General features: G+C 36.9%; 3 protein-coding genes across 3 annotated transcripts; all 3 read right to left on the bottom strand.

Annotated features, from left to right (window-relative positions):
* Positions 1 to 22,818: 22,818 nt before the first annotated feature.
* On the bottom strand, positions 22,819 to 23,856 carry LOC122316167 (protein FAR1-RELATED SEQUENCE 5-like). The gene has a single exon (XM_043132702.1). The coding sequence runs from the start codon at positions 23,854 to 23,856 to the stop codon at positions 22,819 to 22,821; it is 1,038 nt and encodes a 345-aa protein (XP_042988636.1).
* A 2,886-nt stretch (positions 23,857 to 26,742) lies between these two features.
* On the bottom strand, positions 26,743 to 40,852 carry LOC122316721. Its single transcript, XM_043133462.1, has 4 exons — positions 40,387 to 40,852; positions 38,839 to 39,033; positions 28,320 to 28,501; positions 26,743 to 27,411 (listed from the first exon to the last, which is right to left on the bottom strand). Exons 1-4 carry the CDS (start codon positions 40,673 to 40,675, stop codon positions 27,094 to 27,096), a joined length of 984 nt encoding a protein of 327 aa, XP_042989396.1. The 5' UTR covers positions 40,676 to 40,852; the 3' UTR covers positions 26,743 to 27,093.
* A 23,601-nt stretch (positions 40,853 to 64,453) lies between these two features.
* LOC122316166 lies at positions 64,454 to 65,005 on the bottom strand. Its single transcript, XM_043132701.1, has one exon. The coding sequence runs from the start codon at positions 65,003 to 65,005 to the stop codon at positions 64,454 to 64,456; it is 552 nt and encodes a 183-aa protein (XP_042988635.1).
* Positions 65,006 to 72,089: the final 7,084 nt, after the last annotated feature.

Below are 72,089 nucleotides of genomic sequence, written 5' to 3'. Positions count from 1 at the left end.
TATTACATGTTTATATGTTATATGAATGCCATATCATCTGTTTCATGTTTATCTGTTATGTGAATGCCATGTCAGTGTCACATGCCACGAACACCATGTTGATTATCTGTGTTACATGCTATGAATGCAATGTCATAAGTATTTAGTATGTCATGAAATATTTTTAAGTCATGCATGAGTCTTTTATATTATCACGACTCTTAAGTGCATAAGAGTCAAGCATGAGATATTTATTGTGATAAATTATATTATGGTCAAGGAAATATGATCTGTCGAGTACAACGATTACAGCACATGAGTTGCGAGGTACTACGGTAAGGGCATATATCTGCCATATTACAAAGGATGCTCGGTGTGAAGGAGTGCAAGTTGAGTACTCCCATTCTTAGTTAGAATGCATGAATTTAGTCTACAAAGGCAAGCATGCCATGATCTGTCAAGTCAAGTTATTTTCACTCATGTCACGTTCATGTCAAGTCATACTACGTTCAAGTCAAGTCATGTCATGTTCATGTATAGCCATGCTAATTTCAATTCATGTCACGTATGTTCAAGTTCATGTCATGATGCATACAAATCATTTTACTGTCATGCATGCCTATTCATACTATTAGTAGCTTATAAGCCTTACTTGTTGAGATTTCATAATCTTACTATAGTAGTCCAAACTACCATCTCCCCCCCTCCCCTAAAAGAAATGGTAGACGATTTTCAGGATCTAAAGAAGCCAAGCATGGTAGACTAGATGAGGTTGAATAAACCACAAGGCGATGACGAAGAGCTAATAGCATTAGTTCTCCACTTTTTGGATGTGATTTTAGATATCATAGACAAGTTGCTGAAGTGGCTCAATGAGTTAGTGTAGTAGCTTTTATTTCAAGCTTGTATTCATGGAGTACTATTTTCAGTACTTATTTTGTTACAGATATGCTGGACAAGCATTGTAACATTTTGGATCTATGTTTATTATGGAAATATGAATCATGTTTACGTTTTTGGGATCTATTACTTTTCGCACATTGTGTATTGCTAAAAAAAATTATCTGATGTGAATATTACATAATATTAGATGCATGCTATGTGCATTGTATCTTTAACTTCATGAACAAGGGTATATGACATTATGCTGTATGTCTCGATGCTTTTAAGCTCTGTCAAATCCCAAGCGGAACTTGCAAGCGTCACACTCATTTTGAGCTCTATATGGCCTAGTTGAAGGTTCTTATAGAGATCGACCTTGCTTCGTGATTCCAAGCGAGAACATCATTTCTCCCTATGTGCTATAATATTGAGCCAAGAATGCTTTGCCCTATCTATAGAAGCAGTCAACTGAGTTATGAATGAATTAGCTCCAGGCATTACTTGATGCTCTCGAGCAAGATGTTATGTTATCCTAAGCAACATACATTTGTTCTACTTGTTATCTTGAACTGAGACTTGTGAAGACAGCCTTGCTCGATAATTTTGAGCAAGTACATAATTTTTTCCTACTAGGTGATTCGGTAATCTCAAGTAAGAGCATATTTCCTTCCTGCTCGGTTATCCCGAGCAAGTTCTTATAGAGATTGGCCTTGCTGCATGATCCCATGCAAGGGCATCATTTCTCCCTACTTGGTAATGGAGAGCTAGATATGGGAGTTGCTCAATACTCTCGAGCAAGGGTTATGTTATCTTGAGCAGCATACATTCATCCTACTTGGTTATCTCAAGTAGGGTCTTGTGAAGACAGCCTTGCTCGATAATTTCTAACAAGTGCATACTTTCTTCTTGCTTGGTGATCGTGAGCAAGGTCTTGTGAAGATGAACTTGCTCAATAATCTTGTGAAAGCATATTTCCATCCTGCTTGGTGATCCCAAGCAAGTTCTTGTAGAGATTGACCTTGCTTAGTGATATGGAGCAAGGGCATCATTTCTCTCTGCTTGGTAACGACGAGCTAGACCTTAGCATTGCGCTCTCATGTAAGGGTTTTATGTTATCCTGAGCAAGGGCATCATTTCTTCCTACTTAGTGATTGTGAGCAGGGTCTTGTGAAGACAACATTGCTTAATAATCCTGAGTAAGAACATACTTTCTTCCTACTTTGTGATCCCAAGTAGGTCTTGGAGGGATTAGCCTAGCTTGGGGCTATCGACAATGGCTAGTCTGATAAACACAATACTCATGTTTATAGAGTAGAAGAAAGCCTGCCCTCGCTTGGAATTACAGAGCAAGCCACATTGCGATTACTAAGGAGGGATCAAACTAAGCCCTTGCCCCCTTGCTCAAGATTATCAAACTTGGCCGGTCTCTGGTAGAACACATTGCAATCATAAGGGAGAAATATAAGCTTTAGTTCTGGATAACTCAGCTAAGTAATCTCTACAAAACCTCCTCTCGATTACCTAGGAAGGACTTCTTTTCCTCTATCCAGTGATGACAATGTCTTTTCTTCTACCTCACTAATTTCAAGTAATGCCTTTTTTCAATATTGTTCTTGCATAGACTTAAAGCTCATTTCTTCATTTATCATTTTTGTCGATATGACTAACTTCTAATTTGATCCCTCATGCTATTTTTATTTTTTCGCCCTTATTGTATTTCTCATGCCAGGACCTTTTTTGTCCTATTAACCTATTGTGAGTACGTGGGCTTCGAGGTGAGCTTTTAAGGGAGAGAGCTCGAGGAGGTTTAGTCCAGTGTTGTCCCTGCTAGCAAGTAGGTTGCTTGTTGTAATTATCCGGGTAAGCACGATGCTCGCCCCTTGTTCTTTTATTTTTGTTTTGTTCTAACTATTGGAGGGCGGCAATGGGCTAGCTTTAGAGCACGACCGACCTAAGCGTTCACATGTTAATTGCTCGGTTGTTAGTCTTGATGATCGTTGTGCTAATCTCACTAAGCTCATTGTTTGGGAAGAGCTTCATTTCTCGCCTGTGAGGCTCTACCTTGTTGCTTGGGAAGGGTTTTGTTGATTTTTGTGATGAGCGGGCACAATGGCCACCATGCTGGTTGCTCGCCACTTTAATCCTAAATTATCAATTGTGCTTGCCCAAGTGACATAGCGTCTCCTTAGTACTTGCACTTTTGCTATCTTTGGTATTTGTACTTTATATATTAGGAAAAATAAATAATATTATACACTTTTGCTCGCTCAAGGGGTGAGCACTTTCCTTTCCACAATGCTAGCTGAGATTGTGACGTCTCCAAATCCCACGTACGGACATGGAGAAATCGAGACGTCTAGATGACGACAACACGGGTCACCACCCTACCGCCAAGTGCCAAGTGTGTATATAAGCAACAAATGTGTAAAAAGAAACATGCAGCGGATAACGAAAGTCATAACTAAGTACCAGAATTTTTCTTAGTTTAATACAAAGCTGTTCCAAAACATACATAATAAAATATTACAAACTACAAATATAGTTTCAAATCCAGTTTCAAATCCAACAACATGGCATAAACTCCCAAATCAAAACTCCGGCAGAGCCGCATCCTCGGGCTCAGCCTCTTCCTCCTCCTCGATCTTTGCATCAAAATCTACAGTACCAAAAATGGTACTGCAGGTAAGTAAGATCCAAACGCCACTAGATAAAAGCATATTAAAACTCAAACAATATGCATAAAAGAATGCAAATGCACATGACCCGTAAACCACATTTTTCCACGCACGCCATTTGGCCCCAAAAACGTATTACTTTCCAACTCACGCCAAAAGTCTCATTTGACCCAAAACCAACTCATATCAATAACCAATTAACCCGAATGCACCACGACCTTCCCTAGGGGTCATCCGCATACCCTGGCTCCTGTGCCACACCACAGGTAACGACCACGCGTGTGACACCTAAACGAGCAATGCCCAGTTCCGCGCCCCGCGTGCTCGTAGCCAAGCATCCTCTAGCCCTCGCCAGTGAAGGGCCATGGAGTCGGTACGAGAGCGTTACCATCCTGCCCGCTCCCGTTGTTGCCCAGCGACAACTCAGGAGACATCACTTAGTATATTACGCTCCCGAGTGAACAGAGGAGCTCCACTAAGATAATACCCCATCTCGGCTTGGGGTCGTGATACACACGCACCAGAAAATCCATTTACACATATAACACCGGTTTTTCTCAATTTAAAACATGCACATGAATGCACCATGTAAATGCAACCTTAAGGCACAAATAACCAACCAATCACAAATCAACAAATCAAGCAACTCCGTCCTCAATCCATCCGACCCCCGAACTCCTCGAACTCAATCCGGAATCGACCAACCAATCAGATAAATTATTGTAAGAGCAAAAATATATTTAAATCTAAAGTAGAGTTTGGAAAATACTTACAGTGCTATAAGGTATTTTTTGAAAGCTTACGAAGTTGCAAAAGACGGAGAAAAAGTAACGTAACAGTGTATTTTACACTGTGGCCGTGGGTAGTAAATTACCTACTTTCAAACGGGGACAAACCAAGACACGAAATTGATAGAGAATGACCTAGGGATATTTATGAAGCTAATAGAAGTGAGCTTTGGCCGTGGGTGGCTGTGGAAGTGCAAAAAGGGGCTGAATGGAGTTGAGCTCGTGGGAGCTGCTCCGACAACGGATCGGCGCCGGAATTGGGTGGGTTAGGATGGCAAGTGGTAGGGAAAGAAGTTGTGAAGAGGTGGTGGCCGGAAGTGGAGTGACGGCGCCGGAAACGGCTCAAAATCGTGCTAAAAGAAGGGGCTGTAGGGGGTGATCGGCGGCACGGATGGGGCTGAAAATCGGTGGGGTGGTGTGCCGGCCGGAGGGGGGCCGAATGGTGGCGACTATGTCCGCCATGTCTGTGATGACCCGCTTTTACGTGTATTTTCACTAAATGAGTGTTTTTAATTTAATTAATATATTATTTCTTTTATTTTAAATTATTGTATTTTAAATTGGTTTTTATTTTATTTGATGTGGTGTTTAATTTATTTTAGTCGTTTTATGTTTTTGAAATCGTTTTCGGCAGATCAGTTTTTGGTTTCCGGAATGAGGACTGGACCTCATTTCTTTTCCCTCATTTTTTCTTTTTTCCTTTTCTTTTTCTCTTTTCTTTTTCTTTCCTTTTCTTTCTATTTTCTTTTTCTTTTTCTTTATTCTTCCTCTTTCTCTCCCCGCGAGCACTGCACCCCTTTTCCCCTCTCCCCGTCGCCGACCAGCCCCTTCACCCAGACCGCCGGCGTGGCCGACATAGCCACCGGTGTTCGAACCCCCTCCGGCCGACGCACCACCCCACCAAATATCTCCTCCATCCGGCCAGCCGTTAGCCACCTAGAGCCATTTCTTTCCACACGGATTTTCACCGATTCCGGTGTCGTCGCTCCACCTCCGGCCACCACCTCTTCACAGCTTCTTCCTCTACTCTTGCCGACCTAACCCACCAATTTTTGGCCTCGATCCGTTGCCGGAGCAGCTCCCACTAGCTCATCCCCGTTCAGACCATTTTTGACCTTCCACCGCCATTTCCACCGCCACTCACGGCCAAAACTCACTTCCTTTAGCTTCAGAAATATCTCAAGGCCATTCCCTATCAATTTCGTGTCTTGGTTTGTCCCCGTTCGAAAGTGGGTAATTTATTACCCACAGTCACAGTGTAAATTACACTGTTACGTTGCTTTTCCTCCGCCGTTTGCAACGCCGCGAGCTTTCAAAAAATACCGTATAACGCTATAAGGATTTTTCAAACTCTACTTTTAGATTTAAATATATTTTGCTCTTACAATAAATTATCTGGTTGGTTGGTTGATTCCGAGAAGTTCAGGAATCGGATGGATTAAAGACGAAGTTGCTTGGATTGTTGATTTGTGATTGGTTGGTTGTTTTGTGCATTGAGGTTGCATTTATTACATGTTGCATTCACGTGCATTTTAGTAATTGAGAAAAATCCTGTTTTATTGGTGTAAATGGATTTTCGGGTGCGTGTGTATCATGACCCCAAGCGGAGATGAGGTATTATCTTGGTGGAGCTCTTCTGTTCACTTGGGAGCGTAATATACTGAGTGATGTTCCCTGAGTTGTCGTTCGGCAACAACGAGAGCGGGCGGGATGGTAACACTCTGTGGCCCTTCGTTGGCGAGGGCTAGAGGATGCTTGGCTACGAACGCGCAGGGCACGGAACTGGACATTGCTCGTTTAGGTGTCACACGCGTGGTCGTTACCTGCGGTGTGGCACAGGAGCCAGGGTGTGCGGATGACCCCTAGGGGAGGTCATGGTGCATACGGATTAATTGGTTATGGGATATGAGTTGGATATGGGCCAAATGAGACTTTTGGCGTGAGTTGGAAAGTAATATGTTTTTGGGCCAAATGGGTTTTTGGCGTGTGTGGAAAAATATAGTTTTATGGAACATGTGCATGGCATTCTTTCATGCATGTTGTTTGAGTTAATATGTTTTTATCTAGTGGTGTTTGGATTTTATTTACCTGCGGCACCATTTTTGGTACCGTAGATTTTGGTGCAGAGTTCGAGGAGGAGGAGGAGGCTGAGCCCAAGGATGCGGCTCCGCCAGAGTTTTGAGTTGAAGTTTAAGCTTTATTATTGGTTTGAACAATATTTGTAGTTTGTAATATTTTAATATGTATGTTTTGAACAGTTTTGTATTAAACTAAGAAAAATTCTGGTACTTAGTTGTGACTTTCGTTATCCGCTACGTATTTCTAGTTGCACACTTGTTGCTTTTACACACACTTGGCACTCGTTGATAGGGTGGTGACCCGTGTTGTCATCATTCGGACGTCTCGGTTCCCCGTGTTTGTATGTGGAGATTTGGGGGCGTCACAATGTCTGCCGGATGGCGATGGGTCGGGGTGGAGAGCTGGACGGCGACGGGAGGAAGAAGGGAGAAGCAGGGCGCAGGAAGAAGGAGGAAAAAGAAGAAGAAAAGAAAAAGAAAGAAAGAAGAAAAGAAGAAAAGGAAAAACAAAAAAAGGAAAAAGGGAAAAAGAAAAAGAGAAAAGAAGAGAAATGAGGTCCAATCCTCACTTCCGGAATCTAAAAACTAACCCGACAAAAACGATTTTAAAAACATAAAACGACTAAAATAAATTAAACACCACATCAAATAAAATAAAATCAATTAAAATACATTAATTTAAAATAAAAGAACTAACATATTAATTAAATTAAAAACAATTCTTTCAGTGAAAATACACGTAAAAACGAGGTATCACAAAGATGGTGAGCACTATTGCTCCCCATGTTGCGTGCCTGAAGCTCCCAATTTTGATGAGTTCCGTGGAAAAGCAAAGTGTTAAGGAACCTGACACTCCCTACCTTGGTGAGCAACATAGAAAAACGAAGTGTTCATCCTCAGACAAGCCCTCAAGAGATCCAAAGTGCTGGGTTGGGGCAAGTACCATTAGATCAAAAGTGCTTGCTTTCGAACACCAGGAAGGGATAAAGTGCTCGCCTCTGGATAAGCATGATGAGTGCAACAAAGCTCACCCCCCAGGTGAGCATCGTGGAGAGCAAAAGTGCTCGCCCAAGTTAGCACCAGTAGAGTAAAAGTACTCACCCCTATGTAAGTATTAGTTAGAGCAAAATTGCTCATCCCTAGACTAGCAATGTGAAGGAGCATGAAATTTGCAACTTCGGCAAGCATCATGAAAAAGCAAAGTGGTTGTCAAACAAGCATCCTGTGAGCAAGAAGGGACTGACATTGTATTTTGAATGCTCATAAAAGAATGAACACAAACTTATTTCACTTAACATCATTGTTCGTCAATTTGACATATTTAAATTAAACTCTACATTTTTCAATTTAATATTATTACTTTTTCAGCTTGGATTGAAATTTTTATTTTTTATTTTAAATTATTAATATGTAAGAAAAAGGAGAATCGTGTCTTGCCTGTGGATGCTTAACTAACCTCATAAAAACATAGAAGATATAAGAATTGGATAAAGCCAAGTAGCCCGATACCCATGCCCCCTCAGTGTGGCTGATAAGTGGTTATTTTTTAGTTTTTGCTAAGTTGTGACTTAAAAGGAAAAGGACAAATACACTTACCGATCGCGTTGGACATGGACATTGGTCACCCTAACGGCACAGTTAGTTTGGTGGGATTTTTATCCGAAAAACTCTAGATGCAGTCGTGTTGAGCAGTCGGCGTTGCAAACGGCTTCGCTGACGTGGATAAAACGAAAACGCTCCGTTTTGGTTTTTAAAGTCAGAAGCCCCTCGATGCAATCGTCTTCATTTAATTTCCAATTTCCCTCTCGTCTTCATTTAATTTCCCTCTCGTCTTCCCCGTGATAATAGCTCATCGTCTTCCCCAAATGCTCGAAATGTCCCTCAATTCATTTCCCTCCTCAGAAGCCTAGAAGCCTCAACATTCCTTTCCCTCCTCTCTCGTCTTCCCCAAATGCACGACACGCACGATTCTGAATCAGTCCCTCAGATGCCCAGAAGCCCTCGATTGAAATGCCCTCCGGTCTCGTCTTCCCCAAACTGTCGAAACCCTCGATAAAATTTTAGTCCCTCAGAAGCCTAGAAGCCCTCGAGTCATCTAACTCCTCTCATCGTCTTCCCCAAATTCCAAACCCTAGATTCGTTTCCCTCCTCTCATCGTCTTCCCCAAATGCAAAACCCTAAATGCCTCTCATCGGATTGATGAAACCCTCGATTGAGTCCCTTTAATCGTCTTCCTTCCATCTCCCCTGATTCAATCCATCTCAATCGTCTTCTCAAAGCCTCAAGTCAGTCAGTCCCTCTAATCATCTTCCCTCTCCCTCGATTCAGTCCCTCTCATCGTATTTCTCTCTCTGTCTCTCTGTCTCTCTTCTTCTCTCATTCCATTGCTCGAGTCCATCATGATCTCATTCCCTTCGTAGTCTCAAAGGTGACCGAACCTAAAAATTTGCAAAACCCTAACCCTAAGCAGCCTGGATCTAACCCTAACCATTTTCGAAACCCTAAGTCATCATCCCAAACTTAAACCCTAGCCCTGTTTATACCTAGATCTAACCTTAACTTTTCATCCCAAAACTGACAATCAGTCGGCCTTGTCCAGGTTATTTCATATCATATTTTTAAATTACTGTATTTGTATGATTGGATTTCTGTATTTCAGGATATTTTTAGTTTTGTATTTCTGTAATTTCTGTGAAGCATAATATTCTGTAATGAATATTGGGAGTTGATAAAAGAAATCTGTTATGAAATATGTTATGTTTATAAAAGAAATACTTGTCAAAAAATGTTTTTAAAATAAATATGTTTGGTTCCGGGTGGTATGTTTTTGTTGATTAGTAATGTAAATGGTGGATGGAAAGGTACACACACACATGCTTACAACCTAGCCACCTAAGATTATTTTTATTTGGCTCAGCATCTTGATTTATGTGTCTGAGTACTGAGAAAAAGCTTCATATTGATAGGTTAGCAATAAATATCTGATGGACAAAAGCTTCTTGCTCATATTTGATTGTATCAGTTGGGATTGGGCACCATATATGCTACCCAAATCCTGTGCCTCATATCCCTGTTTCACTTAACTGTTTTTAATTGGGATTGACATACTGCTTTTAATGCCTTGTTTCACCTAACTGTTTGCAATTGAGATTGACTTATATCACTGTTAACCCTGTTTCACTTAACTGTTTTCAATTGTGATTGACATACTGCTTGTGTATTATTCTGTTTCACTTAACTGTTTTCAATTGGGATTGACTTATATCTGAAATAACCCTGTTTCACTTAACTATTTTCAATTGTGATTGACACACTGCTTGTGTATTATTTTGTTTCACTTAACCGTTTTCAATTGTGATTGACTTACATCTGAAATAACCCTGTTTCACTTAACTGTTTTCAACTGTGATTGACATACTGCTTGTGTATTATGCTGTTTCACTTAACTGTTTTCAGTTGGGATTGAAAAACTGCTTGTAATGCCCTGTTTCACCTAACTGTTTTCAATTGGGATTGACATGTATCTCCTAGAACCTGTTTCACTTAACTATTTGTTTTTGTTTCACTTAACTGTTTTCAATTGGGATTGACATATATCAAATAGAACCTATTTCACTTTACTGCTTTCAATTGGGATTGACATATATCAAATAGAACCTGTTTCACTTTACTGTTTTCAATTGGGACCCCAATTGACATACTGCTTATAAGGCCCTATTTCTCTTAACTGTTTTCAATTGGGATTGACATATATCTGTTTTTATACCCATTGTTTTACTTAACTGTTTTCAATTGGGATTGACATATATCTGTTTCTCATATGTGTTTTTCTTCTCTGTTTTCAATTGGGATTGACATATATCTGTTTTAATACCCATTGTTTTACTTAACTGTTTTCAATTGGGATTGACATATATAGTGATAACCTGTTTATTAAATGCCATATACTGATTTGAATGCTTGTTTTACTACAATATCCATGATAGCAAATGAGTTCTGCGTCTCATTCCAGATCAAGTTTGGAGAGACCACTTTGCTATTGTGGCTCCCAAGCGAAGCTACGGATTTCTGGAAAAGCAAACTCTTTTGGTAGAAGATTTTTCAATTGTCCAAACTATAAGATGAAAAAACAATGTGACTTTTTCGAGTGGATTGATATTCAAAGTGAGCAAAACAGTTGCTGTAAGATGACGTTGGAGCTAGCTGAACGGAGGCACGACAGGGTACTTCATGAGCGGCTATGCAACGAGGAAGCCAAATATAAAGCATTGGAGAAGAAGTACAAGGGAGTCTTCAATTTGCTGGGATTGACATGGTTTTTCATAGTAATTTTTGTGGTGTACTTTTAGTGTATCCAGTGTCTTGTAACCTATCTCAACCAATGCTACGACTGATGTAGCCCGTTTTTGGCCTGTTTGAATGTGACTTTATTATTTGGAATGTACTGGTCGACTTGTGTCATATGTAAAACCGAATTGGACTTTTGGGTTTGTTTTTGAAAAGGGTACTTCATGAGCCTTTCTCAAGTTGGTCATTTTGGCCTCATTTGTATGACTGTAATGAGGAATTCCTGTATATATGTTGTTCACTGTCTTAGTAATTTGTGATTTGTATTGCAAAGAACAATTTGGAGGAACTTGAAATAATGAAACCGTTTTTATTTGTATGTTCTAACTTCTGCCTAGCAACTTGTATGAATTAATGCTCTTAATAAATTGTTTCCAGATTAACGTTAAGTAATTTGGTCATTTCTAGATTTTTGTTTTACTTTCAGCTGGTATGCCATTAATCTGGCCACTAACATTAAGTAGTGTGGTCATTTTTACACAAATGTCCACACTGGTGTCTTTTTGAGCCTTTTTGAGCCATACACGCATGAACTTAAATACACCCTCAGACTGCGTCAAATTCCAGCCCACGTGAACTACCATTACACCATCCCGATTGACACAAATATAGGTATCATATACTTTTCCTGCTTATAATCCGGCCACGTCAAACACAAATGGAATGGTGAATACTTTTCACCATCAACACCTGAATAAACCATTAATACTTTTCAACGTCAACACCTCAATAATACATAGCTTTCAAACGAATCATGTGTGTCTAGCCTCATTCGAAGCCACATTCTCAACCATTGCAATAATTACAAGAAATGAATTCCACAAGAAATTTTCAAAATTTACAAAAATACAAAAATATGCCCTGGCCTGTTTTTCTTGCTTTTCCTCCAACTTATCCTGTTTCTCCGCATACATAATTATAGTGCTTTTCTTTACAAAAAAACTTCCATCATTTTTAATGGCTACGCATCAAAGATAGGAAAAATGGGAGAAAATATTCAGTCATCTCCAATAAATATTAGAATCTAATATATGCAAGCTCCTTCCATCTTACACTTTCTTGACTATCAATAATGGGATGAGATTGGGTGGGTCCACTACTGTTAAAAGGTGAGTTGTCTCGAACTCCCTGTTTATATTCAAACAAATCCTATCAGATTACAAATATTGAAACTCGTATCAAACCATAGCTTTTATAAGAACAATCGGTCTAATACCTGCACTTGTCCAAGATTGACACAAATATCTACTTCCGATGGCCCAAATAAATTCCAGCGAGTGTCCAGGGCTGCAATATCTCCGTCATGAAATACATTCATACACGTTCCCATAGATGATGTCTCTCTCTCATCTCGCTACCAATTAAGGAAATAAAAAACTGCTCTATTACATTACGGCAAAAATATCCTAATCTTTTTTAAAAAAAACACATGAGCGTATAAACCCGAACCTGTTTGCGTTTTCCTCCAACTTGTTGTTTGGCTTGTTTGGCTTTAACCTTCCGCATATCTATCTCCATCCTAGATGCTCTTCTAAGAGATGGGGGTCTTCCCTTCCCTTTGACAATACGTGGACTTTTCAGTTGTTGTGAACTACCAACTGCAGTATCCTGTGTCGTAAATACAGGTTCCGAACCTTTTTTGGGCAAAGAGATGTTAGATAGGACATAAATACACAAGAAATAGGTAATGGATTTTATAACTTCCATTATTGTAGTAAATACACAAGAAATAGTTTTGTCGCTTTCGAACCTGTCTCGGCCATAGCCAAGGGGCGTTGGTATTGACGATATAATCCAGTCATCTCATTTATCCTCTTCTTTGCATCTTCAAAGCGCTCATTAGAATCCACAACATAATCTATCATCTCGTAGCACATATTCAAAAGAATTGTGTGTCTATTACCATTTGGCCTCTGATCCCCTGCATCGTAGCTACTTTGGATTGACGTGTATCTCCTCTTGATGTCCTTCCTCCATCGGTCCAAAATGTACTGGTCTGGCAATGATTTTATACCCATTGTTTTGAATACAGCCAAAATATGTCTGTTGCCTAGATGACTAACACAAGAGAGGGGGTGAATTGAGTTGTATTAAAAAAATAACAATTATAAATCAAATATATAATATAAAATATAAACAAAATATGAAATAACAATAAATATAAAGAGTAAGGGTAAGAGAGAAGCAAACTCAGTATGTTAACGAGGTTCGGCCCCACTGCCTACGTCCTCGCCTCAAGCTACCCCTTGAGGATTCCCAAATTCACTATTCAACCTCCTTCAAGTGGAGATAGAAACCTATTACACTTTTGAACAACACCGCTACAAAGGATCCGTGTAGAACATCCTCTACACTTGCAATCACCTTACACGTGGTGATTCAACTATTTCCCGTGTAGAATACTTTCTACACGCACAAGGGTTATACACACCATTTTTCTGATACAAGAGCTGATAGTGGGTAGGTTATCAGAAAATACTCCTCAATGAGTGAAATAAGAACAATCCAGCGCAAACTATATCTCTCAAAATGAATAAGCATTAAGGCTCAATGCTTAGAGAAGAGAGAATGAAAACTTTGAATGAATGTTGTATGCTCTTGGTGTTGTGAATGTGAAGCTCTCAAATGATCTATTTATAGGCATATGAGACTTTATATTCAAATTAAAAAAGATTCACATGTCAAAAACAACATTCATTCACTTTTTCAAAAAATTCAAATAAAAGGTTCTTCTTTTTCAATTGTCAAAGACAACATCATTTACTTTTTCAAAAAAATCAAACCTAATATTTTACTTTTGGCATATGACAAAAAGAGCACACTTTCCTTTTCAAAAAATTCAAACCTAATCTTTTACTTTTTGCATATGACAAAAGGAGCACACTTTCCTTTTCAAAAATTTTTTCAAACAAAATCATCTACCTTTTGTATAAGTCTAAAAAAGCATCAATCACTTTTGAAAATATTCAAATAAAACATGCACATGTGAAATATGACAATCAATCATCTTTAATATTTTCAAAGTTCAACCCTTTAATCAAGGCATGCACATGTAAAAGATGACAATCAATCATCTTTAATATTTTCAAAGTTCAACCCTTTAATCAAGGCATGCACATGTAAAAGATGACAATCAATCATCTTTCAAAATTTTCAAATTTAATTTTCAAAAATATTCATGCACATGTGAAAAATGTATTTTAATGCTTTATGATAAAATATTAATTTTGAACATTAATCCTAATTTCAAATTTTAAGAGATTTACAACATTACTCTATGACTTTAATGTGAACTTGTTTCCTTCTTGCTCATGCTTGGTTCTTTGATGTGCTTGACTCCATTGTGTGGACAACTTGAGCTTGAAACTCCTTTATTTTTTGAATTCATTTGTTATCATCAAAATCCATGTGTAGATTTATAATCACATGAAACTTGAAACCTTGGGTTCAACAATCTCCCCCTTTTTGATGATGAAAAATACTTGATAGAACTTGAAACCTGTATTAATACTTAAACTCCCCTTGAAAATATGCGTTAGTTTTTTAAGCAAAAGTATAAATATAATTCCAAGCATATATAACAAGTTTAGCAATTTAAACAATGTTAATATTCTAGTCTAAAACTTCTCCCCCTTTTGGCATCATTAAAAAGGATCGGCAGCAAGTAAATGGACTGAAGAAAATGATGCATTTAATAGTCATTGTAGATAGTTGAAAAAGGAGCCGTCCATGACCCGACAAATGCTGCAAAATTTCAAGGCCTAACTCTATGAATTTAGTGCGGCTGGAGATTTAAACAATCGCCAGATGTTGTTGACAAACATGATTGAAGGCTCTGAGTTTCTATAAAAAAATGAGCATTTTCATCTATCAGATGCCAAAAAAAACATCGCTTCTTGACCTGAGTTCTGTTTTTCCACAACGATAGAATGGTTGAGTAATTCTCTTCCACTAATGTTCCAGACTTGAATCAGGAACCCTTGACGTATCAATCATCAATCTTCTCTCCTGAGGCCGTCAATACCATGATAGGAGCAGAGAACCGTTTTTCTAGTAAGGCTGATTCTGAGATTATTGCAGAATCAAGAATGCTCAATAGTCAATATGCTGCCTCTGTTACGATCATGTCTCGGAGGTTAATGGCGAGGGTGAGTGAGATTGATCATATTAACATGCAAATATCTGAGTTACGACAGAAGCTTGCTAATAAGGATAGTGAGAATAAAAGGCTAAAGCAAGAAAACCAAGAGTTGAAAAAATTTGCAGATTGGTATGCTCATGATCTGCAACCACGAATAGAGGAGCTGGAACGAGAAAGGGTTTAGATACAAGGTCAACATCGGCAGATAACAACAGAGGTTCATCGTTTACTAGAAAAATAGGAACAATCTACTGTTAATCTCGCTGGCTTAGTAAGAAAACTTTTGACAATGTGTGTCCAGCATATCTTGTATTTCTTTTGACTAAATAAGATTTGAAGAGAAATTTTGTCTTATTCTTTATGCTATCTTTATAAAATCAGAAATCAGTCCTGAAGTTCATCCAATCCACATCAAGTTTTCTTCTCATCTCTATAACTCATCTGCATTCCTTCAACATTCTAGTTTTAAGCCTTCTATTCTTTTCTCAATGGCTCATTCTTCTAACATTTCTCTAGATCCATCCATGAGGCATTCTGCATCTCAACCTCCTGTCCTTTCTGCAGCTACCATTGGTGCCATGTTGCAGCAGGAAAATAATAATCTGACTAATAAGTTAGATTCTGATGCTATTTATGACTTGGTGAGTCTTGGGACTCGCTACTCTTCCTCTATTGTTGCTTTTTCTCAGCGGCTACAAGCCAAAAATCATGAAGTTGAAAAACTCAAAGAACAAATTGTTGTACTTCAACGAATTGTTCAAGAGTCTCACACAAGGGAATGAATCATTCGGCAGAAGAATAAACAGTTGAAATCTTTATTGGATTCTTCATTCCGCTTGCTGGTTCCCATGGATAAGAATGAAATGATATTGTATGAAGAGAATGAGCGTCTCAAACATGAGGCTAAGAATCTCAAGTTTATGTAAAAGTATTTAAAAAATCTATCTCTATTTTTATTGACTCTAGTCTATCTTTTAAGAGATATTCATAGCATGCATCATACATATTTCTCTTTTGATCATACATAATCTATCTTCTGGTAAAGGTTTTGTGAAAATATCTGCTAACTGATCGTGTGTGTTTGTGAATTCTAGTACTATATCGCCTTTCTGCACATGATCTCGAAGAAAATGATATCTTATTTCAATATGCTTAGTTCTAGAATGTTGTATTGGGTTCTTTGAAAGATTTTTAGCACTTGTATTATCACATTTGATTGGAATGTGATTATACATGAGTTTAAAATCTTCAAGTTGTTGCTTCATATAGAGAACTTGAGCACAACAACTACCCGCAGCAACATATTCTGCCTCAGCAGTAGATAGTGCAACAGAATTTTATTTTTTACTAAACCAGGAAACTAGTGCATGACCTAAGAAATGGCATACTCCACTAGCGTTTTTTTGATCTATTTTACAACCAGCATAATCTGCATCTATGTAGCTGATTAGATCGAAAGATGTGTGTTTAGAGTACCATAACCCTAGGTTAATTGTACCACTAAGATATCTAAGAATGCGCTTAACTGCAATTAAATGTAATTCTTTTGGAGATGATTGAAAGCGTGCACATAAGCACACACTAAACATAATATCTGGTATACTAGCTGTTAAATATAATAAGCTACCAATCATACATCGATATATCTTCGAGTCAACTGACTTACCTGATTTATCTTTATCAAGTTTAGTTGATGGGCTCATTGGTGTTCCAATTTCCTTAGCATTTTCCATCCCAAACTTCTTCAGTAATTCCTTAATATATTTTGATTGATTGATGAATGTCCCACTTTTTACTTGCTTAATTTGCAATCCGAGAAAGAATGTAAGGTCTCCCATCATGCTCATCTCAAATTCTTCCTGCATAGTCTTAACAAAAACTTGACACATATTTTCATGAATATTATATCATCAACATAAATCTGAATCAAAAGAATATCATCATTTTCATATTTAATGAAAAGAGTTGTGTTGATTTTTCCTCTTGAAAAACCTTTTTCAATCAAGAAACCACTGAGTCTCTCGTACCAAGCTCTAGGAGCTTGTTTAAGTCCATGTAGTGTTTTTGTGAGTTTGAAAACATGATTTGGGGAAATATGATTTTCAAAACCTGGAGGTTGCTCAACATATACCTCTTCATTTATAAAACCATTTAAGAAAGCACTTTTAACATCCATTTGAAAAAGTTTGAAATCTTTATAACAAGCATATGCAAGTAGTATTCGAATAGGTTCTAATCTTGCGACAGGTGCATATGTCTCATCATAATCGATTCCTTCTTCTTGATTAAAACCTTGGGCTACAAGTCGAGCCTTATTTCTAGTAATGACTCCGGACTCATCTTTCTTGTTTCTAAAAACCCATTTTGTTCCAATAATAGTATGATTTTTGGGTCTAAGAACAAGTGTCCAAACATCATTTCTTTCAAATTGATTCAACTCTTCTTGCATAGTTAGAATCCAAGATTCATCAAGAAGTGCGTCATCAATATTTTTGGGTTCAATTTGAGATAGAAAAGCAGTATGATTGCAAATATTTCTAAGAGATGATCGAGTACTTACACCTTGTGAAGGTTCTCCCAAAATTTGTTCCACTGGATGATCTTTCACAAATTTCCATTGTTTAGTTGCATCTTGTATTAAATTTTGATAATCTTTCCTGATGGTTCTATGTTGAACTTCCTCTATTGTTTTCTCTTTGTTGAGATTGAGACTTTCCATGTTATTTATACCTCATGTTTCTTCATCAATAGATGTCTTGGAGAGTGGAGAATTAGATTCATCAAATACTACATGCATAGATTCTTGTACAGTCAAAGTCTTTTTATTGAATACTCTATAAGCTTCACTATTAGTAGAATATCCGAGAAAGATACCTTCATCAGATTTTGCATCAAACTTGCCTAAATTATCTCTGTCATTCAAAATAAAACATTTGCATCCAAATACATGAAAGTAACCAATGTTGGGTTTTTTCTCATTCCAAATCTCATAGGGGATTTTATCTAACTTAGACCTTAGCATAACTCTATTTATAACATAACATGCAGTACTTACCGCTTCGGCCCAAAAATAACTAGGCAAGTTGTTCTCATTAAGTATTGTTCTTGCCATCTCTTGAAGAGATCTATTTTTCCTCTCTACTACCCCATTTTATTAAGGAGTTCGAGGAGCAGAAAAATTATGCACAAAACCATTTTCATCACAAAATGTTTCAATATTTTTATTAACAAACTCTTTTCCCCTATCACTTCGGATACTTGAAATAGTATAGCCCTTTTCATTTTGAATTCTCTTGCATAACTTGGTAAATGCATTATGTGCCTCATCTTTATGAGCAAGAAAGATGACCCGAGTATATCTAGAGAAATCATCAATAATAACAAATGCATAATATTTTCCTCCTAGACTTGCAACTCTATTTGGTCCAAAAAGATCCATGTGTATCAGTTGCAATGGTCTAGCAGTGGAAATATGTTTCTTTGTTTTAAAAGAAGTTTTTGTTTGTTTACCAAATTGACATGCATCACAAATTTTGTCTTTAAGAAAATTTATTTTTGGTAAACCTCTCACAAGATCATTTTTTGAAAGTTTGGAAATAAGTTCCATGTTGGCATGACCTAATCTTCTATGCCATAACCAACTAGTTTCAGAGCTGAAAAGCAAATAGCATCTTGTGAGGTAATTTCTTCAAAATCGATTGTATAAACATTATTGTTTCTAAAAGCAATAAAACAAATATTACAATCATGATCATTTAAAATAATACATTTATCCATTTTGAAAGTAACTGTAAATCCTTTATCACATAATTGACTTATGCTCAAAAGATTATATTTTAGACCTTCAACAAGTAGAACATCTTCAATTATGAGAGAAGATTCATTACCAATTTTACCTATTCCCACGATCTTCCCTTTCGAGTTGTCTCCAAATGTCACGTGTCCTTCTTCTTTAGATATAAGATCAAAGAACTTAGTCTTGTCTCCCGTCATGTGTCTTGAACATCCACTATCTAAAAACCACTTGTTTTTGCTTGTGGATGACTTCATGCATACCTATAAAAACAATTAAAATGATTTTTCTTGGTACCCAAGTTCTTTGGGTCCTTTATTTATTAGTATTAGAAGAAACAAGATTTTTAGGTACCCATATGGCCCTAACAGTCATTGTATGATTTCTTCTAATAGGACAAGTATGATAATTATGACCATTTCTATTACAGAAATTGCAAATAGCATGTGACATATATGAAGAACTTGAATGATTATAATAATATCTTTTTTTGACAAAATTATTTTTATGAAAAGAATTTTGATTATTGGTCTTTGATATAGAAGGATTATCAAAGAAATTTTTATAAGGTTTGTATTTTTGTTTTGGCATATATCCCAAACCTGCCTTGTCAAAAACACATATTTGACTACCAAGAAGTTTTTCAAAATTTCTTTTTCCATTCGTAAAGTTTTCAACAATATTTTCTAAATCGGTTTTCTTCTTATTCAATTCAAGATTTTCATCTTTCAAAATGATATTTTCTTTTCTTAAAATATCAATTTCATTTATTAAAGAAAAATTTTTCTTTTTCAAAGCAGTATATTTGATACCAAATTTTTTAAATTCCTCATAAACCTCTTCTAAAAAATTTTGCAATTCTTCATATGAAGTATCTTCAATATTATCAAGATTTGTTACCTCAATGTTATCTTTAGCCATAAGACAAAGATTTGCTGATTCTCCATTGCTTGCTTCACTATCTGAGCCACTTGAATCATTATCCCATGTAGCTTTCATTACTTTCTTACCCTTGTTTCGATCTTTCTTTAGCAGAGGACAATCTGGCTTGATATGACCAGGCTTATTACATTTATAACAAATTAAAGTGTCATTTTTACCTGAATCTTTCTTGGAAAACTTTTTGAAGGATTTCCTCAGAGGAATTTTATTTTTCTTTAAAAACCTTTGAATTCTTCTTGTTATCATCGCAACTTCTTCATCTTTGTCTTCATTTTCCTCATCTTCATCACTTTCATTTTCATGAGGAACAGCTTTAAGTGTCAATCTCTTCTTTGGCTTTCCTTCTTCTTCTCCTCTTTTCAATATGTACTCATGGGTGATAAGTGACCCGATGAGTTCATTCACTTCGAGCTTCTTGAGGTCTCTAGCTTCAAGAATCGCTGTCACTTTTGATTCCCGGCGTTTTGGTAGAAAGTTGAGAATTTTTCTTACTATCTCCACCTTGGAATAAACTTTGCCAAGAGCTATCAAGCTATTTATGATGTTAGTAAAATGAGTGTGCATACTAGAAATGGATTCATCATCATTCATCTTAAACATTTCATATTCATGAGTAAGAATATAAATTTTTGATTCCTTGACTTGCGAAGTTCCTTCATAAGTAACTTCCAAGTTATCCCAGATTTCTTTTGCCTTAGCACAAGTCATTATTCTATTAAACTCATTTCCATTGAGAGCATTAAATAATAAATTCATAGCAGTTAAATTCAAAGTATAAAGTCTATCGTCTTCACGATCAAACTCTTCTTCTTCCTTTTTGACCTTTACTCCATCAACCACTTTTGTTGGAATATAAGGTCCATTTACAATACATTTCCAGATTTCTCGACCTTGAGCCTGAAGGAATATTCTCATTCTAACTTTCCAGAATGAGTAATTATCTCCACAAAAGAGTGGAGGTCGACTGCTAGATTGACCTTCACCAAATGAAGCTGAAATGTTAGCCATAAGATCTTAACTCAAAAGATAGTTAATCTTATAATAGAGCTCTTAGCTCTGATACAAATTGTTGCCCAGATGATTAACATGAGAGGGGGGTGAATTGAGTTGTATTAAAAAAATAACAATTATAAATCAAATATATAATATAAAATATAAACAAAATATGAAATAACAATAAATATAAAGAGTAAGGGTAAGAGAGAAGCAAACTCAGTATGTTAACGAGGTTCGGCCCCACTGCCTACGTCCTCGCCTCAAGCTACCCCTTGAGGATTCCCAAATTCACTATTCAACCTCCTTCAGGTGGAGATAGAAATCTATTACACCTTTGAACAACACTGCTACAAAGGATCCGTGTAGAATACCCTCTACACTTGCAATCACCTTACACGTGGTGATTCAACTATTTTCTGTGTAGAATACTTTCTACACGCACAAAGGTTATATACACCCTTTTTCTGATACAAGAGCTGATAGTGGGTAAGTTATCAGAAAATAGTCCTCAATGAGTGAAATAAAAACAATACAACGCAAACTATATCTCTCAAAATGAATAAGGATTAAGGCTCAATGCTTAGAGAAGAGAGAATAAAAGCTTTGAATGAATGTTGTATGCTCTTGGTGTTGTGAATGTGAAGCTCTCAAATGATCTATTTATAGGCATATGAGACTTCATATTCAAATTAAAAAAGATTCACATGTCAAAAACAACATTCATTCACTTTTTCAAAAATTTCAAATAAAAGGTTCTTCTTTTTCAATTGTCAAAGACAACATCATTCACTTTTTCAAAAAAATCAAACCTAATATTTTACTTTTGGCATATGACAAAAGGAGCACACTTTCTTTTTCAAAAAATTCAAACCTAATCTTTTACTTTTTGCATATGACAAAAGGAGCACACCCTTTTTTTCAAAAAAAATTTCAAACAAAATCATCTACCTTTTGTATAAGTCTAAAAAAGCATCAATCACTTTTGAAAATATTCAAATAAAACATGCACATGTGAAAGATGACAATCAATCATCTTTAATATTTTCAAAGTTCAACCCTTTAATCAAGGCATGTACATGTAAAAGATGACAATCAATCATCTTTCAAAAATTTCAAATTTAATTTTTAAAAATATTCATGCACATGTGGAAAATGTATTTTAATGCTTTATGATAAAATATTAATTTTGAGCATTAATCCTAATTTCGAATTTTAAGAGATTTACAACATTACTCTATGACTTTAATGTGAACTTGTTTCCTTCTTGCTCATGCTTGGTTCTTTGATGTGCTTGACTCCATTGTGTGGACAACTTGAGCTTGAAACTCCTTTATGCTTTGAATTCATTTGTTATCATCAAAATCCATGTGTAGATTTATAATCACATGAAACTTGAAACCTTGGTTCAACAATGTCTACACAGTATCCCCCTCATTTGAAATAACCCACATGAGCACTTTGCATTGCAGTCATCCACATTAAAATCCACTGAATATGTAACCTGTTGTGTGAACTCCTGAATACGAACTTCATCCTCTAATACATATGTGCTAGTTACGCCATCAGACCTGTGTAGCTTAATTTCCAAATCAAGCATGCCAATGACTTGCTGTTGAACTTCCTTAAATTTAGCATTGGTGTACAAGGATTGAAATTTATTCTCAATTGGGGATCTAGATACGCAGGGAATGGTGCCGCTAAATGACTGGAATTCCGCCTGATTTTCATTTTCAATTTTCTTCTTCAATGCATTGTCAAATTGGTCGACAAACTCCTTCATGTTGGTCTTCGCATGGACGTAACCGTCAAAAAAAGCATTCATACTGTCAACTCGCTGTGTTGTACTCATTCCAGCCCAAAAGTGCTCTTTTAGGAAAACCGGTACCCAATGCTCACGCTCATTGTATAAACTTGTCAACCATGCATTCTCATGTAAGTCGTATGTGTTAATAAAACCGGCCCAACAGTTTTCAAACTCCTGAATAGTTTGTGTGTCGTACACACATTTCATCAGCTCGGTTTTCAGCCCACTTCTATAGGTGGCATACGATCCAAGCTTCTCGGGGACTTTCTTAAGTATATGCCAAAAGCAAAATCTATGTCGACTTTCAGGAAAGACAATAGCAATTGCATTTTTCATTGCTCTGTCTTGATCAGTGATAATTGCCTTTGGAGCTATTCCATCCATACACTACAACTAGGTTTGGAACAGCCATGTAAATGTCTCCGTGTCCTCATTGGAAATCAATCCAGCTCCTAACAGAATCGACTGTCCTTGATGGTTTACACCGACAAAAGGTGCAAAGGGCATCCCATACTTATTAGTCAGGTATGTGGTGTCGAATGTCACGACATCACCAAAATACTGATAAGCAGCCTGACTTCGTGGATCTGCCCAAAAAACATTTTTTAACCGCCCGTCATCGTCTAAATCCATCAACGCAAAAAAGCCATTATTCTTGTATTGCATTCTCATAAAATAGTCACGAAGTGCTCCAGCACCACTTGCACCAAGTCGCAGATGACGGGCTTTGTCGGTGTAATTGTGACAATCCTTTTCCAAAAAAGGGAGGTTCTCAAAGCCACCTGCGCCAACCACAAGAGATCCATAACTCTTGTTCATTCGGATGCCAGCTAAATCATTTGGGTCTAGGACTCTTTTAACGGTTTTACTAACTGCTCTATTGCATCGAAAGAAGCGGGATTTCTGAGGGTTGATTACATGATTATGTGTATTATTCACTGTTGTCAACCGCATCTTCCCCTCAATTCTTAGTGCATTAATCCGGGCCTTACAATCTGTCTTCCCCGTCGGACGTGGGTTTGCAGGATTAGAACTCTTAATCCAGGCCTTCCCTCCCCGTGCACAACCAAGAGTAACATATCTCACACCGTGATTATTAGACCTCTCACTCCTTTGTGTCATCACCCCAAACCCACATCTTTTCGCATGCTGCTTATAATAGCTCAACAGATCTTCAAATGAACTGAACTCCATCCTTGATTTTGGCTCCTCAAAAATATCATCACCATCTGACGATGTCACTACATGTGGTGTACCGGGGGAAACAGGTTTAGTTACGGTCTCAACTGGTCTATCCAACAGTATTTCTTCATCAACTCTAGCGGTGGAAGTACATGGTGCTTCAGTTTCAAATGTTTCTGGTCTATCCTCTTCAGCAAATCTTGCGCTCGTCGCGGAGCTTGTACTCATAAATGGCCTTGGAGGTCCCATTCCATATTGAAATGCATATCCAACGTTTTGCTTCACAAGACAGAAATAAAATATAAATAATATAAATTATAAATTCATGCATTTGTAGGAAAAGCACCACAATGTTGCTTACATTTTTGTTGCCATCTAAATACGGCATGAAAGGTGGTGACCATGCGGGAACTAGTCCAAAATAACCATGCATGGGCGTTGGAAAGTTTTGTAGACCAGTTTGACTGATACCCTAACATAAAAGAAATAATAATAATTAGGATGCTAAATAATTGAGTTGCATTGCATTAGGTTTTTAAATTATAAAATAACATACTCTGGTTGGGTGATTTGAGCTAGATGGTGTTAAGGTAGATGCTTGTTCTTCCGCTTTTCCCATGGCCTGTACAAGTTGTTCACTAATATGATCACATTTCATGAAGCAGTTGTGAAGCAAGCATAATAAAACTTTTCTTTTAATTTAAAACAAATGACAATTACTAATCAATTATCACATCTTACATTTGGAGTTAAAACCTTCATGTTTCTCAGCCATGATTTTATTTTCTTATTACTAAACTTGTACATCACACCCTCAACATTTTCAATTTAAAGTAGAAAAATATGGCCAATTATAACAATAATAATAAATTCTCAATTATCATGAGTCTTGTAATTTATTTTTCCTTATGTCAAACACAAATGCCAACAATTTTCACTTAAAACCCAAAAGGAAAAAACAAATTTGAGCCACATTGAAAGGGGACTTGATAATGGCATGTCCATAGCTGCATGGTGATTATACACAATTTGTTTCCAAATGTTTAAGTAGACTTATCACCATCAATTTTAAAATCCTCAACCATTAGCAGTATGCAATTAGTTCAATTTATTGGTACAGTTTTAACCAACAAAAAACACTCGAAGGTATTTTTTTAACAACAATTCTACACTTGTGTTCAATCTTTTGCACCAGAAAATTATTTAATTTTTCAATCATCTAACTAAACAACAACTGTAAACAACATTTTTTGAAAACAGCTTTTTGTTCCTCATATTAATCTCCAACATCTCACTTTACCTTGTTAATGCAAATGCCATGACATAGACCCACATAGCCACATATATATCTACCCCGTCCATGAGTTCTGCACCGAAACTGAGCACGTTTCATGCAATTTATATACCAGGAAAATCAAACATTTTTTCAAGCATATGATGTTGGTTTTCCGATTGATGGTGGATAGAGAACCTGGCTGTGGTGGTGCCAACGGCAGCCTTAGATCATGACCCACGAAACGCAGCCCGATCCACGAACTGCCAACCCACGTCGCTGACCCACTGTCGCTGACCCGAGGTGATGGCCCACGAAGCTGACCCGAGGTGATGGCCCACGGATCTGACCCAAACTCAACCCACCAAGCTCGCCCAAACAAGCCTCAGGCTTGACCCACCCAACGCAATCGACCTGAACTAAACCCACCCAAGCAAAATAGAGGCCCAACGGTGCTTTCAACCGATCTGCACCCACGACGAACTAAAGAAGCCGGGATTGACAAAATGGGGGAAAGTTTCTCTTCGGTTTCAGTCGCACACCAGAAGCGGGAAAATATTTGCCGAAATGATTCAATCAATCGATTTCTTCCATTTTACTTCGGTCGGTTTTGTTTTTTTTTTTTTTTCCAGCTGACATGGCGTTAGGCTACGTTAGCCAACTGCATACCGATTACATTTGCCGACTGAGTGTAGAATTGTTGTTTTTATCCTGATTCTGTAAAGTAGCAAATTATGGCAAAATCTGTTCTGCAATTGGATACCTTTGTACGTTTGTTTCGATATTTTAATGGAAGTATTCATCATAAAAAGAAAGAAACATTTTCAAATTGTAATCAATGGACTCAGAAATGTAATTGTATTTTAAAAGAAGCTGAATATCCTATAAGTTATCATTTTAGTATACTATGTAAATAGCTCTTCGCCCCTATCTGCAGTTACTAAAGTGATAAAAAGGAAATAGAAAATAAATTACTTGATCAAAAACTTGAAGATTAAAATACTAACATTGGCACTCTATCAAGTATTTAATTTATTGTATAATACTTTAAGGTAAATAAACTTGGTTAGAGATATTATATTTTTAATAAATTTAGTAATTCTTGCTCATCATGCATGTCCACAACTTGTCTTACATCATTAATATGAGTTTATAAAAAGAGTTTTGCTACAGAAAAGTCGGTGCGTAAACACATTACCCAAAGTGAGACTCAATTATAATTTAAAAAAAAATAACAACACCAATAATTGTTTAGCATTGTTGATGTGGAAATCGGTATATATGTAACATTGGTTATTGTTTAGCATAAACTTTTCTTATAAAAAGTCTATTGGTATATATGTACTATTTCCCTTAATTCGTTTTATTAAAAAAGAATCTCATATACTTCGCCACAAATGTGATGGGAGAAGTTACCTTTCTCACTTTTGAATTTGCTACATATTTCTTATTAAATTATCGAAATTTGACAATTTACACCTTATATTAATGCTGGATTGTATCATTTGCCTTATGTTTCATCGATCTTTAAAAGTCAGGTTCTAACAATCGGTACAAACTGCCAAATTTTGGTGCTTGGTAAGAACGTTTGTAGAAAATGGAAAATATAATCACCCTTAGAAAAATTAGTATTAGAAAAGAAAATAGAAATTCGCGAGTTTCTAAAAAAATGATAATTACAATTGTGAATACACAAGTGCCATGTAATCATTTTGAAAAAGTTAATAAATATGAGACTCACATGAAAAGAAACTAATTTTTTAATAATAGATCTCACTTTTTTTCAAAACGACTGCACGTCTTTTGTGGACTCTATGATTTGTATGTAACATTACTCACCATTTCAAAGCCTTGACAGCAAATTTTATCGAAAGCCCTTATTGTTTTTTCCTCTGTAATCTGTATATGAAAAACTTTGTTTATGTTTTTTATCCCCCAGAGGGCAATATACCTATTACCATATGTTGTAATTACTCACATATTTTAAATCCCCCCAAAAACCAAAAAGGAAAGGAAAAAATATCTCATATTGAAACATGATTTATAAACCCAACACTACCGGTAGAGAAGTGGTGTTGCAGATGTACTCTTATTGATAGATGGCTGCATTGTAAGGAGGTGGATAATGTGTGTAAGGCAATGCTGCCTAGACAGCAACAGGCTCTGCCAACAAGATAGATATGCAGGGCTGATGACAGTCTCTGCCTCAAAACTCAACGATCAAGAGCATGATAGACGGGATTAGCTTCAAGTTGCTCGGCAAATTTCTCGAGAACCTCCTTCACCAGTTTACCTAATTTATCGTTCTCTATGTCCACATCACTTTTTCCATCCTTGACATCAGCAAACACTGCATTGTAAAGAAGCACCACTGTTTCATCGGCTTCTAATGGCGGCAAACCCAATGCTTTCCCATTTCTCTCAAGGAAGCCCCTGATTAATTCAAAACTCCCTACACTGTCCTTTCCACTCTGCTTTTCCTCCACTATCTTCCTCACAACATTGTTCAATTCCTCCTCATCACCCAAAATCTGCAATGTTATTTAGTGTTATCAAAATTAATCCAAAAAATGTATATACCATGGAATATTTCTTGATAAGGCTAATGCCAATAATCGCTAAATTCCAGACTTGTTGAAAAAGCCAAACGCATTCGTTTCAATTAAGGGAAACCTTGAGATCCAGTTCAGCCATTGATCCAATAAAGTGCTAGGACGGCAAATACTAGGTCAGAAGGTATGACCAAACTGGTGGCCAATGTCAGAATAAGTTCCAATTACTTCTTCCCATCACCAATGCAAAAAGGTTGATTTTAAGAACATGCTTAGTGTTACCAAATTCAGATTAACTTGTACCTATTAAGTTTAAGCTTATCCATTTTATATTTCTACAACTTTATATTATTAATTTTTCAATTAGTTGCAGAGCACTTCCAAGCTGCTATGATGATCAGGAATTCATAATACTGTTGAACAGTCTAATGCTGGACAGAAGCCAATTTTGTCCTGTATAATCTGATCAAAATCTCTTAAGATTTTCACAAATATCTGATTCATTGGAAAGAATTCTAAAGCCTCTTGTAAACTTTCTTGTGTTATTCTAGAGTGGCTGATATCATTCCCTTTTTTCCCTATTGTAAGTTAATTTCCTCGTTCAAAATACAGTTTCAAGTTTTCTAAACAGAAACAAAACCCACATTGTTTCTTGAATTCAAATTATACCAAAAGAAGTTAGACCTCAATTTCCCCGTAAAAGAAGCAGACTTCTCATTACAGGTTATTGAATAAATACATTAGGTATATTTAACTGAAGAAACAAATTTCATAGCTAAAAAACAAAAATAAAAATAAAAAAGAAGACGAAAGGAAACTACAGGCAAAGATAATTAACAATAATTATTGAAAAGATATCCAAAACGAAGTATGGCAATATGGACTACCTTTTTCAGCCTAGAACCATTGATGATCCTGATGTTCCGGATGCAAACAACATGCTTTTCAGCCAAGGCCTCGGCTAGTTCTTGAAGAACTGGCTGGAGTGATTGTGCAAATTGTGCTTGGCCCAATTCTTCTTCTCCCTCTGGCTCATGTTTCCGTAAGATATCATTTAGCAGAGGAAACTCTGTTCAATTTCACCTCATGGGTTATGATTTGAGAACATTATCATGCATGGAACTGATAATTAATAAAATTCAAGAGTACAGATTAGATTAGCAAGTTCATTGTGAGTCTCTGAATGTGCGTTAGGTACTACTGTCAAACTCTACACATGAGATCCCAAGCACAAATATAGTTGTATCCCATGGCAAGTTTAACTCATTTGAGCCCTTTAACATGAGATCCCACCTATTGAATCTAGGATTATACCTCTGGACGTGGGCTTACGACTAAAAATAAGAAATTAAGCAGATACACTTAGATGAATAAATTATATGGCCCATTAAATTCTATGGTGTCTCAGAAAGAGCTACCTTTGGTCCAGAAGATTGGAAATTTCCCCAATAAAGAATAGAATTCTGTCGATTCTAGAGGATGTACTCACAAAATAGTTTTTCTCACGGACTAAGAGTGTTATGCCTAAGAGTGTGGTGGACCTATTAGCACGCTGGAATAGGCATCATAATAGATCTCAACTGCTGCGGAGTGGAGGATGATACGTTTGTGCTTAATGTGGTGCTTATGGAGGGAAAGGAATGACAGGTGCTTTAACAACAAGGGGCAAGCAGTGGGGGAAATCTGGAATTTCTTTGTTTTTTCTCTTGTTCAGTGGTTTTCTGCTATCGTACAAAAGGGAGGGAATGTTCATGAGTTTGTCTTCTTTTCGGCTTTCTAGAAAGTAATTAGGTGTCTCATTTTGTTTTTCTCATTCGTTTCAATAAAGTTTCTTACTTATAAAAAAAAATAGGTTTTCTCATGGACTAGTGTTTTGAGGGTATGCAATAATCTAAATTGGGGGGGTGGTGAAGATAAGAGTGATAAGCTGTTCAGGCTAGGCCTAGTCACCTTAGTCAAGATACTAATCGTTGGAGGCATGACAGACAACATGCAAAACATAGATCTGGGGCTAAACAGAAATTTTACTTGAAAAAAGTAGGCAAGCTGTAGATGTGCCATATAACATCAAGTACAACCACACTATCATCTGCTAGAGTTGTTAGCTATTATATTAAAATTATTTTATAGTTAAACTTGTCCTTTTATGCAGACAGTCAATATAAAAGAAATCTTTCATCACATTCTCTTTGTTTTCTCTACTTCTTTATCACTCTTTTCAACTTTACAACTCAACTTTTACAACTTTGCTTGCTAAGGGAGCAACCGATCCACTCACTAGTAAAAGCATCAGAATCTGAAGGTCATCAGCTCTGGACTAAGGCATTCTCATGCCAGCATCCATATGCTGGCATCATTGTTGACATGATAATTGAACTCCAGTGACCACACGGTTTGAGTCACCAGAGCCTTATTGGTAGTTATGGTGACTTTTCCAGATTGTTTTAAGCCATATGATGGACTCTTTTTGTGAATGCTGATGCAAAGTTGTTGCCCTTGTTTCTTTGAATAGTTTGTGGACTTTGTTTGTGGTCTGGATGCATCAATATTGCTCATCCACTGTTGGTTGGTTGAATTTGGTTGTTGGTCAACTTTTGCTTGATTATCTTCGCTATGGTTCAGGTAAATCTTCACCATTCAATGATGGCGATATGCCGAAATCAATTAACTCAAAAAAATTAAATGATCTGAATTATACAGCTTCATATGCTATGAAAATCTTCATACGTGGAAAATGAAGATTGAAAATTTGATGGATAATCCACCAGTCATGAAAGATGACTCTTATGTGCATTGGATGAGTGAGGAATCTATTGTTATGGGGTGGCTGTGGCATAATATGGAACCTCACATGGGCACCACAATTGAATGTTGTGATTTTTTGAAAACGATTTGGTAATATATTGCTACATTATTTCTCATTAGAATAGTGTTTCTTGGGTATATGAGATAAAAGAGAAAAACTCCACTACTACGGAGTCTGGGAGGCCATTGTCTGAGCTTTTTGTTCTTTTGATCAGTAAATAAAAATTTTATTGGTAAGAAATATACTTCGAGTATATTGGACATATACAAGAGCAACAGCTAGGAATGATTAATTAGAGATACAAGGAAGTCATGAACATTGAAACCATTGAAATCCATTACAATCAGCCAATGGAGTGAAGTGTTAAAAAATAAAACTCTGATCATCCATTGACCACTCGCAATCATTAAAGCTTCTTTCACTCCTCTCCCTCCAAAGACATCACCAAAGACAAATGGGACCATCTTCCATATTCCTGCAATTTGCTGATTACCACGTAAGCGTCCATAATTTGCTAGGTGATCAACTACCCTTCTCGGCATCACCCAAGCTAATGCCATTCTAGCAGAGAATTCATTCCACAGGGTCCATTTGTCTGAGTACTAGAGTAATCTTTAAAATTTTTGGGATCATCTACTACAGTATCATCCTTTACTATTGACTTGGAGCAAGAGAAGCTTCAGCGGGAGAAATTTATGATTGCTTCTAACTTACAGCTGCTAATATGTACTACCGATTATTGCATCTGTCTTGAGACAAAATACAACTGTTGTCTCCTTAGGGTCTTCTACTTTAGTTCTAATAGTTGCACCTGCGATAGTTTACGCGGTGGTAGTCATATTGGTGGATGTGGTGTCACACCCAAGCCCTAGATCTTAGGGCTAGGGCTGGGGTTTTGGAGTTAAGGCTCACAGGCCCATAATTCTTGCTTAAGTGATCAAGTGTTGTTGGCTAATACCTGGCCCAATCTGGAATACGGGCAGCTGGCAAAGGAATTTTCAGATGGTGCAAAAGAATGTTTTTAAGCCCATAAAACCCCAAGTAATAAACCTGGCCGAGATCCCATGCTGCCAGGAATCCTAATCCTACACAAACTCAAGAAAACCTAAGGCTCTAAGCTGTTCAGCCGAGACTTAGTAGTAGATATTCAAAAACTTCCTAAAACACTATCAGCTTCCACATAGGAGTCCCAAACCCTAGGAATGCTTCAACTGAAAGATAGACCCAAAAAATCATGCCTACTGTCGACTTGGGGAACTCCCAATCTCGGTGGGAAACCTAGGTTGCAGCCAAGAAGCATCGAAGAACCTCTAAGAAAAGAGGTTGCCCAACCCTAGAAACCTAAAGCACACTCACTTATCCAAGAAACGAAAGTCTCCTAGAAACCTTCAAGAATCAGGTATGCTCAGCCCCTCTTGCATTCTGTTGCCACACTATTTCCCCAAGACTCCTTAGGTTTTCAACCATTTAATTTAAATAAATAAATAAAAATCCTTAAAATAGGATAGTTATGGAAAGATTCAATTGATGATGACCTTGAAGATAAATAATGACATAGAGGAATGCTACACATCATCCCATACCACACACTTTATATATTAAAATATTATTTTTTATTTTTTTTATTTTTTATTTCATTTTATTCTTATTAAACTAATTAAATTATTCTATTTATTATCCACACACTACATATTTATCATAGAAAAATGAAAAAAAAAATTATAATATGTGTGATGTGTGAAGTGTGAGGATGACAAGAAGAATTTTCCTACGTTTAATATGGATATTTAAGCGATAAATATCAAAGTGTGATAAAATACCAAATATTACATTAGATCTATTTTGAATTACGTACTTAGTGTCAATTTGATATTTTATAGATTTATTTGTATGAAAAATACTGAAAGTTCTAACCAACAGCCAGTTCTAGCCTCACCTGACTTCACACAACCATTTACCATTGAGTGCGATGCCTTGGGAGGGGCCTCAAAGGCAGTCTTGATGCAAAGGGGAGGCCAATTACATTTTTTAGTCAAATGTTGAAAGGAAGATCACTACAGCTCTCTACTTATGGAAAGGAACTATTTGCCTTGGTGTCTGTAGTTCATAAGTGGCGCTCCTACTTGCTTGGTCAATCTTTTGTGAATGGTCGCTATTTTTTTAATAGGGAAAATTTGATGGGAGGGTTTAGAGATTTTTTCTTCCATACATTGTAACTTTGGGCTTCGGCTATTGTATTGAGTGGGACTAGCTTTAATGACTTTTATGTTATTTCATAGCACTTAGATTGTAATTAGGTTTTTCTCTTGTATACTTCCCGTTTACTTGGGCTTTGCCTAATTATGTGGATTAATAAATTCTTCTTAATTACCAAAGAAATATTCTCAAAGGCCATTTTAGCATTTTCTGTGCAATCAAAATTATTCTTCTTAAGCATGCTGGTGAGGGGTGCTACAATACCACCATATCCACGGGTATATCTCCTAAGAACCCTTTTAGCCCCTTAATAGAGTTAGGTAGGTGCCATTGTATCATTTTGCTTGCAACTTCTTTGGATTTGCTCCAACTCCTTGGGCAGAAATCAAGTGCCCTAAATATGTTACCTCACTAAAGCCAAATTTGCATTTGGAGAGTTTGGAAAATGGTTAATGTTGTCTAAGAGTTTCCAAAGCAATTTGTAAGTGTCTCACATGCTCCTCTTCGCTTTTGTTGTACACCAAAATGTCATAAAAAACACTAAAATAAGCTTTCTGAGGATGGCTTAAATACCTCATTCATGAGACTTTGGAAAGTTGAGGGAGCATTAGTTAGTCCAAAGGGCATAACTAACAACTCATAGTGTTGCTCATGAGTTCTAAATGTTGTCTTGAGGACATCATTGGGCCTCAAATGAATTTGGTGATAACCATACCTGAGGCCAAGTTTGGAAAACACTGTTGACCCATGCAATTCATCCATAACCTCCTCCATAATAGATATTGAATTTGTCCTTACTGGTGACTTGATTAAGGGCATGATAGCCTACACAAAGGTAGTAGGTCCCACTTGCCTTTCTAACCAACAAAACAGGTGATGAATAGGGACTCTGGCTTGGTTGAATGACCCAATAAGCTAGGAGTTCCTTCACTATTCTTTCAATCTCATCCTTATGAAAATAGGGGTAACGGGAGGGCCTTACTTACACAGGTTTAGAATTAGGCAATAAGTTAATTGAATGATCATGGCACCTTTTTTTTTTTTTTTTGTGTGTGGGGTGGGAGTCCCTTACAAACACATCTGCATATGTCTAACAAAAGCTGTATTAACCCCACTAGTTCTTCTACTCCTGTTAACTCAGGTTCTTCAATTAGCTGCAAGACTACTCCCTTTGCCTTGCGCTAGTGAACTTTTTTTAATGAGCCTTCCTCAATCAATTGGGATGCAACCAGCCCTTTAAGTTCCACAGGTTGAGTCTTGTAAGTGAATTGCATGGTTAGTTTTCCAAAGTTCCAAAGAATGGAGCCCAATCCCCTTAGCCATTGAATGTGGAACCTGAGACCCATACTTTCCCCTTCACTGGGTAGTTTCTCCCCACTGGCCACTCCGACCTTGACCCTTTTATCAAGATTGATGGGTAGCTGCCCCCCTCTTTATTGAAGCAAGGTCCACAAAATTGTGTGCTGCCTGCGTCAGTCAAGATAATGACCCACTGAGACACAACCTTTGCTTTTAATCTCATAGTCCAAGGGTTGTGTGAACCTATGATGGCATGTAGTGAGATCTCTGGATTTTCAGTAATGGAAATGAAATCTCGAGATTCACTATCGGTCTCCTTGTCACCAATTATTTGCCCCTTTTTCTCTTCAACCTCATTGTCTTCCAGAACTTCTTCTAAAATGTATAACCTAGGGTTTTGGCACTTGTGACTTGGATCCCACTTAGAATCACAATAGTAACACAATCCACTCTCCCTCCTATCCTTCATCTGAGTTTGGTTGATCCTTTAAATTGGCATGTTGGTCTTAAGTGAGCCCTTGTTGGATTCCACAACAGGGACATGTGGATATTTTAAGATTTCGGGTTCATTAAGAGTGCAACAAGGAGCTCCTATGATACCTTCTGGTGAGGGCTACATTTCCTTCTTGTATCATAGCAAGGCTATAGGCGGCAACCAAATTAGTAGGATTTAACATCCTAACGATTAGGTGAATCTCATCTTTTAGCCCACTCATGAAGCAACTCAATTTGTTGGCTTAAAATAGTCCCCTCAATCTATTCGAAAGGCACTCAAAAATGGCCTTAAATTATTCTACAAACCTTGTTTGACTCAATCTAGTCAATGACTCCATGTGGTCATCATATGGACTTGGTCCAAATCGTACCAACAAAGCTCTAACAAAGGCTGCCCAATCCATGACTACCCCCGTTTCTTCCATGTTTTGAAACCACATGGGAGACTTGCCCTCCATGTGAAAGGAAGCAAGCCTAAAGCCTATGTTGAGGTAAAGTGTTATGAAAAGCAAAAAAGTGATTCTCCTCTCCATGGAAGGTTGAAGAATCAACTCGAACTGTTTTAGTCTGCACCTCCCCAGACTGACAACCTGTATTTTCAGAATGCATGTCTACCCCCGATGATGATTCTCCCTGACAATGGTTTTGATACTTCTTTTGCAGCTCTAATGTTGACACTGCCAGCTGGTTCACCACAGAGTCTGATTGTCACTTCAAGGCCAATATTTCAATCTCTAAATTTTTGAACTATGAGTCTGTAGTTTTCTTTAGGGTGTTCAACCCATGTTGCAGCTGGTTAAGAGGTGTTCCTTCAGCCATCCTCAAGCTCAGCTGAGATTGGTATCTCTGATACCAACTTACAACGACAAGCAGAATAACAGAATTCCTAACATTACAGCCTCCTGGCCAATAGACGTAAAACAACTCAAACGTAGTAACAAACTAAAGATAAAACTAATAAAAGCATTCCCTGCCCTGTGTTCTTCTCTGATGCTTCCAACACAGTATCCCATCTAGGCCCCAACTAAAGTGATCCAAAGGCTGAGAAACTGCCATGTCACGTCCATTTGTTTACTAGACACATCAACTGCTTCTTCTCTCAAACCTCCTTCTCTCCTTAGTGTCGGTCTTTCCCCATAGCTCTCAGTCACTACCTCAACAGCCATGGTTGGTTACAACACCCTCACTGCCATACACCAGAAAATAGATCCTGTAGTGCCGCCCCAAACCTCCAACCTTCTTCCAAGTTTCCATCCTCAAGAAATTCAAGAAGGTCAAGAAACCTTGCAAATCATGATTCTCATTGTCTACCATTCCTTATTATTGAATATACTCATCAATCTGGCCAATCATGGGTTGTACCGGTGCTAGAACAGACCAGAAGAACAACCACTTCAAGCAAACTTATCAGGCAGAAATCCTACCGCAGAAGTTATCCAATGTTTCCTTGATTCCTCTATGTGACTTAAACTTAAGGACAAACATGCTGATCACATGTCATTAACTATGCCTTTACTACATCAAGAATTCAAGATTGGGAAATAATAAATACTCTCTCTTTTTTTTTTTTTATAAGTAATAAGAGATTTTATTAAAAGCAAGCAAATAGGCTTAGCCCAAGTACTCCGGAAGTATACAAGCTGACACACCTAAATACAAGCTGAAACACTGGAAGTATACAGGCGAAATAATAGCTACTCTCATCGAAACCGAAACCCTAGATGCATGAATCTGTCCAGCTTTGCATGATATTGTGAAATTCTGACTATGGTGCATTAATACACACACTTAATCACAACTCAAATCAAAATCCTACGATGCAGTCCAGATATACAGCATGAAGGAAATCAGAAAACAAAGATCTTGATACCAAAATATCATACACCCTTGATTTCATGTCCCTTTGAAACCGTGTCAAATCTCACCAAGTTTTTTAAAACTGTCCAAATAGTCCCTCTATCCTACGGATTTCATGTACGGTAGACATGCATATATATGCATACAAAGCATTTAGTGAAGCCTAATGATAGAAGTCATGGTTAAAGTCAGATTTTACTCATCACAAAAAAGCCATTATGTAGGCAGTATCGAAGCTTAGAGTAGAAATTTTTTACAATGATTTTCTTCACATGTTTAAGCCCTCAAAACATTCACTCATAGCATATACCATTGCACATATTTTCATTAAATCAAAAGGCCAAAGTACAAGATCATTATCTGCCCTTACACCCGAGAGTCCGTAGGTCTGTGACTCTAACATGCAAGTTATGAAAGCTTGCTAAATTCAAACCAAGGACTGACAAGGGTTGCTGCCAGGGAACCTAAAGAACCTTAAAACCAAAATTTCCCTCTTGTTTTAAAGCCTACATATGATCAAAAGCATGTTACATGTTATGAGATTGGCAAACCCCCAAAATACACACGGCATGACACAAAGATGGAGACAAATTAGGTTTTTTTGAGCAAGCTCTTCACTTTTGATAGTAACTACAAGATCCCCCTTAAATTTCCAAACACTTCGTTGGGCCAATCCAACATAGGGTGCATAGTTCAAGTCCCACACTTTTGGTTGGGATAGGGTTTGATACCATTTGTAATGCCCCTAAGGAAGGCCCAAGCTATATTTACTCAATGGTACAATTGAAGCCCCATTGGAATTATTATAAAGAGTAAGAACTTCATTCCAAGCAAATGTGGGATCCATACACCACCTACACTCACCATATAGTATGGGGTATCACAATCTCCCCTCTTAAATTCTCGGCAACCTCGTCAGGCCATTTAATCATAGGTGACATGGCTCAAGTCCTACATTTATAGTTGGAATAGGCTTTGATACCATTTGTAACCGCCCAAGACATATTTGTGCCATACTCCAAAAGGGCTAGTCAATGGTACGATTAGAGTCCTATTGGAATCATTATAGAGAGCAATAAATCCTCCCTCCCAAGCAATTTGGGATCCCATACACCACCTACACTCATCATTTAATATCGGGTATCACAATCACACAACAAGGGTCCTTTTGGGCATATGGCACAAAGTAGTGTGGGAAAGACTAGGTTTTTCTTTGCTCAATGGTTGGTGGCACTGTTGCAGAGTGGGGAGAATAATTGCCTGAAAATTCTAGGGCTGAATGAATTAGAGAGTGGCATGGATTGGTGTATTTATACAACCTGTGTTTTAGGGATTGTTGGGGTTTAGGAATCTTGGGTTGCAGCAGCCGCTAGTGTTTTCTTGTGACTCTAAGGGGCGGCATAAGCAATTTATTGGCTGATCTACACCTCTGACCCCTTGTGCTCTATATGGATCTTGCAAGAGGCCATGTTTGGACACTTAGAAGAGATGGGAACACGACATCTCATCTTATCTCAAAATTTTTCATAATTTCCTTCCTGAAGATCACTCAAACACAACATTTTTCAATTTCAAATCTTCAACTTTTTCATCTAATTATTACCTAATCGTTACAACTTTCCCAAACTTCCAAACAAAATACAAAAAATAATACAACTTTTTCAAATTTCAAAACAAAAATAATATTATAGAAATATATTCAAACAATATTTTAACTTTATAATATTTTTATCCAACTTTTTTTCTCTCTTTTTCCAAAACCAAATAAAACATCTTAACACAAACTATTTCAATACTATTCACAAACTATTTCACTATGATTCACAGACTTCTCATCTCATCTCATTAACCAAACATGCCCTTAGAGTCCTAGGGTTTTCTTGAGTGTGGCGGTAGCTTAGGGCTCAATAGGATACTTCTTGGTTTAGGACTCCAAGGTTGACTCATGAGGTTTGGTAGCCCTATCTCTTGGAGATTTCTTGGGTTTTCTGGGCTGTGGCAGCAATTCCCTGTGCTTTTCCTACTTTATCTTGGATTCCTACCAAGAATGTGAGTCTTTATGATCTCCTGAGACAGCAGCAGAATGTTGGAGCTTTTGTTAGGGTTTTGCTCTTATAATCAGCCCATGGATCTATCTTCGTAGGGCAAGAATAACCCCTTGGTGTCGGTGAGTCCAGAATTTGATTTCCTAGTAAAAATAGGATTCCCAGTCCATCTAGGAAATCTTCAATTATCAAGAATCTTATATTTTTCCCCTTTGGAAATTGTCATATAAGTTTGAGAATAAAGTAAAAACAATATTAAAACAATTCCCCAGTCTTGGGGGCTTAGGTTTGAAATCTAGCCCCAACCTTAGGATCTAGGGCTTGGGGGTTACACATTATGTGGAGGGTCAATGGAACATTGTGTCACTTTTAGGAGATAATGCAATTTACCAATATAGTCAACGAATATTTCCTAGAAGTGCATTTCATTGGCCTAAAAGCTTTTTTCCTTGACTCGAAATTTATTTCCTCCCATTCTATCTCTCATCTCTTTCTTTGTCTATATTTGTTCCAAATAATGGTTTCAGATCCACAAATGAATCATCAAAAAGTTTATATACAGAATCCACATTCAACCGAAAATTCGAAAAATCCAAATTCAATCTACCAGTGCAAAATTCATTACAAATACTAATTTTAAAAAACTTATTCTTTCAATATTATCCACAAACCATAATATAATAATAACCTGAAACTACTAAAGCAAACCTGAGAAAGGAGGAACACCCATTTCGACTCCCATGAGGACAAGAGCATTCCGTATCTCACCCTTGCTGATCTTCCCCTTATCTTCTGCATCTAAATCAGTGAACAAATTCTCCGATATCATCGCAAAATCATCCTCGTCATCTAAAAACAACTGGAGAATTTTCCCATCCAATATGGATATAACAAGTGGATCATCTGAACAGAATTTTCACCCATAAGGACACATTTTTTTCAATTCATCAACATAATGAGGAACACAAATACACATGCATATTTTTATATGTGCACTAATAAATTTGATTCACAAGATTTAAAAAGTCAAGTTCTCTCTCATCTTTCCTCTTTTAAAAAACCCACATTTTCACACAAAAAAAAAAATCATCTAGTTTCAATTTAGTTTTCAGAAACATGGATTTTTCTTTCCCTTTCTCATAATCCCTCAGCCACCAAACATAGCAAAATCCATCCTCCTAACATAACCGCACGCATTCACACATGCACACAAATTAGATATAATTCAAGCTTCAAACATCATAACGTGTACAAGTACACACACATGCACAAACAAAGTAAATGCAATCCAAGCTCCAACCATAATCACACACACACACAACTTAAACACATTAAATGTACAATTCTATATTGGTTGGTATAACCAATAAATTAATATGATTTTAAGATCTAAACATTCAAATACTCTCTTCTTCCTTCTCCAAATTTTCTCAGCAACCAGCATAGCCAAAGAAAAAAAAAAACCGTATTATATTTGATTGTGTGATATTCAACCATGTTAATTTTCTTTAGCTTCTCACACTTTCTTAGGAACCGAGCACAATCAAAGCCTATATTGAAGCATTTTAGATTGTCGGTGATCCACGGATCATGCTGAACATTCTCTCTCTCTCTCTCTCTCTCTCTCTCTCTCTCTCTCTCTCTCTCTCTCTCTCTCTCTCTCTCTCTCTCTCTCTCTCTATATATATATATATATATATGTACACATATTCTTCCTTTTTGCTGGTTAAAGCACTAGTAGAAAGCTTTTCAGTTTTACTAGAGGAAGGTTTTTCAATCTTGATATTTTTGAGCATTTGATTAATTTTATCAAGAGTTTGGGCCTGTTTTGTTTTAGGATCAAAGATTGGCCTTTTCTCTGGTAAAATAATCAAAGGTTTTTCAATGGTATTTGAAATAGGTTTTATATAGATAGATAGAGGCCAAACTATGACACGGTGACTCTTATATCAATTTTGATGGTGAAGCTTTATAATAATTTAAGACAATTAACTGATCAAAGATGTTCGAATACAGGAAGAACCTGTATGCATTCAACCAAATAAGGGCTGAGCATCTTTGATGATGAAAGTTTTGACACCTTTTTATCGGAAAAAAGAGACAATAACTAAAAACTTGACGCTCTAAGTTTACTCATATATCACCCATATTCAAGCACAAAAGAACAGTATATTTGAAAAGCTTCGATCTACAAATAATCACACTTTTGAGCTCCATCAATGTTATTTCTTTATCAGCATACGTAGAGCTACGTACCTTTTAGTCGATCGGCAATGGCGTTGAGGTAGTCTGCGAGACTCCGGGAAGCTTGGTCTCGGCTGAGTTGGGTGTGGCGGAAGGAGAGGACGTCGTTGACGTGGATGCTTTGGAGAGCGGAGGACTTGACAGTTTCGGGCAATGAGACGCCAAAGAGCGCCGACGAGACTCTGGAATCGGCGAGGTCGAGCACCTCCGCTCCGGTCAAAGCGGGGCCGTGGTCCGGCAGGGTCTGGTCAAGTGCTCTTAGGTGGGTCCCGTCCAGAATAGTCAATGCGCTGTCTGACATTTTCACAGAGAGAGAGAGAGAGAGAGAGAGATTTGAAGATGAAAATAATGGCACTGTGTTGAACTGGTTTTGTTGTCCTTCTCAATTTCTTCAGCAACCAGTTTTGAATCTTGATCCCCGGAATAGCCAGTCCAGAGAATAGTCTTGGTTGTTGCAACTCAACTATCTCAAATGATACGGAACATTATTTTTAAAAATTTTTTTTATAAAAAGTCCTACTTTATATATTTTAACTTAAAAAATTAAATTTATCTCAATTTAAAAAAAAAAAAAATTTAACTCAACTAAATGGGATTTCCAAAATCTATTTACAATTCAATTCAATTTATCTCAACATCCAAACATAGTCTAAGTAAGGGTGTTCATTCGGGGTTTCAGATCGTAAATCCGAATATACCCAACCCGAAACCTGTGACTTAAATCTGGGCCGGTTTCCAACCCAGGAGTATCCAAATTAGGACCCTGGGTGAAACCCGAATGAATCCGAGTTTTATAATTCAAAAATCCGAGTTCATGTATACAACCCAAATTTAAAATAAAAAATAATTATAAAAATTAAAAAAACCTATATTTTGTTATATTTCCGCCCAATATCACATCGCAACTAGCTCTACTTGAATCCTCCAGACACTCAAATCTTTCACCCCAGAGTTTTACTCACCCAAGAGTAATATTTCTGACCCAAAATAACAATCACACCCAAGAACTAAAAAGGAGAAAAGGCTCATTAAAGAGGAAGAACCACTTGGGAAGAAGGGAGAAAGCACGAGGCGGCGAAAGAGTAGTCTAAGAAACGGAGCGTGACTTTCGTCAACGGGTGGTGGCTACGTCAGTGGGATTGTACCGGTAAAACTATTACTATGTAGAGCCAAATATTGAAGGTTTGACAACAATCCGATCCATGATGGGAATCCTCCGTTGAAGCCATTGAATCCAAAATCTAAGCTTTTCAATCAGCGAAGATGAGCCAATTCTTTGGATAATGAGCTATAAAAGTTGTTGTTTTTCTCTCTTTAATTATCAGCGTAGAACTCGAGGTTGGAAAAGTGAGGCTTTAATGAGGCTCTCTCTCTCCCTCTCTCTCATTTATGGAGGTTGGAAAAGTGAGGCTTTATCTACAAGGAGTGTAGTAGATCAGTGCCGCATCCTAGAAAAGTGAGGCTTTTCCGCTTTAATGAGTCTCTCTCTCTCTCTCTCTCTCTCTCTCTCTCTCTCTCTCTCTCTCTCTCTCTCTCTCTCTCTCTCATTTTATGTACAATCTCTTATCTCGACTCTTCTATTTTATTTTTTCCTTCTAATTTATTTTAAAAGTTCTGTTTTGATTGACATTAGAAACTGGATGAAGCTAGTTTTTAAAAAGGACACGTGTGACGCCCCCAAATCCCCACGCCCAAACACGGGGAAATTGAGACGTCCGGATGGTGACAACCCGGGTCACCATCCCATCGACGGGTGCCGAGTGTGTGCAAGGCAACAGAGGTGTACAGATAAACACGCAGCGGATAAAGAAGGTCATAACTAAGTACCAGAATTTCTTTTCTTAACTTAATACAAGCTGTTTAAAACATACATAGATAAATATTACAAAACACGAATACAGTTTTAAACAAATATAAAGATAGCATCAGCAACCCGGCGGAGCCGCATCCTCGGGCTCAGCCTCCTCCTCTTCGTCCTCCAACTCTGCATCAAAAGCTACGGAACCACGAATGGTACCGCAGGTAAGTAAACCCAAACACTACCAGATAAAAACACATAAAACTCATACAAGATGCATGAAACATGCCCCATGCACAAGCCCACCAAAAACCCAAGTTTTCCACACACGCCAAAAACCCATTTGGCCCGAAAGCATATCCTTTCCAAAAACACGCCAAAAGTCACATTTGGCCGCCAAAAGTCCATTTGGCCCAATATCTCGCCGGAAGTCCATCCGGCCCAATATCTCGCCAGAAGTCCATCTGGCCCACGCCAAAAGTCCCATTTGGCCTCATAAACCATTATCCAATTTTAACCATATGCACCATGACCTCCCCTAGGGGTCATCCGCACACCCTGGCTCCAGTGTCACACCGTAGAGTACCACTACGCATATGACACCTAACGAGCGATGCCCAGTTCCGCGCCCCGCGCGTGGGTAGCCAAGCATCCTCTAGCCCTCGCCAGCGAAGGGCCACGAAGTCGGTGAGTAGGGCGATGCCCGGTTCCGCGCCCGGCGCGTTCGTAGCCAAGCATCCCCTAGCCCCGCTCCCGTCATCTCTCTCGACAACTCAGGGGACATCACTCAGTTTATCCCGCTCCCGAGTGACCAGAGGAGCTCCACCGAGATAATAACCCATCCCGGCTTGGGCTCGTGATACACACGCACCCGTAAAACCACTCACGCCAATACACAGGCTTTTCACACAAATCCCACAAACACACGTGCATGCACCATGTAATGCCATAACAATGCATAATAAAATAATCCAATAACATAAAACAAATAAACAGGCAACTCCGTCCTCCATCCATCCGACCCCCGAAACTCCTCGGACTCAGTCCGGAATCAACAACCAACAACAGTAAATAATTGAATGAGCAATATATATTAAAATCTGAAAATAGGGTTTGGAAAATACTTACAGCGCTATATGGCAATTTTAGAAAACAAGCGGCGTTGCAAACGGCGGAAAAACAGCAACGTCACAGTGAAAATTCACTGTGGCCGTGGGTCTGAAAAACCCACTTTTGAACGGGGACAAACTAGGACACGAGATTGATAGGGAATGGTCTAGAGGTGGTTGTGAAGCTATTGGAAGTGACGGACGGCCGTGGGTGGCGGCGGAATGGCCGGAAATGGCCGAAAATGGCAAATCGGAAAACAAGCTCGTGGGAGCTGCTCCGGTGGTCGTTGGAGGCCGGAAATGGGTGGGTTAGGACGGCAAGAGGCCGGTGATGAAGTGGTGAAGAAATGGTGGCCGGAGGTGGAGCGACGGCGGCGGATCGGAGTGAAATCCGTGCGCCCTTTGGAAGCTTTTTCCGGCCAAATGGCCGGCCGGTTGGGGGTGGTTTTCGGTGGGGAGGTACACCGGAGGGAGGGGAAGAAAATGGGACCGGTGGGAGGTCGGGAGGTGGCCGGACGGCGCTGGGCTGGAGGAGAGAGAGACGACGCGGGGGAGAGGGAGGGAAGAGAGAGAGAGCACGGGGGGGGGGGTTCGGTCGAGCGGGAGAGGAGAGAAAGAAAAGAAAAAAAAAAGAAAAAGAAGGAAAAAGGAAAAGAAGGGAAAAGAAAAAAAGGAAAAAGAGGAAAAAGGAAAAAGATGTAGGGAAAAGATGAGGTCCAATCCTCTTTTCGGGAAGCAAAACTAACCCGCTAAAAAGATTAAAAACCACAAAACAACTAAATAAAACACCACATCAAATAAACTAAATTAAATTGAAAACCAAATTTAAAAACGCGAATAAATTAAAATAAATAGCTAATATATTAATTAAAATAAAAACAAATATCTCAGCGAAAATACACTCAAAAACGGGTCATCACAACACGGGTACCCAAGTTTTAAACCTGGACCGGGCAGGTCCGAGTTTTGCAACCCGGGTTTGATCTGGTCTGGAGCCCTGAACCGAAATCCAGTTTTCTGGATTTTGGACTGGACCAGATTAAAACCCGGCTCAGATGAACAATACTAAGCCTAAGGTCTCATTTGGTTTTATATATAGTCTCAATACATCTCACTCCATCTTAATATCCAACTAACATTCAAGCACAAACATATTTCAATTCTAATTTTCATATTTTTTATTTAATCATTATAGCTTTCTCATACTTCTAATTAAAGCACAAAAAATAAATCAACATTTTCAAATCTTAAAACAAAAATAATACTAAAAATTTATATTTTGTTTTAAAATTAAAAAAAAAAAATAACGAGAATTGAAAGATCACAATATATAAAACTAGTTCTTCAGGAACTCAATATTATTTCTCTCGACTTTCTTGTTATGTGTCTTACCAAAAATGCTCCTCAAGACTCTCTTTTATAGGCATGAGAGAATACATAATATTAAATAGATACATGAACTTAGGGAATGACAATACATGAATCAAGAGAATACATGAACATGGGAAATAGGAATACATGAATGGATAAGAATTCTAATAGTCATCCATCAAATACATTGAATGTATTTTACTGTATTCATGTACTTATAGTACTCCTTGTTTGATAACCATACATAAAAAACATGTCTCATTAAAACATTGCGAAGGAAAAACTAGATGGAAAAAAAAAAAACTAAAGACGAAGGAAAAAGAGTACAATATCGTTGTGTACCATAAAATGTTTTAGGATTGTTTCGTTAAAACCTTGCAAAAGAAAACCTAATGGGGAAAAACCTTAGTGAAGGATAAAGAGTACAATCTGTATGATTATTTCTCCCCCTCAAAAGTATACAGAGCTTCAATAGTTTACAATGAAAGATTTTTGAGTTAACACATTCCAATGCCATATAACAACTTTTTAAATATTGTAGTTGGTATTGCTTTAGTGAATAAATTTGTCAAATTGTCACATGATCTTATTTACTTGACATCAATATCCCCGCTCTTCTAGAGCTCATGTGTATAAAAAAATTTTGGCGAAATATGCTTGATTTTATCATATTTGATATAGCCTCTTTTAATTTGTGTGATACAAGGCTTGTATACTATTACAAGTAACATCATTTTCATATATTATTGTTCTTTGATTGTAGATAATCCACACTTATCTTGAATATGTTGAATTACTAATCTTAACCAAATACACTCTCAAGTTGCTTTATGAATTGCAATAATTTCTGAGTGGTCGAGAAGTAGCAACTAATGTTAGTTTGATAGATCTCCATGAAATAATTGTACCTCCATAAGTGAACAATTATTTTGTTTGTGATCTTCCTTTATGCAGATCGGAAAGGTAACCCAAGTCTGCATAACTAACTAATTAAGGATTTGATAATTTTGTATAACAATTCCATGTCAATCATATCGTTCCACAAAGGTAGTGTAGAAAATGTTAACTCCATTCCAGTGCCTTCAAGTTGGTGCAGAATTATATCTTGATAGTAAATTAACTGAAAATGAAATATTTGATTTTGTGTAATTTGCAAGATACATTAAAGTACCAATTGCACTTAGATGTAGTACTTTAGGATCAAAATTTTTTTCATCATCTTCTCAAGGGCGAAATGCGTATTTTTTCACATCAAGTGATTGGACAACTATTGGAGCACTTAAAAAATGAACTTTGTCCGTGTAAAAGTGTTTCAGGATTTTTTCTGTATATGTTGATTGATGGACAATAACTCCATTTGAAAAGTACTCAATTTGCAGACCAAGACAAAATTTTATATTTCTAAGGTCTTTCATTTTTAAATAATTTGGGGCTTTTGACAGCTTTTTTGAAGCTTCAACACAATTTAAGTCATCTACATATACTATAATAAATAGCAAATCCAGAATTTGAATTTTTTTATTTTTATTTTATATTTTTTATGAAAACATATGGGCAAATTGGATTATTCACAAATCCTTTATTTATTTATTTTTTATAGGAAAACAAGCTTTATATAAATGAAAGAGAAACCATTACAAAGAATGTTTATCAAGCCATACGGCTTGGGAGACACTAGAGGGAATACCATCCCACCACATCTTTACATCTTTCACATTCCAAGCATTTCTAGCTAGCCTACGAGCAACTTCATTATCAATGCGATTTACATATTGAACATTGCAAATCTAAAACATTTATTAATCTTCTAGTCTCCTACTCCAATTTTCGTTGGTCCATGAAAGAATCACTACTTTGTTTGATTTCATAAACCGTCACCAAACAATCATTTTCAAGGGATAAGATTGTTTATTCTCATATTTGCACAAATCTATAAACCACTCAGCATGGCAAGTATTTTAATGGAGAAAGGATCAGGGACTTCCTCCTCCTTTTTACTAACACCACATTCCCACTTGAGTCTCTTAGAATGATCCCAACATCAGCCTTTTTTTTCTTGTCATAGAATAAAACACAATCCACATTCAGTTTATAAGCACTAGTTGGGGGTGGAATCCATTGAGTAGAATTCTGACTTTGAGGATCCTGCTATTGTCTGGTGGGCTGGGAGAGCTTCTTCAAAGAAAATAAAATATCAACCCTTGACTAGGGTCCATGCAGATTTGCTCATGTAGTAAAATCATCAACTGTGCCCTTTTCCTTAACATCTAGTGCCACATCCATAAAGGCCAGGGACTGATCCATATGCAAAATCATAGGCAGGTGTTTGGACCAGCACTAGTGAATATTATGACAATGTTAAAGGGCATGTTACAAAATCTCTAGACTGTCATCATAAAAGATACATTTTTCCTCAACTTCAATCTTTTTCATTCTCAGAAACCATCAACTGTACCATAGTGTATTATGAGAGTTTGCATTAGAAGACTCACCCCTGATAGTATCTTTACAAGCCTTGAAGAATCAATAAGCACCCTTCACACTAAACCTACCGCTTATCTCATTTTTCCAAATCCATTTATCTGCCCCACCACTTGGACTGTCTCGATCACCCTCTAATAATGGATCAATTTATTATCATAGTTTGCCCCACCAGTTGGACTGTCTCGATCACCCTCTGATAATGGATCAGTTCATTATCACCCTATGATAAGTCAAACTGATCCATATGAATGGATGTTGAAATAATTTAAGATAAGTCTATCTTGATCCACCCCCTCTTGCCATACACCACTACTATCTTGCAACTTCTAGATACTGTTCTTTTTCCCTCATCTGTGAAGCTTTTGCATGAAAGAACTATCTCTATTTCCACATAAGTTCTTCTCTCTCCAACCATATCTAAACCTCATCTCTAGTTGAGTTAAGAGCTTCTCTGTTAACCTCCCTTGGATTAAATTACTGTAGCAATTGGAGCTTATGCTTTGCCTTCTGAAGCTGTGTATGTACCCTACCAAACTTGTGCTTGTTCCACAATTCTAATGTTTGTTGCAGCCTTTGATAAGTTCAATAACTTCACTCATGCTACTTTGTGAGGACCCTTGCTTCCAAGTATTTTCAATAATCTGAGTGCAATCCTTCTCTCCAAGCCACATTGCCTAAAATCTGAAGGGCTTTTTCCTTCTTTTATTACATCTGCCTCCATTTAAGTCCAACCAGATTGGTACATGGTCAGAGTAAGCTATTGAGCCATATGTAATAGAAGCCCTTTGGTAAAGTTGACACTAATTGAGATTTACAACAAAACGATCGAACCTCTCCCAAATAGAAGATGGTTATCCTCTATTATTGCACCAGGTAAAGGTTGACCCAGTGAATCCTAAATCCTTGAGCTCAAAGTCTGATAAAATCATTCTAAAGTCAAGAATTTGTTGTTCAGGTTTAGCTCTAACCCCCTCCCCCCCCCCCCCCCCCCCCCCCCCCCAACTTCTCACTTTGAGCTGAAATCTTATGATCATAACGCGTTGTAAAATTAAAGAAAAATAACAAGAGAATGAAGGATCACAATGTATGAAACTAGTTCTTTAGGAACTCAGTATTATTTTTCTCGACTTTCTTGTTACATATCTTACCACAAATGCTCATCAAGACTCCCTTTAATAGGCATGAGAGAATACATGATATTAAATAGATACTTGAACTTAGGAAATGACAATACATGAATCAAGAGGATACATGAACAAGGGAAACAAGAATAAATGAATGGATAAGAATTCTAATGGTCCTCCATCAATGCTCATAAAGACTCCCTTTACTACATTTATGTATTTACAACATAATCTAACAATATTTTAGTTTTATAATATTTTTATTCAACTTTTTTTCTCTTCTTTTCCAAAACCCCATAAAACATCTTAAGACCTACTTTGGATAGTTAAATTCTTCCAACTCATCTGTTATAGGTTGGGAAATGTGGAAGGATGGACGAGATCATAGATCGAGGCCAGTGTGAACAAAGGCTAAAGTCTTGAAATTGCAGAGAAAAGGATTAATACTCAGCGTTTGGTTTAAGTGTTGGTTGGTTTTGGCTTAACTGTTTGTGATTGTGTCGTTTAGTTTGAAGTAAATGTAAATAGAATGGTGTTGTTTCATGACTATCGTTTAAGTCATTAAATGGTTGGACTTTTGATAATTTTGCTGTAATTTTCATAGACCATTCATCTATAAGAGGCAATCATGAGTTGGGAAGGAGGCCAACTTTAATATTCAGTGTCATTTAATTTCCCCTCTCTCTCTAGTTCTTGGAGAATTCTTGAAGGGTGATGTCCTCGAATTACATCAGTTCTTTGTTTTCCTGAATGGGCTCATTACATTTTGGCATCAGTAGTTAGTAATGGCAGAAGGGATGAGATCATATGCATAGATTCTTGATTCTGTGAATCATTTGTGTCAACAAAAAGAACATCAACAGAAATACATTTAAGATGCTATTGCAGTTCTGGTTCAGTAGCAAGAAACAACAAGGTTGGAAAGGGAAAGTCAGGATAGGAAGTTTGCTAAATTACTACAACAAATCTTGAAAATTTATTGTAATACTTAGTTAGAAGTTAATGGGCAAAATGCAAGAAATGTACAGAATCCTCATCATAGGGGAGATGACGATGGCCAAGAAAGCATGGGGGATGTTTATTGGAGAAACATGGGTGAAAGACCTAATATAAGGGAATCAAGTTGGATTTTCCAAGATTTGGTGGAAAAAATCCTTCAACATGGATTTATAGAGCCAATCAGTACTTCTTGTATCACCAAGTGCTGCCTGGTCAGAGGATTTTCTTGGCTTCTTTTCGCATGGATGATGATGCATTGGTATGGTTCCAGGATGCTAGTGAATCTAGAATTTTTCATTCATGGGAGGGGTTTACTCAGGTGATGCAAGTTCGATTTGGTTCATCTGCTAATGATGATCCTATGGAAGTATTGACACATTTAAAACAGATTCATTCTATTACTTCCCATAAGATTGAATTTGAATTGCTTCCCAACCATATTAAAGGCATTTTTGAAAAGAAAAAATGAAGTTTTTTTTTTTTTTTAAGTGGCTTAAAGGATGAGGTTAGACTACCAATAAGAATGTTGAATCCCTCTTTGAATGAGGCTTTTGGATTGGCAAAAATCCAAAAGCAATATGTTTAGAGTACAAAAAATTTCTAGATGAATAATTTCTCTAATTCACACCAGTCGAGTAGTGGTGGGTCTATTCTAGGAAATCCTAAAGTGCTTGTTGTGAAGATGCCTTACCAGAAAATTAATGAGACTTAAATGCAAGATAAAAGGAATAAGGGCTTATGTTACTTCTGTAATGAGAAGTGGTAGCCAGGTCATAAGTGCACTAAACTGAGAGTTTATGTGTTAGAAGGAATGGATATGGGATCTAGTAGTGAGCCTACAAAGGAGAAATAATTAATTGTAGAGGAGATACATGAAGAGCCTAAATCTGTAGAAATAGCTTCTATTTCTTTGCAAGCTATGGTGGGAACCTCGAGTACTAAAACTATGAGAATAGTTGGGCAGATTAATAAAAGGAAGGTGGTCATATTGATTGATTCTAGCAGCGCCCACAATTTTGTGGATACTGCACTAGTGAGCAGGTGTGGTCTGGTGGTACAACAAGGGCAAGTATTGTAGGTCAAAGTTGCTAATGGGGAGATTTTGAGTAGTAGTGGCAAGGATACTATAGTGGGCATACAAATACAAGGCACAAGATTGTTGCTTATTTTTCTACATTGACTTTAGGAGGGTGTGATGTAGTGTTGGGAGTTAATTGGCTTTCATCACTTGGGTCTATACTTTGGGATTTTACAGATTTACAAATGCAGTTTGATTATAAAGGGAATAAGGTTTGTCTTAAAGGCTTTACATCACTTGCTACTAGTTTGGTAGATGATAAAGAAATTTCTATGATTTCTAAAGTGGGTTCCAAAGGAGTATGGTTGCAACTTATGTCTGTGGAGGTTGTGAAGAGTCAAAATAGTTCTTGTCCAGAAGTTCTTCAGTTGTTGCAGAAGTTTGGAAAGGTTTTTGATGAACCTACCACTTTTGCCTCTTCATAGAGGTCGAGATCACCAGATAATTCTTAAAAAGGATTCTGTACTTGTGAGTGTTAGACCATACAGGTATCATTACTTTTAGAAAATAGAAACAGAGAAGATTGTTACTGAATTGCTTAAGTTACGTGTGATTAGACCCAGTCAATCTCCATTTTCATCTCTTGTATTATTAGTAAGGAAATTTGATGGGTCCTATAGGATGTGTATTCATTATAACGTGCTTAGTGAGGCTACTATTAAAGATAAATATCCAATATCAGTTGTTGATGAGCTATTGGATGAGCTTTTTGGCTCAACAGTTCTTTCAAAGTTGGACTTGGATCTGGTTACCACCTGATCTGAATGATAGATGAAGATGTGCCTAAAACTGCATTAATTATAACTCATGAGGGACATTATGAGTTCCTTGTCATGCCATTTGGACTCACAAATGCTCTCTCAACATTTCAAGCACTTATGAATGAGGTTTTTAAACCTTTTCTTAGGCAGTTTGTCATAGTATTTTTTTTTTATGACATTTTTGCCTATAGTAAGGACCTGGGATCCCACTTAATTCATTTGGCCATTGTGTTGAATACACTTGCATGCTCATAAATTGAGTATCTTGGTCATTTAATTTCAAAAGATGGTGTAAGGGTTGATCCAAGGAAGTTGGATGCGATGGTGTCTTGGCCAATTCTAAAAACTCTTAAGTTATTAAGGGGTTTCTTGGGATTCACAAGATATTATGGGAAGTTTAATTGAGGATATGGTCAAATAGTTGTACCTTTGACTATTTTGTTGAAAAAGGATGCATTTCAATGGTTTGAGTTCGCTACTAATCCCTTTGAAGAATTGAAGAAAGCAGTCACCAGCCTTCCAATTTTATGCATGCCTGACTTTAATAAGCAATTTGTAGTACAATGTGATGCATGTGGAGTGGGTGTAGGAGTTGTCTTGATGCAAGATCACAACCCATTGGCATTTCTAAGTCAAGCTCTCAAGGGTAAGAATTTGATGCTTTCTACCTATGAGAAAAAGCTACTAGCACTTGTTATTGCTGTCAAGAAATGGAGCCCCTATCTGTTAGGGGTTGCTTTTGTTGTGAGAACTGATCATCATAGTCTAAAGTACTTGTTATAATAGAAAGTGGTGACAACTACTCAACAAATGTGGATTTCCAAGTTGTTAGGCTATGAATTCAGTATTGAGTACAAAAAGGGTGTTGAAAACAAAGCAGTAGATGCTTTGTCAAGGAAAGAAGCCTCGGATGGTACCACATTGATGGATACTATTTCATTTCCTACTCCAATCTAGTTGGAGGAGTTGAAGCAAGCTTATGCTTCAGATCAGAAGGCACAGGAACAATTTACAGTTTTGTAGGGAGGTTCTTCTTCTACTTCTGCATTTTCTATTAAACATGGGTTGTTATTTAGAAAAGGCAGAATTTACATTCCTCCTAACCCTAAATTGAAATTGAATACTAGTCCATTTGCTAGACACTTTGGTTTTCACAAGTCCTTGCATAGAGCTCGACAATATTTTTATTGGCCTAGTCTTAAATGTGAAGTGAAGCAGTATATTAGAGAGTGTGATATGTGTTAAAGAAATAAGGTAGAACATGTCTACCCTATTGGTCTTCTACAACCCTTACCTGTGCCTGCACATATATGGACAGATTTATCCATTAATTTCATAGAAGGCTTACCAATCTCGAGGGGGTTTTCTATCATCATGGTTGTTGTTGATAGATTATCAAAATATTCACATTTTATGGTCTTGAAGCATCCATTTACAGCATCCAAAGTAGCAGCATTATTTTTTGACAATGTTTTTAAGTTGCATGGCATACCTCAGAATATTGTTTCACATATTCACTAGTTCTTTTTGGAAATAAGTCTTTAAACTTCAAGGAGCGACACTCCTATTCATCTGCCTACCATCCTCAGAGTGATGGTCAAACTGAGGCATTCAATAAGTGCATTGAGCATTTTTTGAGGAGTATTACAAGGGATGGGCCTAAGTTATGGTTTGATTGGTTGACTCTAGCTGAATGGTGGTATAATTCCACTCCTCACACTTCAACTAAGTTGAATCCATTTGAGGTGGTGTATGATAGACCTTCAACTAAATTGCAGTCTTATATACCTGGTTTAACTACTAACCAAGTAGTTGATGAGGTCCTGAAGACTCAAGATCAAATTCTTTCTACTCTAAAGCTTAACTTGGTTGTTGCTCAGAAAAGGATGAAGTTTCAAAATGACAAGAAGAGGCCTAAAAGGGAGTTAGCTGTAGTAGATTGGGTTTATTTGAGATTGCAGCCTTATAGGCAATAGTCATTGGTGGCTAGAGGAAATTTCAAGCTTTCTCCTCATTTCTTTGGACCTTTTCAAGTTGTTCAAAGAGTGGGACAGGTTACTTATAAGTTAGAATTACCACCAAACAACTTTATTCGCCCAGTTTTTCACATTTCTTGCCTTAAGAAGAAATTGGATCAGCATCACTCTCCACTGTCTTCTTTACCTCCAATGGATTTGCAAGGTGAATCGACACTTGAGCCTGAAACTATTTTGCAGTGTCGAAGTAGGCAAGTTCACAATAGAGTAGTAGTTGATGTGTTGGTTCAATGGAAAGGGGCTAGTGTTGATGATTCAACCTGGGAGCCTTAGTGGTCGTCGCGTGACAGATTTCCTCACCTTGTGGTTAAGGTGCTTTGATGAGAGAGAGTATGTTATGGGTTGGGAAATGTGGAAGGATGGACAAGATTATGGATCGAGGCCAACATGAACAAAGGTTGAAGTCTTCGAATTGCAGAGAAATGATTAATACGCAACATTTTGTTTAAGTATTGGTTGGTTTTAGCCTAACTATTTGTGATTGTGTTGTTTAGTTGGAAGTAAATGTAAATAGAATGGTGCCATTTCATGACTGTCATTTAAGTCATTAAATGGTTGGACTTTTGATAATTCTGCTTTAGTTTTCATAGACCATTCATTTATAAGAGGCAACCGTGAATTGGGAAGGAGGCCAACTTCGGTATTCAGTGTCATTCAGTTTCCTCTCTCTCTCTCTCTCTCTCTCTCCAAGATAATTCTTGGAGGGTGATGTCCTCAAATTACATCAATTATTTGTTATCCTGAAGGGGCTCATTACATCATCACATCTCATTTTAATATCCAAACTCCACAAACACAAACACATTTCAATTTCAAATTTTTAATTTTTTTATCTAATTATTACAACTTTCCCAAACTTCCAAACAAAATACTAAAAATAATTCAATTTTTTCAAATCTAAAAAAAAAAAAATTCTAATAATATTTTAATTTTTTAATATTTTTGTTCAATTTTTCTTTCTCATTTTTCAAAATTTCATAAAATATATTAATTCAAACCATTTTACTAATATTCATAAATTATTTCACTATTATTCATAGATCATCTTCTCTTATCTCACTATCCAAACAAGTGGCATCATGTGGCACGTCATGTGATAGGTCATGAAATGTCACTTGACGACGTCTCAAATGGTCTTCGAAACGTTCTGGCCCAACCCTAGCATGTCATGTGCTCCACTAAGTCAACCAAGCATCTAGAGGGATGTTTGGAAATAATTTCCATCTCATTTATTTCCCAAACATTATTCAAATACAAATACTTTCAAATTAATTATTACAATTTTTTCAAAATTTCAAATAAAAAGTAAAAAATAATTTAACTTTTTAAATTCCAAAAAACAAATATTAAAAAATAATATTATAAGAATCTTTTAACTTCATAATATTTCTTATTCAACTTTTTCTCTCTCATTTCTCAAAATCTAATTGATACTTAATTCAAACAATTTGACTACTATTCATAAACCATCTTACTACTATTCACAAAATTCTTATCTTATCTCATTTTCTAAACCTACATTGACAATCTTATTAACCAACTCATAAGTTGGACAGCACACACACACTAGGGACTACAGTTGGACACTTAGATCTACACATTTTTCAGCCCAATAAAAGGACATGCAAATCATAAAAAAACACACACACACACACCTTCTCCTTCGCCACTTTCTCTTTTTCTCCTCTCTCTCTCTTCGTAACAACAACTAGGTCTCCATTTCCAGTTTTTCTTCAAGCTTTCTCCTCCTCTTTTCCACCTCATAGCCGACCAAGGCACCTAAGCACTCAACTTGAAAATTTTCTTCCATCTTCATACACTTTCAATTTCCTAAACACCATCACTTTCAAACATCCACCATCTCGGGCAAGCTAAGAGAAGAGCACCAATTTTTGGGACTTTTGAAGGTGAGAAATTTCTTTCATGTGTCAATTTTTAAGTTTTTGAATTGTAGAAATTTGAGTGTATATGTAACATCCCAACCCAACACTAAATTAGGTTTATTAGGTCATATTAGATAAGCTTGCATACTATTATTTATTGAGGTTGGTTAAAAATCTTAACTACACTCATAGGCCCAAAAGTATATGTAAAGGCCCGTTAAAGATTAGCTGATGATTTTGGGTAAGTATTAATAGGCCATTATTTTTAGAAGTCCAATTGAGGTTTATTGGATAATTTTGAATAGATTATTGGTTCAAAATTTATATGACGGACTATAAAATTCTATTGGCATAATAATTGAATTTAAAAGTTCAAAAATATTTATTAGTAGGGGTGTAACTGATCTAGTTCGGTTTGATTTTGGACATATTTATAGCCAAACTGGTATATACCGATTTTGAGATTTGAATAACTGATATTGCACCGGTTATACTCCTAAACTGGTATTTCTGATTTTACTAGTTCGGTCTAGTTTTTTCGATTTTTTTGGTATATTATATAGTAGATATAATATAGTATATTATAGTATATAACAAAATAGTACTAATATAAATTATAATTGTATTATAGACTATAGTGATATATTATAGTAGATTGTAATATATAGTGCTATAGTATTAGTATACTTATTAATACAATAAACTATAGTGATATAGGACTTTAAAATTTAATAATATATTAATTAGTAATTTATTATATAACATAAAATTATTTTACATATAATTATATATAAATATGAAAAATACTTTATACAATATAAAAAATTAAATATATATATATATATATTTATATGTATATATGAACCGGTACAGTCCAATGTTAGAAAAAGGAGAATTAGAATTGGATCGATTTTGATCGGTTTTGAGAAAAATGAAACCGCTACCAGACCGAACCAAACCCGATACTGGTCCGGTTTACTTTTTTTTTTTACCACTATTTATTAGATGAATTAGGCTCATGTTAGAATTTAAGATCAGATCATTAGGACTGTTAAGTAACCTAGCCCACAAAATATAGGCAAGTCCTAAAATTTATATGACCCTTAAAATGGCCTAGCCCATGTTAGATCCCAAATAGAATCCAAGATATAGACCCAAACCATGACCTAGTTTCAAATATTCATTAGCCCTGTGTGTAAGGGTATGCATCTAGATTGGATTTGTTTTTCAGTCCAATCTGAAATCCAGAAGATTGGGTGAATCTAAATAGATAACCACCCAGATTGGACTCGGGAGGGTAGAATAATTTTCTATAAGCCTAAATCTGAATACGGATACCCGTATCTAGGGGTGAGATTCAATCGGTCTGGACCGGAGAAACCGACCAAACCGGTCATTTTTGGACTAGATTGAACTGTACTAAATTGGGACCGGTTTGATCCGGTCCAATTTTTATAGGACCGAATTCATTCAGTCCAGTTCTGGTCCAAGGGTTTTTCACCCCAGACCAAACCGGACCGGACCAGACTGAATGAAAAAAAATATTTTATTATTTATATAAATAATTGTATATAATTAATTATTAATACATCACAATATTACATAAGTATTATATTCTTTAATATATAATTATAATATATATAGTACTAGTATATATTAATATATTAACATATTATAAGAGTTATAGTCTAAATTATAGTATATGTATAAATTTATAATAGTATTAGTATACTTAACTTAATATGTTAATATCAAATCACTATTACCACATAGAGTATTATTTAATATAGTATTACCAATTTATCATTAACATATAGTATATTAGTAATACTACTAGTATAGTTATTAGTTATAACATTGGTACTAAGTCTATAACTATATATATTTAGATCAATGTATTATTATATTTTTTAATATATAACTATAATATATAGTACTAGTATATATTAATATTGCATAATTTAGGGATGTCCGGTCCAGGGAAAATTTCGCTCCATCACCCTCCTTTGGACGAGACCGGACTATGGTCACCCCTACTGGTATCCAGTTTTATTTAAATAAAAAACTTAACTATACAAAAAGCTCCCAAGTTCCTTGGATTCTTCAGATTTCCCAATTTCCCAACTCTCTCTCTCTCTCTCTCTCTCTCTCTCTCTCTCTCTCTAATCTTGAATCTGGGTCTGCTTTTGTTTTGTTTTTATTTATTTTTCTAATATCTATTCTATTTTCTTTTCTTGCTATTAATCTCTCTGGATGTTGCAATTGTGTTTGTTAAACTTTTTTTCCCTTCCTTTTGGTTTGGATTTGGGTTTGGTTTAATTTTTGGTTTTTTTTTTTTTCCTTGCTATTCATTTCTCTAGATGTTATATGTCAAAAATCTGAAGTTCTCTATATCTCCATTGCATTCATTAAATTTTCTTCTCTTCCTTTTGGTTTGGATCTTTTGTTCTTCCCCACACCCCCCCCCCAAAAAAAAATTCTAGTCTATTTTTTATTTGTTTTCTTGCTAGTCATCCCTTTGGATGTTGTGACTGTGTTCATTAAACTTTTTTCCCTTCCTTTTTTTTTTTGGATTTCGGTTTGGTTTTTTCCCTAATCTCTAGTCTATTTTTTATTTTTTTTTCCTTGCTATTCATTTATCTAGATGTTGTGACTATGTTCTTTTTTTTTTATTATTCCTTTTTGGTTTGGATTTGGTTTTGGTTTGGTTTTTTTCTCTTTTCTAATATTTAGTTTGTTTAAGATTTTTCTTCTTGCTATTAATCTCTGAATGTTTTGATTGTGTTCATTAAACTTGTTTTCCATTCCTTTTGGTTTGGACCTAGGTTTGGAGAAATTTGATCAGAAACCCCAACACTTACTCCAATTTAATAGGCCTTACTTGGTCTCTAGTCTTATTTAGGTATTTGTTGTTTCTTCTCTATCCAAACCATGAAAACCTTTAGTATTTAGTCTACATTTTTTGAATTCTATTTCTATTTATGGTAATATATCTATATATATTTTGATCGCTTGCGAGTGTATATATGTGTGTGTGTATCTATATTTATGTTTAGGTTATAGCTTGCCAGTTTGGTGTACTTTATGACCTACAATTTGGAACCACAATTTTTACATGTTGCAGTTATGTGGTGGATGCTGCCGATTATGAGAACTTGCCAGTTTCAAGAAGTGAACTTTATGACTAGCCTGCTCAGTTTCAAGAAGTGAACTTTATGACTAGCCTGCTAAGTAAACTGTCACTTAGGTTGTATTTAGTTGTTGAACCAAACTCAAGTCATCTTAAATAAATCATTGATGGGACCTACTACATTTCCAACTTCTTATAAAAAAAATAAAAAATAAACTCATCTCAACATACTTTATGCATTTTAACTTAAAAAGATAAATACATCTCAACCTAAAAAAATTAAATTCATTTCAGTGGGATCCATAAAATACTACTATCCACAACTCAACTTCCAAACATAGCCTTAGTAGCATTCCCTTACTGGTACTAGGTAACAAGATTGACAACCCAGGAGTTTTGTCTAAAGAGGATGTGATAGAGTAAATGTAAGTAGAGTCTAGGGATCTTTAAATGGTATTTGGTGGCATGATGACATGATTATTTTCGTGTTGAAGTTCATTCAATTGTGTATGCTAATTTGCTAATGGGAGTAGAACGAACAATATAGCACATGGCAACAAAGACTTCATTGAAGCCATTTTTCTAACTTTTCATTCCTTACGACACACTCCATAAGTATCTCATTTTCTCTCTATAATATGCATATAAGTTGGGTTATGATTTTTTTCTATTCTTCTTGATTTCCCGTTCTTTGTTTCCCATAGCTCACAATGGAGATGATAGGGGACTTGACTTCAAATGTTCTTCCACTGTTCTTTGTTGCTTTACTTTTGAATTTTTCAGTATTTGTTCCTTGTAAAGTTGATGTTTTATATTGTGACGTAAACAACAATGTAACATGTAGTATGTAGTGTATTGTGTATGTTGATGTCTATTATTATTTATTTTGTCTTATAAAAATTTTAAAATGCAATAAAAAAATTTTGAAAAATGCCTGTAAAAATAATCATTATATAAAAAATGCATATAAAAAATAATAAACAAAAATTTCTATAAAAAAACCTTTTAAAAAGTGTTAAATAGTTTTTTTTAAAGCATTTTAAAAGTGTTAAAAAGATTAAAAAAAAAAACTGAAAAAATGGGTTTAAAATCTAGAAATCCAGTTACAATCCAGATATCCAGGCTTAATGCTAGCCCAAATCCGAATATCCTCCTCTTTCAAAAATCTGGATCCAGATTCGGATATTCCTGGATATTTGGATCTGGATGCAAAGCCCTACCTGTGTGTATATATAAGCCCCTTCCTTGCATCAAGTATCATCTTTAACCTAGGGTTATTGCCGCATTCCAAACCTTTTCTCTCTTATGCTCAAGAGCTTCATAGCCTAGTCGTAGCTTCCTCCCCAAAACCCAGACACGTTGAAGTCCCACATATAGCAAGTCTCCTTTGTTCCCTCTCTTCTTTTTTGTTCTCCAAGATTTGAATTTCATGAAACCCAGAAGTCAACAACCATCTACCTCTCCATTGCTTCTCCGTAGCCTCTTCATACCAAGCCAAAAGTTGAAGACAAGTTCAGCAACCACAACACCAAACACATCCTTGACACCTACTTTGAACAACCACGTGTGCCGCCCAGCAAACCACATGGGACAACCTCTTCATTCCACATAAAATATCCCTTGGACACCTGTAGACAACCACCAAAGATGCACTATATGTCGCCAACCAGCAAGAGAGGAAGCTAGCTCCACCAAAAGCCAACACACCAAGGTCACCACAACACCAAAATGTTGTAAGAAATGCTCCACTGCGTCTTTGTTTTAGGAAGTCAAAATATAGCAAATTTTCTTGCTCCTCAGCCCAAATCCACACTTGCACAGCCCATCATGGTTGCACCACCACTTAGCCATACTCAATTGTAAGCCACTCATCTTCCAACACACAGTCTACAAGCCTACACACAAACACAGCAAGCATGAGCCCTCCATGCACGTCAGAAATTATCTAGGCACACAAACACAGCAAGCATGACCCCTCCATGCATGTCAGAAATTGCCTTTACCTAGCCACCTCAATGTCTAACCTCCATGCTTGGGGTCACACCATCAAAACCTTGTTGCATCATGATTGAATCCTCACATTGGAAGCAAGAGGCTTCGTAAGCCTCACTCTCTCTCTACGTAATTCTCTCTCTCCCCTCTGTGTGGTAAAGCTTTCCTCACCCTATCTTTCTTGTTACTCTCTCTCTCTCTCTCTATGCCCCCTCTCTCTCACACAACACTTCTCACTCCCTTTCTTGCAAGCCGATTAGCATATGTTAGGTTTGGTAGATATTGAGGGTGACATGGGTTGATTATATTTGAGTTCTAAGCTTGTTAGTTAACTTAGTTATGGCTTTATTGGTGTATATGGAGTTAAGACCCTTGAAAGGTTAAAATATTTTGAGGATAATTGACGTGATATATGAAAATCAAAGTTGGATACACGAACGTGAGGTTATGGTTTTAGATTGCGTTTGGGCGTTAAGGTGATCTTAGTTGATCTGTTATCAGAGTTAAGATTTTGAGTGGATTTTGTGGGGCTTATAGAGATGTATTTAGATCTATTTAAATGTATGAAATAGGTTGAGATATGTTTAAATTTTTAGGGGAAGTTAAAAAAGTAGTAAGTCTCATCAATCATTGATGTGTTGTTGTAGTGATGAAATAATTTTTTTGTTTATATGTTTTAGTAATAAAACAAAAATATTATGAAGAAATTCCCCCAATGCATTACAAAATTAATTTCACACATTTTTTGTTTCCAAAATTTATTTAATTCAAAATTTTGAAAAATATTAAATATTATCAAAGTCCCTAAGTTTATTTTTCTCAAATTTGTTTAATTTGAAAATTTCCAATTAACTTAAAAAATTTATTATCAATATTTTCAAATTATTGATAATTGGAAAATTCAAAAATTATTGATAATTGAAAAATGCCCAAAATTGAAAAATTTCCAATTATTGATAATTGAAGCCTGGAGGACGACTTCAGATGGATGGAGGTAGAGCTTCTTCATACGGTTTGGGCATTGGGCAGCGCGCATCAATGCTTTTTTGAACTTGTTCATATGGCCTGCCCAGTGCGCATCAATGATTTTTATCGACTCCTCTGCCATGCAGCAATATCGAATTGTTCAATTAGGAACAATATAAAAACTTGATGAGTTCAAGTGAAAATATCTTTGTATAGTGTTTTGTTAGTTTGGATGTTGAGTAGAGCTTACTCCACAAAAATATTTGGTGGTAGGTTCAAATCATCTCAACACCCAAATGCGCCCTTAATCATGTTGACATTATAAAGTTAATGCAATTTTAGGGTTATGATGGTTTTAGGCTTTATGAAAAATAGGTCATTAGCATTTCAAGTTTTTATTGCAAGTATGTGTTTAATTAGAAATTTATGTATGATTGCAAATTGACATAAGTTCATGCCTATTTTATAGGTGACGATTGATATTAATTTAACAATATTGTAAGGAAGTTCAAAGATTTTAAAAAGTTTAAGTAAATAATACTCTTATGCTAGACTTTGCCTAAACTTGATTGAGGTTAATTTTGTGAAAAACTTGCATATTTTGTTATGAAAACAACCTTGATTATTTTTTGCACAACTCTCTATATCCAAACTTTGAAATATGACATTTATCATGACTGGTATAGATATGAGCAACTTTTGTACTTTGTTTCTCTGTTGCATAAATGTGAATACGAAACTTGAAATCTTGTTCTGATTCTATGATATTATATGTTCAATATAGTACTATTTATGTTATTGTCTTGTATTTATCTGTTTCACGTTATGCCATGGTATGCCATGCTTAACTATTGCACGTTATGATTATGCCATGTTTATATGTTACGCATCATGTTATGTCATATCACTAGTTTCATGTGCAAGTTATGTCATATCAAGCTATGCTATCTATTGTTTAATTTCACATCACGTCATATCTCAAATATATATTATGTTGCAAAAACAGTATTTTCAAGTCACTTAAGTCTTTTACATTTGTCACGACCCCAAGTGCTAGGATCGGATAATATCATAGTAGAAATTTATTATTCACACTGGAGTGTTTAAACTAGTGTGAAGTTTCCTAAGTTGATAAAGTACCGTCAACATGGTTTGAATGGGACCTAAATAGCTAGTTGCCGGAATGTAGTCAGGCACCAACGTCGATGGTGCCCAACCACAGTTCAATTTCATGCTACGCACTTATGTAACATCCATAGATCATGTTTAATTAATCTGTTATTATGAACAAGATTCTAAGTTCATGTTCAGTTCAAGTGCAAGTTTAGCTTTAAGTCTCAGTTTCATGTTCAATTTTCATGTCACGTAATTTCACGTACTATTCAATTTCATATTAATTAAGTTTAGTTCATGTCAAATTGGTTTGATTTATGTTAGCACATGTCATGTTGTCTGCCAAGCATGTTATATTCTCATGTTCACGTTAGTGTTTACATTTTTACTATCATGCATGCATTCTTACACTGTCAATTTAAGCTAATTGTTAATTCATTGAGATTTGTAATCAAGGAGACGCAACAAATGATCTACTAGAAGAGGTCGATTAGGCAGCAATGCCACAATGTGAAGCTCATCACTTTGATGCTTTGTTTTAACAATAGGATTTTTTTTTTTTTTTTTACTTTGGCCAAGTTGTGCGAGCTACTCGATGGGCTAGCCTAATAGTTATATTAGTCTTTACATATACTTAAAGAACGTTGTCTTTAGTACTCATAATGTTACAGATCTTTTGGACATATAATGTAATTTTTGAACGTCTGTTATCTTAAAATTATGAAATATGTCTAGACGTTTGGGATATATCTTATCTGGTACATAGTATTGCTTAAAAAAAATTATCCACTGTGAATATAATATATTGTTAGATGCATGTTATGTACATTGGATATTTAATTATCATAAATAGGGACATGTAACTTTGTATTGCATATCTCAATACTTCAAAGTTAGTCTAACCCCAAGCAGAATCTGGAGGCATCGCACCATGATCCCAAGGTTGGGATAGAGAAGTATCACAGTGAACCTTCGTTGTCCACTTTAGAATGAGTAAGAATATTTAATCATTGGATATTTAATTATCATAAATAGGGACATGTAACTTTGTATTGCATGTCTCAATGCTTCAAAGTTAGTCCAACCCCAAGCAGAATTTGGAGGCATGCACCATGATCCCAAGGTTGGGATAGAGAAGTATCACAGTGAAACTCTTTTGTCCACTTTAGAATGAGTAAGAATAGTGATTTTTTTTTTTGAATAAGAGACGGGGTCACATGTCCAAGAGTGACCCCCTCCCACATTTATTAAAACTCTCACTTGTGGCGGAAGAATACCATGAAAACAACCATGGCACTAGGAACACTTCCCACGCCTATTATGAGACTTTAACCAACAAATCAACCAATACAAACCCACAAAGAGAAAATTCCTACACAACATTCTAAACTGGTAAATACGGCAAACCCACCTTATCAACATGAAAAATTCCTTTTAAAGGAGCTGGCAGCTCCACAGATTCCATCCATAGACAAAAAACTCCCTGATCAGCTCCCAACTTTGCCAAGCCGTCAGCCATTGCATTCCCTTCTCTAAAAATATGTTGTACTGAATAATTTATAGATCGTAACATTAAAAGGATCTCCTCCCAAAAATCTTCAAGATACCAAAGACAACACTTACCCACTCGTAACCAATTTATTAGGATCTTCGAATCCATTTCCAGCTCCACGTACTGCAAGCCCAGGAACCTGCAATGCTGAAGACCATGGACTAAAGCCATTAATTCAGCACTATTATTGGTGCCGTTTGCAATCTTAGCTGCAAAAGCTAGAATGAGAGCTTCATTCTCATCTCGTTTGACACCTCCCACACCTGATCTTCTGGGATTGCCCAAACTAAATCCATTCGTATTAATTTTGCACCAGCCAGCTCTTGGTTTCTGCCAAACCATCAGCCTAGCTTCATTCCATTTCTTATGCTTAATAGACACTTCTAAATCAGCCAACACTGCATCATCAAATGCATTCCACTTTACTGTGGCCTTGAGTTTTAATCCCACCCAAGAAATCCAGTATAATACCTGCCGCCAGAGAGACTCTTTCGAACCAGCCACGCCCTCCATCTTTTTTTTCATCTCCAAATCCAAAGTTGCCATGTAATAATCGAAGGGATCAGCCCAAGCAACATCCCATGAGAGGATGATTTTCCTACCTTGTTAAACCAAAAACAAATTCTCTGTTTCCATGAGGACGAAAAGACAAAATACATACCCAACCGAATAGATATTTTCCTCTAGATATGCTGAGCCATTTCTCCTTTTGCCAGAATGTGCTCAATGTCTTCATAGGCACCAAAATCACAACAAACACATTTTGAGACAATCAGGACACCCACTTTACACAACTTGTCATCCACTGAAAGACCTCCATGAAAGGCCTGCCACATAGTGATAGAAATATTTTTAGGAAGAGCAAGATTCCAGATCCAATTAGTCCAAGGTAACTCTGATCCCCTCAATCTCGTCACCTCCCAAGCATTTTTCATAGAGAAACCCCCATCTGATTTCCACATCCAAATCAATTTATTTGGACCTTGTCGACTATTACCCAGATGCATCAGCACTTCCATGGCCTTTTCCCTCCCTAGTAAGCTTGTAAGCAGCTCCTCATTCCAAACCATCTCCGACTTGCATTCTCTTAGAGACAACAAAGGCCTAGCAATATCTTCATAAGTATGCCCCAAAGGTTCTAAAGGAGACCACTGATCCCACCACAAAACCACATCCCCATCTATAACCCACCATCGCGAATGCTGTAATACCTCAGGAATGCATCTCATCACCATACGCCCCCAGTGCCCCTCCTAGGATTTATCAAGGAAATATGATTCCCTTTGATATACTTTGCTCAGAAAAAGGAAGCCCATACCGACTTTTCAGCCATAATTTTCCATGCAAATTTCATATTTAACACATTTTGGACCTCACATAAATTCCTCAGACCAGCTCCCCCCTCCTTAATAGGTTTGCAAATTTTTTCCCAAGCCACCCATTTCTTTTTTGGTTTCCTATTTTCCATACCCCAAAAAAGGAGCTAAAGGTCCGATTCAACGACTCAATAGTCGACTTGGGAATAGGAATAATAGATAGCAAATGGACGGGAACACTAGATAGGACATGTCTTAGCAGGATAAGCCTCGCTCCTTTTGACAACAACCGTGCCTTCCACCCTTCAATTTTCCTCTTAATTTTTTCCAACAAATCCTCTAAATGTCTATTCAACAATCTACAGGTAACAATGGGGAACCCCAAATATTTGAACGGAAATGAACCTTGCACAAACCCAGTAGCTCGTAAGATGGCACGTTTCCTCGGCCTAGTAATACGATCAGAAAAATAAATCGCCAAGTTACTTTTTTTTATAGCTTGGCCTGACCACGCCTCATACTTCTTCAAACAATCCATGATCGATTTTAAAGATTTTTTTTCCACCATTTGCAAATATAACCATGTCATCGGCATATAGAAGATGAGAGACTATCAGCACCCCTCTCGGATGTGAAAACCTCCCAATTAACCCAAACTAAAAGTTCTCTTTCAAAATTTTTGACAGCACCTCCTCCACAAAATAAACAAATACAGAGAGAGAGGATCTCCTTGCCGTAACCCCCTTCCACCCTTATAAAAACCCTTCACTGTTCAATTCATAACCACAGAAAACCAAACCGTCGTTATACATTTCTTAACCAAATCTCGAAACTGTGACGAAAAGCCAAAAGCTTCCAACACATGTAAAAGAAAATCCCAATCAATGCTATCATATGCTTTAGCAAAATCCACCTTAATCATAACATTGCCTCCTCTGACATTTCTATTCATGCTATGAATCATCTCTTGGGTTAAGCTGACATTTTCCAGAATACTTCTACCAAGAATAAAGGCGCCTTGCTCCTGAGAGACCATTCGGGACAAAAGAGGAGCTAACCGCCGCACCATCAATTTAGAGCAAACTTTGTACACTACAGAACAGAGGCTAATTGGTCTGAACTTATTAAAGCTTGTAGGATTCGGCACCTTAGGGATAAGAACTACATATGACGATGAATAGAACCTAGGTAGCTCACTACCTCTAAAAAAGTCCTAAACTACTTCCACCACATCCTTTTCCACAATCTCCCAGCAACTTTTATAAAAATCCGAAGAGAAACCATTTGGACTTGGGGAACTATCTAGCGGAATAGAAAACATAGTGTCCTTGATATCTTGGATTGAGGGGAGCTCACACAACCTGTTATTTTCAATATCTGAGATTTCTTTTACTACGCATCGTGATAAATCCGGACATGTGTTACCATTTCTAGCCTCTATAAAACCAGAAAAATATTTAACAGCTTCTGGAGAACTAAGTTGGCACCCATCTTCCAAATTCATCTCCTAGACCAAATTGCTGCCTTTTTGTTTTTGCCAATCTTCGAAAAAATTGTGCATTAACATCCCCTATCTCAGCCCATCGTTGCTTTGCAATTTGAGATAGCCGGATTTCCTCTCTATGCATCCACTCATCAAATTCAAGCTTGGCTGCAAAATGCCTGCTTATCCTCCTCAGTACCTCCCTCTTGTAATTTACAATCCAGGTCTACAATCTCCTTTTCCAACTTCGCAATATGAGAGTTCGTCCAGCCAAATACATTCACATTCCAACGTTTAAGAACCACCCTTAACTTTTTTAGTTTACCTGCCAGTTTCCACAGTCCGTTTCCAGGCACCTCTTCCGCCCATACCTTTTTTACAGAATTTAAGAAGTCATCAAGTCGTGTCCACATTTGCTGGAACCTGAACAGGGAAGGGCCATAACACTCTGAATATCTATCAAGCCACATTACCATCGGCACGTGATCCGACGAAGAGCGTGAAAGATATTCCATATATGAAGAAGGATGATTCATGGTGCATGTATTATCCAACTCGGTGAGATTAATGAATTCGTTAAATCCCTCCATTGCCACTGCCGACCTTGGATGACCACCTCTTCATTTCGAATCTGAACATATCACATTAAAATCACCTACAACCACCCAAGCTTCAGAAGAACTCAGAAGGTCACACAAATCTTGCCAAAGTTGGCTTATCGCTTGTCGCAAACACTTAGCATACACCATAGTATACTAGACACTTCTATTGTTCTCATTAATAACCACAGTAATATGTTGATTAGAAACTGCTATCACTTGACAACCAACCCCTAAGTCGATACACCATCTACAAAATGAAAATCCTGAACAATTCTCCTCAGTGTTTCCTCGGATTGAAAATGTTCTACCAATGCCACTACCTTCGGTTTATACTTCCGTAACAACTTACCCAGCCTCTGTTTCGAGGTGTTCAAACCTCGTATATTCCAATAAAGAAGACTACACATTACAAATTAAGACGAGTGGGTTTGCTAGGAACCCGTTTAGAACTTCTGATTCTGCTGTTGACCACTCCTCTCTGGGTCAGAATAACAATCCTTTTCTTTACTCCTATTCACCATACTATCCAAATTCTGTCCTTATGATATTGAACCCAGAGCCTCCCCTTCATCCTCAACTCCTTGGACCACATCATGATCAACTTCGACATAAACAACTTGTTGAAAACCCTCCTCCACCCAGTGCTCCTCATCCAAATTCTCAAACTGGTTCCCATTTTCTACCTCATTCGCAACTGCTAGATCACGCACCTATGAGAATTCCTCAACCTCGAGCCCCTCAACCACTGTATCTTGAACCACCAAAACATTTTCTACCAGATTATTCACCATATCCAACTCCATGGAGCCGCCAACCGCGATCTGAAATTTTTTGGCCAAACCAGCATCCTCTGACACCTGGTCATGGGCCTCACATTCCTCAAACAGCTGAGCCGCTTCTGTCCCCTAAACAGGAACCACACACTCTTCAGCCAGAACAATAGGGACCTCACATTCAGGCCTTACCATTGAGTCAATGGCTTCAACAACCTCAGTGAAGGAACCCCCTCATTGTTCTTTTCGTCCTGCCCTCGAAGGCCCGCTCGTCTCTAACACTGACTTCTAACCTTGAATCTCCCCCTTCTCTAGCTCCTCTATGGTAATCATATTGGCACTGACCAAAGAAGATACCAAATCCTTCCCTTTTTCCTTCTCTGATAGCGTCGCCAGAGGAAGTACCTCATTTCCACCCTCCAACTGATTCTGCGCCTTGGACACCCCATCTTTCACTTTCCTTACTGCCCTCAAAATTTTTTCTCCTCTCCGGCTGATTTCCAGCCTTTCGACACTTCATTAAATTATGCTCCTGAATCTTACAATGTCTACAATATTTTGGCAATTTTTCATAGATCACCTTCTGAACCCGACTGCCCACTTGATGAGGCACCCCGATGCAAAATTATTCAATAGGATCCTTAGCAGCATTCATTTCAATACAAACTCTTGTCGCATCTGTTCGTGTAGCACATATAGTTCAATTGTCACTATGCACATATTGCCCTAACAGCATGGTAATAGTTTTCAAGAACGATTCATGAAACATATTCGGTGGCAATCCAAGAAGCGTAATCCATACTAGAACCACTGGGGATTCCAAATCCTCTGTATAATCCATCGACCAATGAAACGCACGGTACGGAACCCCTTTCACTTCACATGACTCCCTGGAAAATGCCATTTTGAAATCCACCTCAATGGAAAATCTTACAAAAACTGACCTTAGAACAGCCATCGATGAGACCACAGGTTGAGAAGCAAGGCCCCATCTTCGCCGAATACAAGACCGAATATCATTCAATGAAGGACGTTGCCTCAAGAATTTTAAAACCAAAGAAAACATAAATAGCTCAACTGATTTTACAATCTCCTCATTGGAAAAACTAATGTAAATCTCGCTATCCAAAACTTTAGGGGATCTCGGAGGAATCACAACCTTCGGAATAGGTTGTGGAGCAGCTGCCACCATATTCGCAAATGATCGGGGTGCAGAGGGCGCCGAGGAGCCCAGATGGCCCCCTGCAGCAAGCATTTAGGACGACACCCAAAACCCTAGTAGAGCGTGACGAAATTCATGCCACGTTAGCACTATTTGCTTCCAAGATTAGAGTGATACTTCTTGAGTTGACGTTGAATTATCAATGACATTGAGTGAGATGTAATGGTGTCAAGTCGTAGGGTTGGCGTTCTCAATCTCATAAGTAGAGGTTAGAGAAACTTGATATGAGGATGGTTACGAGAAGCCTTGAATTTCTTGAGACAAAATCACACTGAAGGACGTTACGTGGAGGTGTGATGAGAGAACCAATGTATATGAACGAGTTTATAAATGAGACTGTGGCATGTAGGGCTGTTCATTTGGGCCGAATTTTTTTCGGCCCGTCCCGAAAATCGATATACCGAATTATGGTTTCTGTTTTCAGCCCGGGTCAAATCCAGGCCAGTACCCGAGTTTTATAAACTGAAAAAACCCTAATTCTAGCTACCCCCAACCCCATTTGGATCTCTCTCTCTCTCTCTCTCTCTCTCTCTCTCTCTCTCTCTAAATCCCTTCAAGCGCTAGCGCTTTCATTTTGTCTAGAACCCGATGTGCGGCTCACCGATCATCTCCTTTTGTCCTTAATCCCTCATCTCTCTAGTGCCTTTCTCATCTTCTAATTTTTTTTTACTGCCATGTCTGTCTTGATCGCCGGTGACCTTTCTGTAAGTCTCTCTCCCGATCTATGAACAATGAATATAAATGTGGTAGATCTAGTGATTTGGTGAACTGGGTCTCTCTGTGCTTGGATAGATCTGGTAGATCTAGTGATTTGTCGAATGAGATTTTTGGGCGAACTTGTCGATTGGGTTGCAATATATAGGTAGAAAAAAGGCAAACCCAGATAGAAATAGGGTTACTGTGGTGGTTTTGTTCTCTGCGTTCTCTGTGGTGGTTCTATTCTCTGTGTTAGATGTGGTTTTGTTCTCTATGGTGACTCATCTACAAGAGTGTTTGCCAATGTTTCAATTCAAGTTCATATTTGAAGCATTTTTTTAGGGTTTTTTTTTCTTTTATTACTTTGTTGATTTGAGGAGTATTTGGGTATGTTTTGATGATAATGTTTGAATGTAAAAGATTTAAGGAAATATTTTTGTGGGTTAGATATGTGCTAGCATATTTATTATGACTTTCGAGGTTGTTACTTTTGAGAGATGCACTAGCTTGGCATCTTGTAGGTTTTTGGCAATTATGTCATTTTGTGTTAGATGTTATTTGTGATATTTGTGATTGGTGCATTAAAACGGGTTAGTCATACTCAAATTTTAGATGCTTTCAAAACTAATGTGCTAGCATACCCTTTGAATGCCCAAGTTTTTGGGTTGCACGAGTGCTTATCCATTTTCTTTTCAAGTTCTGTAGCAATTGAAATGGGATGTTTTGTTGCTCTTTAATGGAAGGCTACTGAATTCTTTGTATTTTGTTGTTCTTGCTGTACTTTTTAGTTCACTATTTGGTGCTTTGTTAATGATTTGGAATAATGGTTTTGAATATAGACAGTTGAAGAATGTTTGAGGAAAGGGTTCTCTCTTTGTTTTGATGATAAGATTCAACCTCTTGTTATGCTGCTCATTCTTGCAGATGCACTTGAAGCATTCTATGTCTGTTAAGCTTGTGTGTAAGGAGGCCAAAATTAATGTTTTTCTCCTAAACATATAAAAGGGATAATGTCTTTCAAGATAGAACCTTCTAGCGTTGTTACCATGCATGAGTACTAAACTTGTCAATTGTTATGTGCATGCCCTAATTAAAAAACTCCCATGAACATGGACTATCCAATATAGACATGTCTGACCTAGCTAGCTAGCTAGATGTACTTGCTAATCTTAAATGATCAAGTCATCTCCATATATAAAAACTTGACATAAATGTGTTCAAGACTTCATTAATATATATATATATATATAGTACATGCTAGCTATATATAGATGATCTCATCCTCTACATGATTCTCATCCCATTAGATTATATCTTATTTTTTAAAATAATAAATTCAATTATAACTATATAGTTAATATCATGTACTAGTACTTGTGTGTGAAGTAGGCTGGTCTGTAATTTGTATGTGGGCATGTGTGTTGGAGTTCTTACTGGACTTCTTGAAAGATAAGTTTTTAAAGGGTTTGAAGTAGTTGTTTGACTATTATCCTTTCTATTAATTTATCCATATATATGCACTAGATACATTCTATATTTATCTATTTATAGTGCCATTTTCTTGTTTAAATTAAGTTTCTTCTCTAAAGTTCATTCTGTTATTACAGCTCTTGGAGGATTGTCGGCTATAATTATTGAGATGTGATTGATTTTTATTTAAGTTTTATCATGCCATCATGTTATTATTATCGTCAATTTACAAAAATATTTACTATATTTAGAACATTCTTGTTGATATTCTCAAATTTCATCATGGCAGCCTCACTATAGAGCCAAATGGTAGAACTGTAGATTTTGCATATCACCTTTTAGAAGGAGAAGTATGAGAAGGATCCGCTTGAGCAAGGAGATAAGTAATAGAGAGGCCATGCGCCAAACTCACTTGATGTAGCATACATTTTATTTTGTTATCTTAATTTACACAATTGTTGAATCTTAGTATTTTGATAATATATATGGTTAAGTCGTTCAAGCATGGGTGATCATGTTGTGGCGATTGTTTAAGTTTTTTTAATTTTCTAGAACATCTTTTAATACGTTGCTACCTTTTTGCTCCATTTATTCACATTATTATGAGGGATGTGTAAACGTGAGTTGCATGTTCGAAATCTTATTATTTCAGAGTAGTATTAGGACATTATGAATCTAGGGCCTCATTTGTTTTCACAAATAATCTCTTCTAATCTTTACAACTTTTTCAAATTGCCAAACGACAAAAAATCAACCT

The sequence above is a fragment of the Carya illinoinensis genome, chromosome 7 (assembly GCF_018687715.1).
Source record: "Carya illinoinensis cultivar Pawnee chromosome 7, C.illinoinensisPawnee_v1, whole genome shotgun sequence".
NCBI lineage: Eukaryota > Viridiplantae > Streptophyta > Magnoliopsida > Fagales > Juglandaceae > Carya > Carya illinoinensis.
This window is presented reverse-complemented; position numbering and strand designations above follow the sequence as displayed.

Excerpts from the sequence above, each read along its gene's own strand:
- LOC122316167 (XM_043132702.1), bottom strand. The coding sequence starts at position 23,856 with ATGGGACCTCCAAGGCCATTTATGAGTACAAGCTCCGCGACGAGCGCA.
- LOC122316721 (XM_043133462.1), bottom strand. The coding sequence starts at position 40,675 with ATGTCAGACAGCGCATTGACTATTCTGGACGGGACCCACCTAAGAGCA. Across the intron at positions 39,034-40,386 it reads CATTGCCGATCGACTAAAAG|ATGATCCACTTGTTATATCC; the intron begins GTACGTAGCTCT and ends AATTCTGTTCAG. Across the intron at positions 28,502-38,838 it reads GGGTGTTCCTCCTTTCTCAG|AGTTTCCTCTGCTAAATGAT; the intron begins GTTTGCTTTAGT and ends GAAATTGAACAG.
- LOC122316166 (XM_043132701.1), bottom strand. The coding sequence starts at position 65,005 with ATGGTGATGAGATGCATTCCTGAGGTATTACAGCATTCGCGATGGTGG.